The sequence below is a fragment of the Olea europaea genome, unplaced genomic scaffold, assembly GCF_002742605.1.
Source record: "Olea europaea var. sylvestris unplaced genomic scaffold, O_europaea_v1 scaffold1148, whole genome shotgun sequence".
In the NCBI taxonomy this organism is placed as follows: domain Eukaryota; kingdom Viridiplantae; phylum Streptophyta; class Magnoliopsida; order Lamiales; family Oleaceae; genus Olea; species Olea europaea.
In genome coordinates, this window is record NW_019228875.1 from 154,735 (window position 1) to 217,607 (window position 62,873).

General features: G+C 34.3%; 3 protein-coding genes across 5 annotated transcripts; all 3 read right to left on the bottom strand.

Moving 5' to 3' along the window:
- Positions 1-10,743: 10,743 nt before the first annotated feature.
- LOC111373631 (probable mediator of RNA polymerase II transcription subunit 36b) lies at positions 10,744-28,332 on the bottom strand. Of its 2 annotated transcripts, none has more exons than XM_022996187.1 (7): positions 28,242-28,332; positions 13,432-13,745; positions 12,139-12,234; positions 11,914-11,991; positions 11,658-11,834; positions 11,354-11,422; positions 10,744-11,075 (listed from the first exon to the last, which is right to left on the bottom strand). In XM_022996187.1, exons 1-7 carry the CDS (start codon positions 28,264-28,266, stop codon positions 10,899-10,901), a joined length of 936 nt encoding a protein of 311 aa, XP_022851955.1. In that variant the 5' UTR covers positions 28,267-28,332; the 3' UTR covers positions 10,744-10,898. The 2 variants fall into 2 exon arrangements, with proteins under 2 accessions (XP_022851955.1, XP_022851954.1); XM_022996186.1 differs by lacking the exon at positions 28,242-28,332 and adding an exon at positions 13,834-13,898.
- On the bottom strand, positions 25,807-28,357 carry LOC111373632 (mediator of RNA polymerase II transcription subunit 36a-like). Its single transcript, XM_022996188.1, has 7 exons — positions 28,242-28,357; positions 27,847-28,151; positions 27,144-27,239; positions 26,938-27,015; positions 26,682-26,858; positions 26,383-26,451; positions 25,807-26,135 (listed from the first exon to the last, which is right to left on the bottom strand). Exons 1-7 carry the CDS (start codon positions 28,264-28,266, stop codon positions 25,959-25,961), a joined length of 927 nt encoding a protein of 308 aa, XP_022851956.1. The 5' UTR covers positions 28,267-28,357; the 3' UTR covers positions 25,807-25,958.
- Positions 28,358-42,938: 14,581 nt separating this feature from the next.
- LOC111373634 (sec-independent protein translocase protein TATB, chloroplastic-like) lies at positions 42,939-47,873 on the bottom strand. Of its 2 annotated transcripts, none has more exons than XM_022996192.1 (6): positions 47,608-47,873; positions 47,288-47,409; positions 44,620-44,679; positions 44,407-44,533; positions 43,597-43,692; positions 42,939-43,520 (listed from the first exon to the last, which is right to left on the bottom strand). In XM_022996192.1, exons 1-6 carry the CDS (start codon positions 47,819-47,821, stop codon positions 43,243-43,245), a joined length of 897 nt encoding a protein of 298 aa, XP_022851960.1. In that variant the 5' UTR covers positions 47,822-47,873; the 3' UTR covers positions 42,939-43,242. The 2 variants fall into 2 exon arrangements, with proteins under 2 accessions (XP_022851960.1, XP_022851959.1); XM_022996191.1 differs by having other exon boundaries at positions 43,597-43,716.
- Between the last annotated feature and the right edge of the window lie 15,000 nt (positions 47,874-62,873).

Below are 62,873 nucleotides of genomic sequence, written 5' to 3' on the forward strand. Positions count from 1 at the left end.
TTATTATCTATATTTAATAAATATTTTTAATTAATTAAATATGTACCTGATTTTTGAATTTTAAAAGTATCTACCTGATTTTTGAATTGAGGTAAACTTAATGCCTGAAATGTGAACTCTTCCCAATTGAAAAATATGACATCCCAAAATAAGATGATACAGAATTAAACGTGGACTCTGCCTTAAAAAGCCCAAGCTGGCTCGATAGACCGGAGCCCAAGCCAGCCGATCACAGTGATTTTCGGCTCGTGATGAGCCGACCCTTAAAATAAAAATGAAAAAATGAAGCTATAGGCGACTGTGTAGTTGATGCTCGTGTTGTATAAAAAAATAAAAATAAAAAAAATAGTGGACTGGCTCGGATCGATAAAGCCTGAGCTGAAAGTTTGGATCAAGCTTAGATTTTTTGGCCAAGCAAAAGTTTGATTTGGCTCAAGCCAAAAAAAATTCCAAATCATTTTTACTCAATTTGAGCCTGAACCTCAAGTTTTGACTCGCATATTGACATCCTTATGCAGCATCTTGAAATGCACATAACATAGAAAATATAACCATATCTAGAAACAATTTTGCTTCTCGTCCAGGGTGGGGGAAAGGAGCATCATGTGGCGACCCCTACAGGGCGCCATGTTTTCCCCCCGTCCCCAACTAGCCAACCTCAGACAGGGGGCTTTTTTCATCTAGAAATAATTGACAAAATAGTGTTGCCCTCATCAAGAAATATTCGACTGCATCTGTAACCAATTTGTTGGCTACAATTTACTTTAAGGATTTTTCTACTTGCACATAAAAATTGTATATAAACAATTATCGAAAATGACTTGGAGGGAAAAGAAGTTGGAAAATTAATGCAAAAGAGAAGGAGAAATGAAAGAAAAACAAAGGGAAGAATATAGAATAAACAACGAAGGCTTGAACACGAAATTAATCTCGCTGTTCTCAAACGTTATTTGCCTCCTTTCCAAATGCTTTTAAGGATTTCCGACAAATCGTTCGTAGGATTAAACAAGCCTTGATGTGAAGAACACCAAAAGCAAAAATGTAACTTCACAATGAACAAGTGAAAATTGGAATGATTATGTGATAATTCCCTCAACATTTGGAAGAATAATTTGGAGATAAATTTCAATGGAATTCAATATTTTTTTCTTGCACTTAGATCACCTATTTAGAGGCCTTGGCAGGTTTTTCACGAAATGATGCAAAACAAGGAAGAAAAGCCACCAATTTCAAATAAAAAAAGGGTAAAAAACAGCTCACAACGATCACAAACATTAACCATGCGACTACATGGGCTATAGCCATGTGGTCACATGGTTATAGCATAGGCCCCCTCAAATTCTCGGGAGGCCCTTTGCGACCGCATGGGCTTAACCCATGCGGTCGCATAGTTAAGCCTTTTTTTTCCCTCCTCCGATTTTGAACAACAAATAATTTTTTAACAATCTCTCACTTGTTCAAAATTTGTTTTAATCACATAACCAAATTAGATATATTTTGATTTGAATCTATTCATAGTGTAAATCTCATAAAGTATTATCAAAATTTCAGGTGGCTAGTGCGCCTTGAACCAATTATTCTTTGTGACAATACCGATGAAATCACACACACAAGTGTTAAATTTTTCACTAGTTCTTCTAACTCGCTTAATGCTAATATGACCTTGCACTAATCCTATTTCATTGAACTTTTAAAGAGAGAAAGCTCCAACTCTCTAATGAGGCGGCACCACCTCGAAGTTCACACAGGTGAAGTTCTTCCAGTATTTTTGTTACTTTTACAGATACTTGTACTCCGTACTGAACTTCATTACTCATCCCTCTAACAGTAACAACCAACACTATTTTCCAAAGATAGTATTAGATATATTTATTAGTGTTGAATCCATCAACTTATCGAATAACTTGTTGTTACCTCTTGAACTTATATATATACTAGTTTAGTATATTTTGGTGAGGTTGCAGTTATTGGTGGATCTATTTGAGGAGTTTTAATCCCATTTTACTTGATGTTGATCTCACTAACTCTTTTGTGAGAGGTTTTGTAAATGAATTGACTAAGTTTTCACTAGAGTTAACAAATGTAAGAGAAATTACTCCGTGCTTGATTAATTTCCTTACATACTCGTGTCTTAGACTCATGTGTCTAGACTTTCCATTGTATACTTCATTATATGCTCGAGCTAGAGTGGCTTGACTATCACACAAGATAGGTATAGAAGAAATATCCTTTATATCTAATGGTATTTCATATAATAAGTCTCTTAGCCACTCAACTTCTTTCCCGATTTCGGCCAATGCTACAAACTCCGATTCCATAGTTGAATGAGTAATACAGTTTGTTTCTTAGACTTCCAAGAAATTGAACCACCTCCAAGAGTGAATATCCAACCTGAAGTATATTTATTCTCTCCTGTACTCGATATCCAACTTGTGTCGGTATATCCTTCCAAGATTTTAGGAAATTTTGTATATTGTAGCCCAGGATTTTTGGTTTTCTTTAGGTAACCAAGACCTTACCGATGACCTTCCAATGTTCTGAACTTAAATTGCTAGTAAACCTACTTAGTTTACTTACAGCAAATTCACATCAGGTCTTGTACATTGTGATACATACATGAGACTTCCAATTGCACTTGCGTATTCTATTTGTGCAATTGCTCTACTTTCATTTTTTATCAATTTAATATTTGGATCTATAGGAGTGTTAGCCTCCTTAATATTCAAATGTTTGAATTTGTTTATCGCACGCTCAACACAGTGTGATTGGCTTAATGTAAAATCCCCACTATCCTTTTTAACTTTGATACCAAGGAAAATATTAACTTCTCCAAGATCCTTCATTTTGAAAGTAGAGGATAAAAATAATTTTGTATCTTTGATCCCATCTATATTATTGCTAATCATTAGCATATCATCAACATATAGACATACTAACGTGAATATATTATCATTCACTTTCGTGTAGAGGCATTTATCTACCGAATTGTCTCCATTTGACATTATTTTAGAGTCAAATTTATCATGCCACTTTTTGGGAGCTAACTTTAGTCCATATAAGGAATTAATTAATTTGCACACCTTATGTTCGTTTTTCGGTAGAACGAACCCTTCTGATTGTTCCATATAGACCTCTTCTTTGAGATCTCCATTTAGGAACGTCGTCTTGACGTCCATTTGATGAACATGTAGATCATAAATAGATGCTAACGCAAAAAAGATCATGATTGAGGTTATCCTAACTACAAGTGCATATGTGTCAAAGTAATCAATTCCTTTTTTTTGACGATAGCCTTTAGCCACTAATCTAGCCTTGTAGGTATTAGGTAATCCATCGAAATTGTATTTCTTCCTAAACACCCACTTGCAACCAATAGCCTTAGATCCTGCTGGAAAGTCAACTATTTCCCAAGAGTTATTCGAAATAATAGAATCCATTTCGTTGTTTATAACTCCTTTTCAGATCATGCAGTCTCTAGATTGCACCATTTCCTTATAAGTTTTAAGATCACTTTCCACTTAAAGAACAAAGAGAATTGTTCTTACAACATCCTTTCTATCTCCTTCTACTAAGTAAAAATAAATAAGTTGGGTATTTATTTCATCTGGTCCTAAGTTCTTTTCTTTTCTAATTGATTTTCAACTTCAATCTTATAAGTCTTAAAGGCACTAAAGGCTTCATCCTTATGTTTTAATAAGTATACATAGGTATATCTAGAACAATCATCAATAAAAGTAATAAAATATCTATTACCGTCTCTAGTTAACATTCCATTCAATTCACATATGTCGGAATGAACAAGTTCAAGTAATCTTGTTGTTCTTACTACGCTATGAAATGGCTTCTTAGTCATTTTTTATTTAACACATGTTTCACATTTTTCCAAGTTGTCAATATCACATTGTATTAAACCCCATTTAATCATTCTTTTCATTGTATTAACTCCTATAGGTGCTAATCTACCATGCCATAAATTAAATGAATCGGTAACATACGCAAAATATTTAATTTTATTTGAGTTATCGTCAATAGTACATAGTTCGACCATTCTTTCGGTGGAATAACCCTTTCCAACAAAGTGCCCATTATGGGTTAATACAAGCTTTCCAGATTTAAAAATAGATTTAATTCCAGGTTTTCCCAAGAGTACACCACTTGCTAAGTTTCTTTTCATTTTCGGTACATGCAAGACATTTGTCAAAGTGATTTTCTTTCCTGAAGAGAAAATGAGTTCCACATTTCCTTTGCCAATCACTTTTGATTTTCCTTCATTTTCTATTTGTATCTCTTGATTGTCTTCAATGTTATGATAGATTTTGAAGAGAGACTTATCATAATATACATGAATTGTAGCGCATGTATCGTACCACCAGTCCGGAACTTTGCCCTGGATTGTACTGATTTCGCTCACTGTGGCGATAATCTCATCAACGGAGTTCACTTTTCCTTCCTTCTTTTGTTGTTTCCTATGTCTACAATCATTGGCATAGTATCCCGATTTTCCACAAACATAGCAAGGTCATTTGGCTTTGTTTTTGAACTTTCCTTGATCCTTTCTAGGACCAAGAAATTTTCCTTTCTTTTTAAATTTGTTGGAGTTGTTCACATTATCCACGGCATTAGCCTTTGAAGAGCCATCATAAGAATTTTCAATTTTATCTCTTGTCTTTGATTCTTCCTCAATATGAAGATGTTTTTCTATATCTTCCAAAGAAAAGTTTTTGAAACTGTGAAGAATCTTCTTCCTATATCCTTTCCAAGAACCAGGAAGTTTAGCAATAATTGCTCCCACTTGAAAAGTTTCGGGAAGTTCGATTTTCACCGCTTTCAGTTTGTTTACAATTATTTGTAACTCTTGTACTTGAGGCAATAAGTGTATATTATCCAAAAATTTGAAATCAAAATACTTAGATATTAAGAACTTTTTGGTACCTTCCTCCTCGGCTTTGTATTTGCTTTCTAGCGCGTACTAGATTTCTTTTGCCGATATAGTGTTGGTGTAGAGATCATAGAGGCAATTAGATAATGCTTTTAGGATATGGCCACGACATATCAATTTGTCCTCTTCCCATTACTTCCTTTCTGTACGAATTTCTTCGGTATCCTTGTCAGTTGCATCGGGAATGGGCTCCAGTTTTGGATCAAGCACGTAGAAAATTTTCAAGGTTGTTAAAAGAAATTTAAGTTTGTTTTGCCATCTTGTAAAATTTGCGCCAGGTCTTGATTCATCATTTTGATAGTAGCAAATGTAGATTCCGTCTCCATTGCAATAACAGTAATCGATAACGTTTGAGATTATTGGAAAATTAATGCAAAAGAGAAGGGGAAATGAAAGAACAACAAAGGGAAGAATATAGAATAAACAACGAAAGCTTGAACACGAAATTAATCTCGCTATTTTCAAACGTTATTTGCCTCCTTTCCAAATGCTTTTAAGGATTTTTGGCAAAACGTTCGTAGGATTAAATAAGCCTTGATGTGAAGAACACCAAAAGCAAAAATGTAACTTCACAATGAACAAGTGAAAATTAGAATGATTATGTGATAATTCCCTCAATATTTGGAAGAATAATTTGGGGATAAATTTCAATGGAATTCATTATTTCTTTCTTGCACTTGGATCACCTATTTATAAACTTTGGCAAGTTTTTCACAAAATGGTGCAAAATAAGGATAAAAAGCCACCAATATCAAATAAAACACTATCAAAAACGGCTCACAACGGTCACAAACATCAACCATGCGACCACATAGGCTATAGCCATGCGGTCGCATGGTTATAGCATAGGCCTCTGTTGAATAATCGACCTCCAATGGTGGATTTTTCGGGTTCAGTTTAACCAATCTCTATCTTATTAAACACACCCAACAAAGGCTCCAACCCAAACAACGATTCTTATTTCGGTTGCTTAACTCAATGTGTTCACAAAAAACACAATATGGTGGCTGCAGTGAATCACAAAGAATAGAGGAAGACAGATTCAGTTTTTGGCTCAAGAGAGAAAACTAGAGAAAAATGTAGGCTGCCTCTTTTCAATTGCACACACACACGGCTCATTCACAAATGAGAGCAATATATAGGTTTAGGGTGTAATAATATAATGGGCTCATGGACCAACTAATGGTTAAAGGGGGCGGAGCACAAATTGAATCATCCAAGAAGTAAATGGGTCGTGAGCAACATTAACTATATTAAGTTGCTTCAAACGACCCTCAAGTTATTTTTCGGATTGAGCCAATTAATCGAGAGTGTTAATAAATATTTCAATCATTGGCCGAAGCCTATGAAATTTAATCCGACTATCCGACACTGTTTAACATCATCGCCCGAGATTATTGGGTATTAAAAACCCAACAATCTCCACCTTGATGCCCAATAATCTGCAAATAACCAAAACACAAAGTTTAAACTTGCACAATCAAGGTGATCCAATAAAATTGGTATCTCAGACCTTACGTCGTGTTTCGAACCGAAGCACACACCATACCTACTCCATGTACTCACCGGGGCTAAGGTCCAAAAAACACCCAGGTAGAAACAAGTACTTACAGTGAACAACTAATCATCCGATAAAGATATTATATAGGATAATCACACAGATATTTTCAAATTCACGTTCACACAGAATGAAAGATTAACACCAAGTAAATCGGCACACGGTCAAACACATATGCAACAAATGCATAAATGACCTCATAAAAGATCTCACCACACTTATCCTATCCCATTTCGTGTTACTCCCACCTCGAGAACACATATCTCCTCTCATCGCCCACCATGCTCACTAAATAGATCACACAACTCATGTCAAAATGGTAAGTCACAATAGATCCTAAGTTTAGGAATAATCCTCTATCACCACATCACTTCTCCTAACCTACGTGGATAATGGGACTCCACCTTACAGAAGTGATAGAAGTGCCTCTCTCGCACTCCACCTGTACAGGGTCTCTTTCACAGATAAATGATTCTACACATTTGATCACATCTCCACTCGTGATCCAAATGTCACACTCCACATCCCCCGGTACAAATCACCATGTACCCCTAGGCATCTATACTCCACCTTACCAAAAGACATCTAACACACTGCTAATGCATCCTAACCCACTATGCATGCAAACAATCACACCAAGTAATCACATTACCTCAAATTCATACAAACACACATATCAAACAAATTGAAATGCAACATATAGTCATGCAACAAATTAGGCAATCATACACATGCTGAAAGGATCACACACAGATGCATATGCAGTGACTAGGTTTACTATCTCAATAAACCTCACTAGGGTCATAACTCAACCCCTCAACCACATTCATCTCACCTCTCACATAACCCTTCTGCTTATCCTTCTTCTTGGGACAATCCCTAATAAAGTGTCCAGACTTACCACAACTATAACATCGTCTACCACCAGACTTGTCCCGTCCCTTGCCCTTCATCTTACCATCTTCATCACTCGAGTCACTACTCGAATCACCGCTATTTTGAACTCTACCCAAATTCATTTTCTTAAACTTCATCCCACTCCTTATCATGTGTAACTCACCACTCCTCTTATCTTCATTTTCAACTATCATTTCCATCTCCTTACTCCTAAGTGAGTCTACGACAATCTCGGGAGTCAATGTATCCCTACCATACTTAATGACATTTTTAACTTCCTTATATGACTCAGGCATAGAATTAAGCAAGATTATAGCCTTGTAGGTTTCAGATACGATTTCTTCACAGTTAACAATATCTTGGACAAGTTTATTGAAAACATCTAAATTGTCATCAAAATCCTTTGAAGGATCCATTTTAAAACTAAAGAAACGCTCAAGAAGATAAAGTTTATCGGGAGTGGATTTAAGCAAATATAGATCTTCCAACTTTTTCCAAAGATCTTTTGTGGTTTTCAGTTTTCCTATTTTTCTCAAAACAACGTCAGACAAATGTAAAATGATTGAGGTAGAAGCAAGCTCATCGGTTTCTTCTTTTTGTTCTTTTGAAAAATTAACTGGAAAATTGCCTTCAATGGCTTTTGAAACCTTTTGTTGGACTAAAATACCCTTCATTTTTTGTTGCCAGATTGAAAAATCACCTTTTCCATTGAAAATACCAATTTCGAAATGTAAAGACATTTTTGAAAAACGAAACAATCAATTAGGCAAATAGATCACACAAAGTAATCCTACGGCCGCAATATACACCGTTCTAGATTACCAGGGTTTCGTAAGACTCGCGGTCTTAGATCAAGGGAACGTTTAAACTGGTAAGGACTAGGTATTCTAACAAAGATAACAACACAGCGAAATTTACGATGCAACAAAATAGGTATATCCAATCAAACGAAATTTCAACACAATTTTAGCACAAAGCACAATACGCTAATTTATCCAAAAATAAGTACTCAATCGCAACAATTAAGAGCAAGTAATCCTAATTTCTAGCACAAGCAATGGCTGCCGAGCAATGACAACCCCCAACCTATTGTTACCCCACATGGTGACGCGCTCATGCTGAAATTAACGGGTCAAGCCAATTTACTAGAGCGGACGTATCTAAGTCCATATAATCGAGAGAGATGCGAATCTGCTACTTTAGGACCACTACTATTCGTCCTAAAGATTCAGCAAATATAACCGTGCAGCCTGCCAAGAAATGCAGTTCGATTTCCAGGGGCAAAATCGTCCAACTTTTTTTGTGTAACCTGAAACAGAAAACTTCCAACACGAAAAATGTTAGAAATAATATGAGGAACAAACTGCTTGAAGACACCTTCCCCAGAATCGGCCCCACGCGCCGCCGTCGGAGAAGCCACGAGCCTCCGCCGCCGCCGCCATCACCCAGACGCGCCGGCCACCCAGCACCGTCTCCACCTGCAGATCACTAATCCGGCCTCCGTTTCCCCAAAAGACGTCTGGATTCTCCGAAAATTGAAGTTGCAGATCCGATTTTTAGAAAAAAATTCTGGACAGTTTTTATTTTCTGATTTTTGCCGATTTTCTGGTCGGATTTTGGCCGGAAATTCCACTCCAACCTCGCTTTGATACCAAATGTTGAATAATCGACCTCCAATGGTGAATTTTCTGGGCTCGGTTTAACCAATCTCTATCTTATTAAACACACCCAACAAAGGCTCCAACCTAAACAACGATTCTTACTTCGGTTGCTCAACTCAATGTGTTCACAAAGAACACAATATGGTGGCTGTAATGAATTACAAAGAATAGAGAAAGACAGATTCAGTTTTTTGCTCAAGAGAGAAGACTAGAGAAAAATGTATGCTGCCTCTTTTCAATTGCACACACACACGGCTCATTCACAAATGAGAGCAATATATAGGTTTAGGGTGTAATAATATAATGGGCTCATGGACCAACTAATGGTTAAAGGGGACGGAGCACAAATTGAGTCATCCAAGAAGTAAATGGGCTGTGAGCAACATTAACTATATTAAGTTGCTTCAAACGACCCTCAGGTTGTTTTTCGGGTTGAGCCAATTAATCGAGAGTGTTAATAAATATTTCAATCATCGGCCGAAGCCTATGAAATCTAATCCGACCATCCGACACTGTTTAACATCATCGCCCGGGATTATTGGATATCAAAAACCCAACAGCCTCCCTCAAATTCTCAGGAGGCTCTTATGCGATCGCATGGGCTTAATCCATGTGGTCGTATAGTTAAGCCCTCTCTTTTTTTTTCCTCCTCCGATTTTGAACAAATAAATTTCCAATATCGAATGAAAAAGTTGACTGTATTTTAAATTGACAAATGATAGAGTGCTATGTGGATATTCCCTTACGTAAACCATGATATGCATGTTGCAAGATCCGTTTTTAAAATTTCTCCCTATAATAAGCTAAACGAACAAAACGGTATATGAAAACCCTACTTAAATAAATAAGAATTCAGAATATTGCAGCAAAATACATACTGGCAGTTATCATAATCTCACTCCAAAATTAAAATCTTACGAGTTACAAGGGACAGAATTTAGTATGGATTTCAATCAATACTCACATAAAAATTATTTCTTTATTACTTTTTTTAAAGTAATGAATAAAAAGTAGCACAAGTACGTATAATGTGTCATAATTATCCATAGGATTTATTACGTAGTTAAGAGGAAGAACTGAATATAAAAGTAAAAATAAAATAGAGATCTAAAGAAACGAGAGAAAAGTGGTTTATGAATTCTTTTAGTTAATTTATTAAGTCCATGTGATGAATTGATAATTAGGTTTGGAGTGTGTGCGGGCACGTGGCTATTTGGGGGTGGCAATTGCTAGCTAGTTAGCGGTTACCGATTCCACTGGGCTGACTTTATTCATTTTCAAATATAGCACTTCAACTATATTTAAATACATTTTTTCGAAACGCCTATACTAATAGTTTTAGGTACATTACACTATATTTAAATAAATTAATATTTATCATTCTCATTAATAATAAAATTTAAATATTTGTCAGCTAATTACTCTTTCCAGCAGTTCCGTGCAAAGTTGACAAAAGTTCTTATAAATGAAGTTACAATTAAATAAATAAAAGTGAAATTTATGAAAAATCTACAATTCATTCGAAGGTTTAGTGCAAGTTCATTTCTTTTACGCAAAATAAATTTCTAAAAAATTATAAACAATTTTATCAATTGAAATTCTCATAGAATTCAATTCTCTTAACAAAATAAAAATTTCAAATTTATTCAATTATTTGATCGAGTAAATTCATTCATGAACAGGCATAATTGAGTTCAAACTAGGAAAGTGAGACTTCATTATAGATCTAAAGAGAGTTTGTGACAAAAAATTACTTGGTCCCCATATAATGTTTACATATGAAAAACCGATTAAATAATAAGGCAGATTTCACAACACAATCCAGTGCTCGAGGCTACAATGTTTAGGCAGCAGCCTTCTGTTTCTTTGGGACTCGGTACGCCCCAACAACACACGCATGGTCTCGCTCGAAAGGCTCGAGAGTGACCTGCTCACTGGGTTTGAACTGTTCTGCTTGCAACTTCTTCACTTCCTGAGCAAATACAGCCTCTGCCGGGACAGTCGAATCTATGCAGTTTGCCTAGACAGATTCAAGGAAGACTTTCACACAATATTCAGGTAACTAAAAATTCAATATTTTTCTGCACACATGGCATGGGTTAAATACCCAAACTTGAAAAGGGTAGGCAGAGATGCAATTTTCGGAATATTACCTAAAATTCTCTTAATTTATGAAAGAGGTCGTCAAGATTTTTACTAAAAATTCATTGTGAACATCAATAAAAAGTAAGAGAAACATGGCAATTGCACCTGAAGATGCTCATACTAATAGCTATACGCAGAATCAATAACACAAACCTTGATTGATATCACGAAATGGCCTCCGGCTTTCAAAAAGTACGAGGCATTCAGTGCTAAAATTCTTGCCTGCAAGGACAAAAGAATAAATCAACACATTTCACAAGCTCGTCAAGGACTACCAAAACAAATGTCCCGCTTAGCACCCTAAATATCAAAAGTTGTAATAGCCAGTCTCATCACCACATAAAGGAGAAGCTTCATTTTGGCATATACATACACAAAAACGTAGAATAAACTTAAACTGAATTACTTATCCCACTAAATTTCTCCAGTATTTCCACGAGCTACATAGAAAGCAAACCTGATCAGGCTGAGCAACATCGGAAAAAATCACGTCCACCATGCCAACAAGCATTCTGTATTTTGCTGGATGTCTTGCATCTTCAATGATGGGAATAACATTAGTCCTCTTCTTCGCCATGTTCACCAAGTCCCTACCACTTCTGTGAGAAAATTCTACTGCATACACTACTCCAGTCTGCAAACAGGATTTCATAAGCACCACTCCATGAAATATATGGCAAAATGATATAGCTCCCACAAGGAAAATTACTTACAGGGCCAACAAGATCAGATACATGAGAAACAGTTGTTCCTGAAGCAGCTCCAAGATAAAGGACACGAGCACCAGGTTTCTAAACCGATAAACAGACCAGAAAGGGCAGAAATGAATTACGCAGATTGGATTATTGGACATATAAAATGCATCATTATTAATAACAAAAACATGCATCTCATTAGGGCAACAGATATAATAAATATTGGAAAAATCACAAACTTACAATCCAAATGTCATCGACTCCACCAAGAATGGCAGCTGCCAATTTGGAGCGAAAAGGATTCCATACTCTGTATTCAACCTTCGTTCCATCTTCATTCTGATCAATTCAATAAATACATAAAGCAACACGTAAAAACAGAAACAGATGAAATCATGGAAAAGAATAACTCCTTGAATAAACAAGTGGACAGCAGGATGCATTTAACTAAATAATAAGCCAAAACCAAATATGAAGGCCAACTTATTAAACACGAGGAGCAATCTTGGCTACGCTTAAAAAATGAAAATTACTTACAACCATGTTTACCTTTTCTTACTTTTAAATAAAACAAGGTACAACCTTGAATGTGTTTATTACAAAACTTAACTTACTTTCTTATATATAAGTAAACTTAAGCTTAGCCAAATATGCTGCAAACAAAGACGTTTGACAGTATGATAGGCGAGATACCACTGGTATTAACACACACACACAGCAGCCAAAGAAATTGATTTATCAGACATTTATCTGTAACTATATGCTTCAAATAAAATCAAAAACCTATTGTAACATATTATCCTAAAAACCACAAACAAATATTCAGTTAAATCTCATCTTCAGTCATCAAAATGGTCAAACTTAGGCTTTGTTTGTTTTCCTTTCTTCCACATTTTACCACATTATTTTTCTACATTGCTCATTTTCAACCACATTCTTCATTAAAATAATATTAGACGTAAATCAAAAACTTTTCTTTCTTTTTTAACCACGCATTTCAACATCAATCACTATTCCATAATACATTACACACAAATAATGGGGCACAATCAAGCACTAAATCAGAAAATTCATAAACAGAGTAAATCAGAAAATGGCGTAAACACTATGGGTTTGATTGGCTTTATTTTCCATGGAGAATATTTTCCAACTTTTGATCAAGTGACCATATTTTCATCAAAAACAAGAAAAATATTTTTTTTAAGGAGGGATAGTTTTTATTTTCCAAGTAATTCTCTCCCTCTCTCTCTCTCTCTCTCTTATCTATCCACTCTCTCTCATTTACACTCAACAAAAAATGGACAAGAATAATATTTTCTACATTGAAAACTAAATTAATCAAACACATTCAATTACTAATTTCCATACAAATAAAATCTATTTTTTTCCAGGCAAATTCCATGCTTGCAATCAAATGCGCACCTAAATCTCATCTTCAGTGATGAAAATAATCAAACTAAATCAGAAAATGCCGTAAACAGAGTAAAATGAATGAATATAATAATAAGAACATATACTTAAAACTCAAATCCAAACCTGAACAGAGATTCTCTTCTCGTTGTAAACAGCTTCACCGGGAACCATATTCTTGGTGCAAAGCGCATCCTCTTTTCCCTTACCAATAAAAACACCCTCATGCCGATGTGGCTCAACTATAACCTTGCTCCCTCCCCTCATCCCTCCCCCTCTTCCACCTCTTCCTCCCCTTCCGCCTCTTCCACCACTTCTACCACCGCCTCTCTTCATTCCACTGTCGCCACCTCTTCCACCAAAACCACCCCTGCCTCCTCTTCCGCCTCTCCCTCCTCCATCTCCCCTGCCTCCCCTAAAACCCCCACCGCCGCCACGCCCTGCAAAAGTAAAATTAATCAAATATTGAACCCAAAATATTCTCATATATACACAATACATGTTTCATGTTTGTATATGCAGATATACCTCTGGTTGGAGTCCTTGCAACCATGGCTACTGAATGAGAGTGTGGTTGTCCAATGCAGATGCTAGGGTTTAGAAAGGAGCGTCGCAACCGGGTTGAATATTTATAAAGAAATTTTAAGTCTAGGGTTTATGGAGGAAAGAGTTGAAGTTGAATAATTTACAACATAGTCCTCAAATTTAAGTCAATAAACATATCACCCCCATAAGGAATAAAAAAATTATTCTTTGACACCCTATATTTTAACGACTTGATAAAAAGTAAAAATAAATTGATGTATTATATTTTCTCATATTAATATACATTTTTATTGTCTTTTTTCACGTATTATTTGAAAGAATCCCAAGTCCAAATAATTTGCTAGCACATGTTCATTATTTTGTTGAGATCGAGATATTAAAAAATGCTTGGTTAAGCTAAAAAAAAATGGGTATGAGCTCTTAAACAAATTTGATTATTAAATTTTTTGTTACTTTAGATACAAACAATGGAATCGATACCTATATTGCTTTTATGTTGTTTTGACTTGATCTCTTATCCAAACATACTCACCGCTGACATGGCATATAGTACCAATAATTTTTGACAATTCAACGTTGAATCGTCAATATTTGTAAGTTCATGTTAGAAGTGGACAATATAACTCCAACCCAACGTAGGTATGAAATCATTCCAGCATGTATGACATGTTTAAAAGCAATGTGGAAAAATATGGTTTGGGGTCCTACTTGATTTGTGTAAATCAACTGATCCTGCTTGATTGCAGACGAGGAGAAAGGACCAGACCAAGTCGAAATTACAGCAACTAAATTTCATTTAAACAAGCGCGGACTTAGAAAACAATATGAAAACCATGAAAAGATCCCCTACCTGGGCTGAACACGAGATGGGGTGGCGCATTCTTATTTGCCCAAGAACGAGAAGGTTTCAGACCTTATTAGATCGACATAGTACTTGACAAAATCGAAAATAGTCAAGTATAAAACCCAACATATAAGCATTAACTCGTTGAGGAAGGGAAATGTCATGATTTTTGGAGTATCCCTAGCCTGTTTGTAGCACTTCCTGACATATCACAGGGCAAAACTTTGCAACCTCTTCCTCCACTTGTTGGATCGAACTATCAATAGTTTGAAGCCAGATAAATGATTTCATTTATATAGATGAAACGTAAATGGAATATGAATCGACTATGATACCTCAATACAAGCAAAAATTATAACAACTTAAGTACAGAATATTTACTATAGATTTAAAACTCCAATGCTTGCATCCCAGTCATAGAACCTTACATAATTTGATTCAATTTTGGTAATTTTACACTCAAGTGGCCTTGTAAGCAAGATATTTGATTAATCAAACTGGAAAAATCTCAAAATAATGCTGTCTACTTTTTTCAGACCAATTGCAAGCAAAATTTTTATCATTTAAAAACGGCAACAGTGTGATGGTTATAGTGTTGTTTATTCTGATATAATTTTTTTGAAGATCCTATTAGATATATTATATGGAAGACGTGCCCATTTTTGTTTTTTATTTTATAGGTTTTTTAGTACCTTATGTATTTCTTTAGTTGTTTCCTAATATATTAAGATTAGTTAAAACCCTACATGAAGGGAGCTTATGTACTGTATTTCGCATGCTTGATTATTGATTATTGAGTACAGACATATTTCGTCTCTCTAATTTTTGCTTCTCTCCTCTCTCCGTCTCTCAGATTTGCACCTTTCATTTTCCCACTTCTTCTATTTCTTCTCCCCTTTCTCTTCTTTCTCCTTTCCCCTTCTTCCATTCTTCTGGTTACAATTGTTTGTTGTCAATTTTACTTAATTGAAACTGAAAATCAACGAACAAGGCCTATAATTCATGCTTAACAAGATACATTCTCAGCAAGGAGAATAGCATTTTCACATGGTGATATTCTGTAATAAACATTTCAAATAGAAATACGAAGCAGGATTGGTCAAATCATTGCTGTTTAAGTTCGTTCAATCTATAACCCAAATAAACAATAGCGAATAAAGACAGTAAAAATTTCACTGGGAAAGAATTAGAATCAAAAGAACAGGTATTGAAAGAAACATGGAATGCAAATATCCAACTACTCAAGATTGAAAGAGAGTAACCTTCACACTTGTGCCACTAAGAACGATTTTGACATTAAATTCCATGTAAGCAAGACTGGAGTCTAAAATAATCCTTAAACAAACCTCTGGTTTAACAATTGCCATGGGACCTGTTAGAATTTTTGTTGTTAAAAAAAAAAAAATTTGGGCTTAACCATGCGGTCGCATGAGGCCCTCCCAGTGCACTATAACCATGCGACCGCATGGTTATAGCCCATGCGATCGCATGGTTATACAAAGTGACCGTTGGGGATTCGTTTTTTACTGTTTTTCTTTTGAATTTGGTGCCTTTTCAACATAATTTTGCACCATTTCGTGGGAACCCTTCAAAGCCTATAAATAGGCGTTCCAATTGCAAAGAAAAACACTCTTGAGAAAATTAAGAAATCCACCACAAAATTATTCTCCCAAATTATCACATAATCAATCCTATATCTATTTTCACTTGTTCTTTGTGAAAGATACACTTTGTTTTTGGTGTTCTTCACACAAAGACTTGTTTAATCCTACAAACTATTTGCCGGAACTCCTCAAAAGCATTGGAAAGGGGGCAAATAACGTTTGAAGATAGCGTTATCATTTTCGTGTTCAAGCCTCTAATTACATCTATATTCTTTTATAACCAATTTTCTTCTCTTCATTGCTTTAAATATCCAACAAACTCAAACGTTATTTTGCATTTACTGCAATGGAGTCGGAATCTACTATTGCAACTATCAAAATGATGAATCAAGATCTAGTGCGTTTGGATAGATTCGATGGTGCAAACTTTACAAGATGGCAAGACAAACTCAAGTTTATTCTAACGGCGTTGTAGATCTTCTACGTGCTTGATTCAAAATTGGAACCCATTCCCGATGCAACTGACAAGGACACTGAAGAAATTCGCATAGAAAGGAAGAAACAAGAAGAAGATGAATTGATATGCTATGGGCACATTCTAAATGCATTGTCCGATCGACTATATGATCTCTACACAAACACTACTTCAGCTAAAAAAATCTAGTATGCATTAGAAAGCAAATACAAAGCCGAGGAAGAAGGTACTAAAAAGTTTTTAATATCTAAATATTTTGATTTTAAAATTTTAGATAATATATCTTTATTGTCTCAAGTACATGAGTTACAAATAATTGTGAACAAATTGAAAGTGGTAAAAATTGAACTTCCCGAAACTTTCCAAGTGGGAGCAATTATTGCTAAACTCTCTGGTTCTTGGAGAGGATATAGGAAGAAAATTCTTCACAATTCCGAAGATTTTTCTTTAGAAGATATACAGAAACATCTTCGCATTGAGGAAGAATCAAGGGCAAGAGATAAGATTGAAAATTCTTATGATGGCTCTTCGAAAGCCAATGCCGTGGACAATGTGGACAACTCCAACAAGTTCAAAAAGAAAGGAAAATCTCTTGATCCTAGAAAGGATCAAGAAAAATTCAAAAACAAAGCCAAAGGACCGTGCTATGTTTGTGGGAAACCGGGACATTACGCTAAAGATTGCAGGCATAGGAAACAACATAAGAAGGAAGGACAAGTGAACTCTGTTGATGAAATTATTGCAACAGTGAGTGAAATCAATGCAATCCAAGGCAAAGTTTTGGGCTGGTGGTACGATACATGCGCTACAATCCATGTATGTTATGATAAGTCTCTCTTCAAAACTTATCATGACATTGAAGACAACCAAGAAATACAAATGGGAAATGAAGGAAGATCAAAGGTGATCGGTAAAGGAAATGTTGAACTCCTTTTCACTTCAGGAAAGAAGATCACTTTGACAAATGTCCTGCATGTACCAGAAATGAATATGAACTTAGCAAGTGGTGTACTCTTGAAAAAACCCGGGATTAAATCTGTCTTTGAATCTGAAAAACTTGTATTAACCCATAGTGGGCATTTTGTTGGAAAGGGCTATTCTACCGAAGGAATGGTCAAGCTATGTACTGTTGAGGATAACTCAAATAAAATTAAATCTTTTGCGTATGTTATTGATTCATTTAATTTATGGCATGGTAGATTAGCACATATAGGAGTTAGTACTATGAAAAGAATGATTAAATGTGGATTAATACAATGTGATATTGATAACTTAGAAAAATATGAAATATGTGTTAAATCAAAAATGATTAAGAAGTCATTTCATAGCATAGAAAAAACAACAAAATTACTTGAACTTGTTCATTCCGACATTTGTGAATTGAATGGAATATTAACTAGAGGTGGTAATAGATATTTTATTACTTTTATTGATGATTGTTCTAGGTATACTTACGTATACTTACTTAAACATAAGGATGAAGCCTTTAGTGCCTTTAAAACTTACAAGAATGAAGTTGAAAATCAATTAGGAAGAAAATTAAAAACTTTAAGAAGTGATAGAGGTGGAGAGTATTTTTCAAATGAATTTAACATATTTTGTGATCAAAGTGGAATAACACATCAATCTTCTACACCTAGAACACCGAAACAAAATGGATTAGCAGAAAGAAAGAATAGAACTTATTTGGAAATGATAAATGTTATGTTATTAAATTCTGAATTACCTTTTAACTTATGGGGTGAAGCATTACTTTGTGCTTGTCATATAACAAATAGAATTCCTAGGAAAAAGAATAAAATTTCCCCATATGAACTTTGGAAAGGTAGAAACCAAATATTAATTATTTTAAAATGTGGGGGTGCCTTGCGTATTATAAAAATATGGATCCAAAGAGAACCAAGTTAGGTCCTAGAGGTATCAAATGTGCCTTTGTAGGATATGCCTTTAATAGCAAAGCCTATAGGTTATTAAATCTCGAATCAAATGTTATAATAGAATCAAGAGATGTGGAATTCTTCAAGAATGTGATGGTAGCTAGGAAATCTGAAAATAATAAGGATATTCCAACCTTTAAAAGCTTACCAAAAGAGACATCCATAAAGGATGTTGACTTTGAACCTCGAAGAAGCAAAAGAACAAGAAAGGACAAGAACTTAGGATCTAATGAAATATATTCCCAATTTATTTCCTTTTACTTAGTAGAAGTTGATAGGAAGGATGTTGTAAGAACAATTCCTTTTGTTCTTCAAGTGGAAAGTGATCCTAAGATTTATAAGGAAGTAATGCAATCTAGAGATTATATATTCTGGAAAGAAGTTATAAATAATGAAATGGATTCTATTATTTCAAATAACACTTGGGAAATAGTTGACCTACCAGCAGGTTCGAAAGCTATTGGTTGTAAATGGGTATTTAGAAAGAAATATAATTCTGATGGATCGTTTAATACTTATAAGGCTAGATTGGTAGCTAAAGGGTATCGTCAAAGGGAAGGAATTGATTACTTTGACACATATGCACCCGTGGCAAGGATAACCTCAATAAGGATTTTATTTGCACTAGCATCTATATATGATTTATATGTTCATCAAATGGACGTGAAAACGACATTTTTAAATGGAGATCTCGAAGAGGAGCTCTATATGGAACAATCGGAAGGGTTTGTTCTACCGGGAAATGAACATAAGGTGTGCAAATTAATTAAATCTTTATATGGATTAAAGCAAGCTCCCAAAAAGTGGCATGAGAAATTTGACTCTAAAATAATGTCAAATGGATTTAATCACAATTCTGTAGATAAATGTCTCTACACAAAAGTGAATGGTGATATAATCACATTAGTGTGTCTATATGTTGATGATATGCTAATCATTAGTAACAATATAGACGGAATCAAAGAAACAAAACGATTTCTATCCTGTACTTTCAAAATGAAAGATCTTGGAGAAGTAGATACTATCCTTGGAATCAAAGTAAAGAAGGATAGTGGGAGTTTTACATTAAGTCAATCACATTATGTTGATAATGTGATAAATAAATTTAAACATTTGAACATTAAAGAGGCAAATACCCCTATAGATCCAAATATAAAATTAATCAAAAACGAAGGTAGAGCAATTGCACAAATAGAATATGCAAGTGCAATTGGAAGTTTTATGTACGCATCACAATGTACGAGACCTGATGTGGCATTTGCTGTAAGTAAACTAAGTATGTTTACTAGCAATCCAAGTTCGGAACATTGGAAAGCCATTGGTAGGGTTTTTGATTACCTAAAGAAAACCAAAAACCTTGGGCTACAATATACCAAGTATCCTAAAATATTGGAAGGATATACCGATGCAAGTTGGATATCAAGTGCAGGAGAAAATAAATCCACATCTGGATGGATTTTCATTCTTGGAGGAAGTGCAGTTTCTTGGAAGTCTAAGAAACAAACTTGCATTACACATTCAACTATGGAATCAGAGTTTGTAGCTTTGGCTGAAACAGGGAAAGAAGCAGAGTGGCTGAAGGACTTATTATATGAAATACCTTTAGACATAAAGGATATTTCCTTCATACCTATTTTGTGTGATAGTCAAGCTACTTTAGCTCGATCATATAACGAAATATATAATGGAAAGTCTAGACATATGAGTCTAAGACACGAATATGTAAGGAAATTAATCAAGCATGGAGTAATTTCTCTTACATTTGTTAAGTCAAGTGAAAACTTAGCTGATCCATTTACCAAACCTCTCACAAGAGAGTTAGTGAAATCAACATCAAGTAAAATGGGTTTAAAACTTCTTAAATAGATTCACCAATAACGGCAACCCTACCAAAATATGCTAAACCAGTATATATAGGTTCAAAGGGTAATAACAAGTTATTCGATAAGTGGATGGATTTCAACACTATTAGATATATTGAAATTATATCTTTGAAACTAGTGTTGGTTGTTACTGTTGGAGGGATGAGTTAATTAAACTCTTAATGAAGTTCGGCACGGAGTACAAATATCTGTAAAAATAACAAAAATACTGGAAGAACTTCACCTATGTGAACTTCGAGGTGGTGCCGCCTCATTAGAGAATTGAAGTTTTTTCTCTATAAAAGTTCAACGAAATAGGATTAGTGCAAGGTCATATTAGCACTAAGCGAGTTAGAGGAACTTGTGAAAAGTTTAACACTTGTGTGTGTGATCTCATCGGTATAGTCACAAAGAATAACTGGTTCAAAGCACTTTAGCTACTTGGAATTCTGATAATACTTTATGAGATTTACACTATGAATAGATTCAAATCGAAAAGATATCTAATTTTTATGCATAAGTGTTGATTATTTGATTATGTGATAGACACTGATTTTGAACAAGTGGGGGATTGTTAGAATTTTTGTTGTTCAAAATTTAAATAAAAAAAAAAGATTGGGCTTAACCATGCGGCCGCACGGGTTAAGCCCATGAGGCCCTCCCGAAACTAGGAGGGCCACTTGCACTATAACCATGCGACCGCATGGTTATAGCCCATGCGGTCGCATGGTTATATAAAGTGATCGTTGGGAATTCGTTTTTTACCGTTTTTCTTTTGAATTTGGTGCCTTTTCAACATAATTTTGCACCATTTCGTGGGAACCCTTCAAAGCCTATAAATAGGTGTTCCAATTGCAAAAAAAAAAAAAAACACTCTTGAGAAAATTAAGAAATCCACCACAAAATTATTCTCCCAAATTATCACATAATCAATCCTATATCTATTTTCACTTGTTCTTTGTAAAAGATACACTTTGCTTTTGGTGTTCTTCACACAAAGGCTTGTTTAATCCTACGAACTATTTGCCGGAACTCCTCAAAAGCATTGGAAAGGGGGCAAATAACGTTTGAGGATAGCGTTATCACTTTCGTGTTCAAGCTTCTAATTACATCTATATTCTTTTATTACCAATTTTCTTCTCTTCATTACTTTAAATATCCAACAAACCTTCAGACATTAGGTGATCACAGGGTCTAACATTCTGCATGTGCATCTTGGAGTCAAAAGTGGGGAAGCAACATATCAAATTGACTACTTCTCTTCTCTAGAGAACGAAACTTCGTAAAATGACCATAAAGTCAAATTGCAATCGAAAGTGTGCGTGCACTCCTCAAGGTAAAACCTTCATCAGATCTTGATGTTCTGTTCCAGTTAAACCGTGGGAGATTAGTGAAATGTTATGCCTGAGCGATCCCTATTCAAAGCAATAAAAAATTCATTTATGGGAAGATCTTTTCATTCATTGAACCGATGACCGGTAAATATACACATTTTCCATTCCACTTTTAAAAAAAAAAATGATTACTGCGTCAAACCACAACAGATGTAGCCATAAATTTATCGTTGAACCTCAATTATTTACCATATATCTACAGAAAGCTGGCAAGCGAGCATAACAGAAATATCTATCAAATCCTCGTATTTGCTTTCTTACAAATTTTGAATCAGTAAAAGGCTCGACCGGTGCAACCTAGCTTAAAGCCAAAGCCTAAACAGTGGCATGAAAAAAATGGGGTCATTCATGTCAAAAATTGAAAAAGTGGAAATTACAGATTCTAATAGATTATAAATTCCCATTTCATAAATAAGATGCCATGTTTAATATTTTACTAATCAGAATTTTTTGAATTAATTAATATATTTAAAAATTAATTAAATAAACAATTTCAAACCTAATTATCTCCTCCCTCTCTGCCAATCTCAATTCAATTTCTCTCTCTCAATTCCCCCCTCTCTCTCTGTCCAAAATCCCGTCGTCGCCCGACAAGTGGTCATCGAAAATTCTCCACTCACTCTCTCTCTAAACTGTAATTCTCTCACAGGCACCGATCTCTGTTTCTTCTCTCCACTTTCTCTCTCGCTGTACTCTGTTCATCTCTACCAACACTGGCAACGGAGCAACGAAATTATCACAGCGTCATCTGAGCACCAATCACCTCGCCGCGACTACTGCAAAATCTTCCTTGATCTGACCGTCGCTGTGAGCATCAGAGCCAGCAATTACATCGACCGATCTAAGTAGCATTGTACGCCTTACTCACAGAAGTGCAGGCGCTGCTCACCGTCGAGATCTGCTGCTCTGCAGCTAATGTTTGTGTACGGTAGTAAATAACTGTGACTTGTGGTGGATGGAAATCGTTTGCTGTGCGGACGGTGGCGATACGGATTGTGAATCCGATGCGTGGTGGGAGACGGCACGATTGGGTAGGTAATAGGTGTACTGGTAGGGTGTAGCAGGTGGAAGGCGCCGGTTTGTTTTATGGTTTTGAGTTGAGATTTCCTGGTTAGTGGGTTATGGGTATTGGCCGGTGATTTAGGACTGTTGATTTGCATTGTAGTGGGGTTTATCGCGGTGGTGGTGGGTCTGGCGCAATGATTGTGGTTGTGTTTTTTCTGTGATGTGTTAATTTGTTTGAAGCGATGGTGTTGCAGTCGAGAGTTGGTGGTGGTGGCTCTGGCGGTGTATGGTGGTTGTTGTGGAGGTGGTTTTGCAGTTTGCTTAGATGACGGTGGTCGCGAGTGCTGGTTGGGGTAGATGGGATGGGACGTGGGAGTTAATTTGTGTCCAATAAATAATATGTGACCTAAAAAATATAATTGCACAACTCATAATTTATTAAGTTGTAATCGTAACATTAATTGTGACCAATTATTTTTTAATTTGTGATTAACAAATTAGTTGTGACCAATAAGAATTTTGATTTTGTGATCTATTAATGAATTGTGACCTATGAAATTTTTTATTTGTGAGCAATAAAAATTTTGATTGTGACTGATCAATGAATCGTGACCTATGAAATTTTTGATTTGTGACTGACAAATGAATTGTGACCAATAAAAAATTTAATTTTGTGATCGATCAATGAATTGAGACCTACAAAAAATTTTATTTGTGACCTATAGAATTTTGGATTTGTGACTTATAAATAATTTGTGACCAATTAATTAGATAATCTGTAACCAAATTATATAGATATGTGACCTTACTATGTTTAATTAATAAAATATTTTTTAATCAAATATTTCATAAATAAATTTTAATAGTATCTGAAAATTGAAATTGTAAACCTTCTCCTCTTAGTTTTGAAGTGGGCTATAGATAAACTCTTACAAATGAATTTTTCCCATTGAAAAATATGGTATCCCAAAGTAAGATGATGTAGTATTAAGCGTGGACTCTGCCTTGAAAAAGCCCGAGCTAGCTCAATAGACCAGAGCCCAAACCAGTCGATCACAGTGATTTTCGGCCCATGATGAGCCGATCCTTAAAAATAAAAAGGAAAAAATGAAGCTATAAGCGGCTGTGTAGTTATTGCTCGTGTTGTACTAAAAAAACGCGGGCCGGCTCGACTTGATAAAGTCAGAGCCGAAAGCTCGGGTCAAGTCTAGATTTTTTGGCTGAGTAAAAGTTCTGTTTGGCTTAGGCCAAAAATAGTTCTAAATCATTTTTACTCAATTTGAGCTCGAACCTCAAGTTTCAGCTCATATAGTTGACATCCCTATGTAGCATCTCGAAATGCACATTACACAGAAAATATAAGCATATCTAGAAATAATTGACAAAATAGTGTTGCCCTCATCAAGAAATATCTGACTGCATCTTTAATCAATTTGTTGGCTATAATTTACTTCGCGGGCCGGCTCGACTTGATAAAGTCAGAGCCGAAAGCTCGGGTCAAGTCTAGATTTTTTGGCTGAGTAAAAGTTCTGTTTGGCTCAGGCCAAAAATAGTTCTAAATCATTTTTACTCAATTTGAGCTCGAACCTCAAGTTTCAGCTCATATAGTTGACATCCCTATGTAGCATCTCGAAATGCACATTACACAGAAAATATAAGCATATGTAGAAATAATTGACAAAATAGTGTTGCCCTCATCAAGAAATATCTGACTGCATCTTTAATCAATTTGTTGGCTATAATTTACTTTAAGGATTTTTCTACTTGTACATAAAAATTATACATAAGTAATTATCAAAAATGACTTGGAGGGAAAAGATTGAATAAAAAAGTTGACTGTATTTTAAATTGACAAATGATAGAGTGCCGTATGGATATTCCTCTACGTAAACTTTGATATATATGTCGCAAGATCCATTTTTAAAGTATCTCCCTATAATAAGCCAAACAAACAAAAGAGTGTGAAAAACCTACTTAAATAAATAAGAATTCAGAATATTGCAGCAAAATACATACTCACAGTAATCATAATCGTACTCCAAAATTAAAATCTTACGAGTTACAAGGGATAGAATTTAGTATGGATTTCAATCAATACTTTCATAAAAATTATTTCTTTATTAATTTTTTTAAAGTAATGAATAAAAAGTAGCACAAGTACGTTTAACGTGTCATAATTATCCATAGGATTTATTACGTACTTAAGGAAGAACTGAATATAAAAGTAAAAATAAAATAGAGAATTAGGGTTTCTAAAGAAACGAGAGAAAAGTGGTTTACGAATTCTTTTAATTAATTTATTAAATCCATGTGATGAATTGATAATTGGGTTTGGAGTGTGTGCAGGCACGTGGCTATTTGGGAGTGGCAGTTGCTAGCTAGTTAGTGGTTACCGATTCCATTGGGCTGACTTTATTCATTTTCAAATATAGCACTACAACTTTAAGAATTTATAACTTCGTGTCGACATTCTTTTTATTATCGATAATTTTTCAAAACACTTATATTAACAGTTTACACTATTTTTATATAAATTAAATATTTGTCAGCTAATTACTCTTTCCAGCAGTTCCGTTCAAAGTTGACAAAAGTTATTATAAATGAAATTACAATTAAATAAACAAAAGTGAAATTTAAGAAAAATCTACAATTCATCCGAAGGTTTAATGGAAATTCATTTCTTTTACGCAAAATAAATTTCTAAAATTTTATAAATAATTTTATCAATTGAAATTCTCATAGAACCCAATTCTCTAACGACATAAAAATTTCAAATTTATTAAATTATTTGATCGAGTAAATTCATTCATGAACGGGCATAATTGAGATCAAACTTGAAAACTGAGACTTCATTATATAGATCTAAACAGAAAGTTTGTGACTCAAATATCCTTGATTTCCCCACATAATGTTTACATATGAAAATATGATTAAATAATAATAACGCAGACTTCACAACACAATCCAGTGCTCGAGGCTACAATGTTTAGGCAGCAGCCTTCTGTTTCTTTGGGACTCGGTACGCCCCAACAACACACGCATGGTCTCGCTCAAAAGGCTCGAGAGTAACCTGCTCACTGGGTTTGAACTGTTCAGCTTGCAACTTCTTCACTTCCTGAGCAAATACAGCCTCTGCCGGGACAGTCGAATCTATGCAGTTTGCCTAGACAGATTCAAGGAAGAGTTTCACATAATATTCAGATAACTAAACATTCAATATTTATCTGCACACATGCATTAAATACCCAAACTTGAAAAGGGTGGGCAGTGATGCAATTTTAGGAATATTACACAAAATTATGAAAAAGGTAAGTCAAAATTTTTCCTAAAAATTCGATGTGAACATCAATGAAAAGTAAGAGAAACATGGAAATTGCAACTGAAGATGCTCACTATTAAATAACACAAACCTTGATTGATATTACGAAATGGCCTCCAGCTTTCAAAAAGTACGAGGCGTTCAGTGCTAAAATTCTTGCCTGCAAGAACAAAAGAATAAACCAAGAACACATTTCACAAGCTCATCCAGGAATACCAAAACCACTGTCCCCCTTAGCACGCTAGATATCAAAAGATGTAATAGACAGTCTCATATATCACCACATAAAGGAGAAGCTTCATTTTGGTACACATACACAAAAACAAAGAACTGAATTACTTATCCCACAAAATTTCTCCAGTATTTCCACAAGCTACATAGAAAGCAAACCTGATCGGGCTGAGCAACATCAGAAAAAATCACGTCCACCATGCCAACAAGCATTCTGTATTTTGCTGGATGTCTTGCATCTTCAATGATGGGAATAACATTAGTCCTCTTCTTCGCCATGTTCACCAAGTCCCTACCACTTCTGTGAGAAAATTCCACTGCATACACTACTCCAGTCTGCAAACAGGGTTTCTTAAGCACCGCTCCAAGAAATATATAGCAAAACAATATAGATCCGACAAGGAAAACTACTTACAGGGCCAACAAGATCAGATACATGAGAAACAGTAGTTCCTGAAGCAGCTCCAAGATACAGGACACGAGCACCAGGTTTCTAAACCAATAAACAGACCAGATATGGATTGCACAGATTGGATTATTGGACATATAAAATGCATCATTATTAATAACAAAAGCATGCATCTTATTAGGACATCTTATTTGGAAAATTCACAAACTTACAATCCAAATGTCATCGACTCCTCCAAGAATGGCAGCTGCCAATTTGGAGCGGAAAGGATTCCATACTCTGTATTCAACCTTTGTTCCATCTTCATTCTGACCAATTCAATAAAATACATAAAGCAACACTTGAAAACAGAGACAGCTGAAATCATGGAAAAGAACAACTCTTTGAATAGACAAGTTGACAGCAGGATGCATTTAACTAAATAATAAGCCAAAACCAAACACAAATGCCAACGTATTAAACACGAGGAGCAATCGTGGCTACACTCAAAAAAGTAAATTATTTACTAACGTGTTTACCTTTTCTTACTTTTAAATAAAACAAGTTACAACTTTGACCAATAATGAATGTGCTTATTACAAAACTCAAAACTTATTTATTTACTTTACTTAAGCTTAGCCAAATATGCAGAAAACAAGGACGTCTGACAATATAATAGGCGAGATACCATTGGTATTACACGCACACACAGCAGCGAAAGGAATTGATTTATCAGATATTTACCCATAACTATATGCTTCAAGTAAAATCAAAAACCTATTGTAACATATTATCCTAAAAAACACACACAAATATTCAATTAAATCTCACCTCCAGTCATCAAAATGATAAAACTAAATCAGAAAATGCCGTGAACAGAGTAAAATGAATGCACATAATAATAATAAGAACATATACATAAACTCAAATCCAAACCTGAACAGAGATTCTCTTCTCATTGTAAACAGCTTCACCAGGAACCATATTCTTGGTGCAAAGCGCATCCTCTTTTCCCTTACCAATAAAGACACCCTCATGCCGATGTGGCTCAACTATAACCTTGCTCCCTCCCCTCATCCCTCCCCCTCTTCCTCCCCTTCCGCCTCTTCCACCACTTCGACCACCGCCTCTCTTCATTCCACTGTCGCCACCTCTTCCACCAAAACCACCCCTGCCTCCTCTTCCGCCTCTCCCCCCTCCATCTGCCCTGCCTCCCCTAAAACCCCCACCGCCGCCACGCCCTGCAAAAGTAAAATTAATCAAATATTGAACACAAAATGTTCTCATATATACACAATACATGTATCATGTATGTATATGCAGATATACACCTCTGGTTGGAGTTCTTGCAACCATGGCTACTGAATGACCGTGTATTTGTCCTTTGCAGATGCTAGGGTTTTGTGAGGTTTTAGAACGACGGGCGTGGCAACGGGGTTGAATATTTATAAAGAAATTAAAAGTCTAGGGTTTATGGAGGCCAAAGTAGAATAATTTACAACATAGTCCTCAAATTTAAGTCATTAAACATATCACCCTCATGAGGATTAAAAAATTATTCTTCGACTCCCTATATTTTAATGACTATCAAAAGTAAATATAAATTGATGTATTATATTTTCTCATATTAATATGCATTTTATTGTCTTTTTCCCGTATTATTTGAAAGAATCCCAAGTCCAAATAATTTGCTAGCACATTTTCATTATTTTGTTAAGACACAAAAATATTGAAAAATGCTTGATTAGGCTTAAAAGAGATTATAAGCTCTTAAACGAATTTGAATATTTAATTTATTTATTTTTTTGTTACTCTAGATACAAACAGTGGAATTGATACTTATATTGTTGTTGTGTTGTTTTAACTTGATCTTTTATTCAAACATACTCATCTCTAACATGACATGCAACCAAACCTATAATTTTTGACAATTCAATGTTGAATTGTCAAATTTTGTCAGTTAACATGACATGTGCGCAATATAACTCCTTGAGTAGGAAATCATTTCCACATGTATGATATGTTTAAAAGCAATGTTGAAAAATATAACCATAAGTTTATTTATTATTATCTAATAATCTTTATTTATTCTTCAATGCACTGACCTATTTCAGTTCCACTCACACGATGGATACCTTGCATAATAACTTGTTTCCATGGATCATCATATGACATTAAACAAAATATTAAAATTAAAATTAAAATCTCATCCACTATAATGGGTAGATGCATGTCTCTAACACAAAGCGGCAAGTACCACAACCAATTAAGTTTCGATACAAAGATCCTAACACTGGTTTTCCAAACATTTATACCAATACAAGCCACTTGATAACCACAAAGATATATAAATGTGGAATAACACGTGATGATAAGAGCTAAAGAAATCGAGAATAGTGCAAAACAAATTCGACTCCCAACTCTTCTTACAACGCCGGGAGAAGGGAAGATAATATTAAAATTTAAAGTTTCGTCATAAAATGTCAATCTTGTTAAGAGAAATCAAAATCCTTATTGTTTAGTCTATATTTCGATAATTATTTAATGTGAAATTTATCCCTTGATATGCCCTGTAAAATGATAACTGGTTTGAGCATACCAAACTTGAAACTGGACAGCTGAGGACATAGGAATAAGAATACATAATCCCTTATTAACGCTTCACCCATTGGAAGCTCTTTCTTGCTTTGGCTTTACCGGGCTTTTTCCTTTCCACGACTACTGGATCCCTCGTGAGAAAACCAGCTGAAAGAAATGATATACCGGATCAAGAAGTGTCTAACTATCATGCAAGAGAACAAGATCAAAATGTGAAGTGCGGGAACTTGCTTTGGACACTATTAAAGGGTGATGGTGAAAAGATGAAAAGATTAATAATGGATGCATTTCCTACGAAACATGATCTAGGACAGAAAAAGTGTTTATACATGTTACAAAAATTGGGGAAAATAAGTATGTTCCAACAAGTCATACCGTCTCTGAGAGGAGGTCGCAGGCCTAGTTCCCAGTTTTGCAAGCCAAACGGATAGCTACAACTTGACCCGTTGAATGCCAATTTATGTTACCACAATATGTACAGTACAAGAAGCATACAATCAAGATAGATATCTGGAAACATAAATGAGTTACCTGATCAAAAACAAAAAAGGAAAAACGATAGATATCTGGAAACATAAATGAGTTGCCAAATAAATTGGGTTATGGGGCTTTCTAATTAGCTTACAATTCATCATCACTTAAAGGATGGTATGGTAATTTTCTAAATCAGGGCTGCGTGTCAGAATTAGATTAGACTGCTACTAGATCAGCCAGGGTATTAACACTAGCCGGACCTGAGGAAAGGCCAAGAGGCCACCGCCTTAGGCCCAACTCTTCAAGGGGCCCAAAAAAAATTTTATTTCTTCGTTTAAAACCCACTAATCTCACTCAATTCAATTGTTCAGCGGCATTGTTGAAGAAATCAAAACCTAGATGGCTTGAGCCTTGAGGCTTCCTCATAAATTACTTAATGCGTTGTTTCCTTGGGTCAATGGGTGTTTAACGGCGGGGCTCCTCTCAAACATGCCAGGAAATCTCCCTAAAACTCTCAAGAATTTCATCTCTGAACTCTAGCATTTTTCTTCAATCTTCATCGCTCTCAACTAACAGTTTGTTTCCTATCTTTTTTACATTATAATCTATGTTTTATCAGCCATAATTAATCTTAAATATTGACAAATTGAAAATATGTATTTTTAAAATTTTTAACGGTTTATTTTTCACAGGCTAATTGCTTGCTGCTATAATTTGTCTTCTACTGTTTTAAGAGTGTACCTGGAATTTATTTTATTTTATTTTAGATGAAAAATGGCAGTAGAATAGTGTGATCATGTGAATTGTAGCTAGAGTGGATTAATAGTACACTTTGTTCATTTTCCCCTCCTTCTTGAGCAGATGATATTCAGTTCTCTCTGTGAATATTTTAATTATAACTTATGCAATTGGATAGTATTTTGCAATCAGATAATCCTCCTATTGATTGATGTACTATGGGAAATTTGAGGCCAAGAGTGAAACTATGAAAGGGGATTTTAAGTCTTTGCAAAGTTCAGATTAAGAGTGGCTTCTGCACTTTCAATTGTGACTTTATCATTAGTGGCCTTACGATGAGGAAGACCAAGGTCGAAATACTTTATATCTAGCTCCAGGAATGGAGTATAAGCTGTAAAATTGTATAAAAATTAAGAGTATGGATTAGAGATTCTTTTTCCCGTAAAGAGAAAACAAATGTGATGCCCATACAAAATCCAACTCAACTTATTGAAGTAGAATACTACCTTTTCTTTAATCGACTTTCAATTCAGATAATGCGAGTCATTTCATCACTTGCATAATGTTCTCCATTAAAATAAATATGACCCCGCTCTGAATAGACTGATAGAATCAACCGAATGCGCGCTAACACTTATGAAGGTATTTGATTTATTCTATAATTGTGGACTTCTGTACTCGTGTGCAAATTTCAAAGAAAACAACTAAAAACATATAGGTTCAGATGAATCACAAATAATATCTTTTAATCTTTATTTCTTAAACTAATTTAAGTCCTTTTATACACTAAATTTCAGGCAATGTTAGCTGCTAAGTGATTTGAGTCAGATGCTATGGCTCCTAAATATGCGTATGGAGCTAAAAAAAAAAAAAAGAATAAGATAGAGAATAGAGGCATTAATTCGAAGTCAGGCGGGAGATATGGACAAGTACTTTAACAGTAAGAAAAGAAAAGAGATGAAAGGAACACCAGAAAATTTAGTGATTGAAAAACAACAGAATTAGAATGACAATGATAATGTGGATGAACCGAAAGAGAATGAGAAAATGATTAAACCTACCAATATGTATGAATCAAAGCAGAATGATGAGGATAGTGTTCAACATGAAAATTTAAATCAAGAGAATTTTTTTCTTTGAATTTAGAGGATCCTAGAAATTGGATAGACATTTAAATTGATAAAAAGATGATGGACTTTTTAGTAGAAATGGGTCCAAAAGGAGTTGACGACATCTTTTTTTCCTAAAGATAGCCAAGGTAGATATTTTGAATCATCACAATATAAGTGACTAATGACAAAGAGGCGGATAACTAATAGAAGATGACCAATGTATTCAATTTCTTTGGACAAGATCTTTTGTTTTGCTGCAAATTGTTTAAGATGAAAAAAAGATGAAAATATTGTTCAATTGGGTAATGACAAATACAATGATTGGCATAATGGACATTGGCATCTTACAAAACAGGACGTGGCTAACGAGCATATACATTGTACGACTAGTTGGATAGAACTGGAAAAAATGCTTCGAACAAAGGATACAATTGGCCATCAACAAAGAAAGAGAGCATTGGAAAAAGTATTAACAAGGATAATTGTTATATTGAAAAGATTCGCTAAAAATACTTTGACATTTTGAGAAGATTGTGAGCAACTGTATGTTGAGAATAATGGACTTTTTTGCAAATGATAAAAATGGTTGCTGAGTTTGATCCAATAATGGAAGAACACATTCAACGTGCTCAAGCATGTGAGATTCAATATACATATCTTGTACCTAAGATTCAAAATAAATTGATATAAATTTTGGCAGGCAAGTTGAAAAATGCAATTGTCACAAAAGTTAAACACACAAAATATTTTTCTGTCATATTTGATTGTACTCCAGATCATGAAGAGTAAATATCTCTAGTGATACGATGCGTGGACAATTCAATAAACTCATCGATAATACAAGAATATTGGATCGAATTTTTAAATGTGGGTGATACATCAAGAATTTTGACTTTTCAGTGAGTTTAAAAATGTGCTAAGAAATCTTAAGCTTGATACCGATGATATAAAAGGTCAAAAGTATGATAATAGAGGTAACATGAGCAGGAGACATAAAGGTGTGCAAAGAAGGTTACTTGAAATAAATCCTAGAACGCTCTATACTCTCTATGGTTTTCATAACCTTAATCTAGCATTATGTGATATGGCAAATTGTTATTCTAAAGCTATGTCCTTCTTTGGAGTGATACAACACATCTACACATTATTCTCTTCTTCTCACAAGCAATGGCAAATTTTTAGAGATAAGGTTGAAGGTCTAACACTTAAGCCATTATCACAAACACTCTAGGAAAAGTCATGTGGAAAGTGTCGGACCTATAAAAGAGCAATTTGTACAAATAAGAGATGCTTATTTGACTTGGCAAATATTGCTGAAGATCCTAAAATAAAGAGTGAAGTTGAGTCCTTAGCAATATATGAACTTGAGAATTTTGTATCCTTGCTTGACATGGTCATTTGGTATAAGTTGTTGCATACTGTGGGTAATTTTTTCAAGATAAAAACATGAATATTGATGAAGCCATCAAACTTTTACAAGCACTTATTTTGCTTCTTGAAATGTATAGAGAATTTGGATTTGTTAGTACCATGGAAGAAGCTAAACAAATAGCAAGTGAAAAGGGAATTGAGATGTATTTCGAGAGAAACGTAACATTCAAAGAAAGATGCGGTTCAATGAAAGTGACGGTGAAGAGGTAACACAATAGCTAAAGAATCTTTTTGAATTGATTATTTTCTCTTTATAACTGATTAAGCTTGATCTTCACTTCAAACTCGCTTTGAACAATTAAAATATTATGAAAAGAAGTTTGGAATTTTGTTCAATTTGGAGAAATTAAACAAAATGCATGTTGGCGGTTTATTGAAATCTTGTGAGAATCTTGATAAGTATTTGAAACATAATGGACATTCAAACATTATTCGTGATGAATTATACACGGAGTTGACAGCCTTGAAGTGCTATTTACCTAAAGAAACAAAAGGAGCAGTTGATTTGCTAAATTACTTAGAGAAAATGAATGGTTGTTTTCCAAATGCTTGCATTGCTTACAAAATTTTGCTCACCATACCTATTATAGTTGTATCTGCAGAAAGAAATTTCTCCAAGTTGAAATTGATTAAAACTTATCCCCGGTCAACTATGTCACAACAAAGATTGAATGGACTGGCCATATTATCCATTGAAAAAGAAATGGTTGAACAACTCAACTATATAAAATTGATTGATATTTTTGTCTCAAAATCTACAAGACGAGTTGCATTTAAGTGATTATTTAGAAGTTTTTTTATTGTTATTTGATTGTAATATAAATATTTTGACTATTTTATTTCATATGTTGCTTTATTGTTGATTTTAAGTTAACTCTTATAAATGAAAAAATGGATTGCTTTGGGAGCCCAAATTCTAAAGTTCGCCTCAGGCCATGCGAAACACAAGTACAACGCTTACACGCAGTGGGCCTATTTAAGCCCTTAGTGGTGGCCACGACCCTTAGCAAATGGAGACATTTCGGCTAGCGTGCACACCCCACCTGTATTTATTTTCTCCTGGTTCTAGCCTAGATCTAAACTAATCCTATACTACATGGAAAATCTTATAATTCAACAGTCGAACCGAAGAGGCATGCAATGGTACAATCAAAGATGTGAAGATACATCAATTCTCACCTGATATGCCGCCTCCTTTAACAGTACAATTGACATCCCACATACCAAAGTTTCAGTTTCAGAGAAAGGCCAAAGAAGAGCAGCACAGTGACCAAGCATTGGGAAAAACACGTCAAGCTCGTTTTCATTTACTTCAAATTTACCTTCACCAGGTTGAATCCAGACTTGGGCTATGCTGCATTTTCTCATTCCTGGTCCATAAGCCCTTCCATTGTTGTCTATTTGTCTTACACACGAATTGGCAACTTTCTCCTGTTTCTAGCGCTCTATTTTAGTTTCTGGTGTTCTTATCATAACGCAGATCTTCAATATCCCTTAAAGGGGACAATCCTTAAATGCCTTCAAAGTCTTTTCAAAGTAGTCAAATTATCTAGCATTGCATCTGTGATTCCAGATGCTGTTCTATGATCCCCAAATGCGCAATTTGGCCCTACAAGAAATGATGAGATGATGACATCCTCAAATACTATGGTATATAGATGATTGGTACAAGAAAATTGGTAAACTTAACTCGTGCTATTGCATGGCCATTCAATTGAATTCCCCCCACTCCCACAGAAACCCACATCTATGCGAAAAAACTAGATCTGACTCATTAAGAACTTTGATAAGTGTAGAAGACACAATCATCAAAACAAGAGTAGACTGTGTCAAAGAAGGAGAATTTCAAGGTGAACACCATGGAATTCCAGAGGATGTCAATAGTACATCCTCAACACCAAGTCATCCACAAATAACTAGTAGTTCAAGAAAACGTGATTTTCTTCTTTGGAAACAATACCATTATTTCTAGTAGTCACTTCCAGTAAAACACATTACTGATCAATGGTCAATTCAATTGAATTTATGGATTGAAAAGGTATTCGAATCAGATCCTGATTTGAATTGCTTGGATGAATCTTTTGCCAAGTGCTGACATGTCAGGATTTTTCTCATGGAGCTTTACCATATAAATACTTTGGGCAACAAAGATTCAATGAGAAGGGGATATAAGAAAAACCCAAGAGTAGATTGCATGTTTCCACTTGTAGTATTTTCAAGACCTATTCAACAATTCCCATCTTCAAAAGCTTGGCCAAGACAGAAACTGAGGGCTTCTTGAAGAGAGAGGCTTAGCCAGACTCAAAATATGTGGTAAATGCAAATCCTCGATCCTAATTCCTAGACTAGGGTTGAAATTAAAAGCATAAGAAGCTAACCGTTGAACCAATTGGTCCACATGCAGCCCAGAATAAAACAGAAATTTATCTACAAAAATCCAGATAGTCTACACGGTGACAAGTAACATTTAAAATCCATACCAAGTACAACTCTTGTAATCCAACTTATGATCCCTCATTACTCAACGATAAAAAATAAAAAATAAAATAATTATTTGGTTATATTATACTAATACTGCAGAAAAACTAGACAGAACGAACAATTAAAAATTTCAGGATTATGCTGAAGAATGTAGGATTTTATTTTGAAACATAACAGCAGACGATCGGATGTTAGCATGAAGCTCTTTAAATGTGAAAATCCTCCAAGCTCAACATATGTACACTCTTGTTTCTAGTCATGACAATTAGTCTCGACTCCTACTTCCTAAAGCAGACTGTTGATTTTCAATAGTCTGTAGCATTCATACATATCACATTAACATAATAAGTCATCAAAAGAAATACAGAGACCATTGCCAAACTATAAACTCAATTTTCTTAAAGACTTCATTTTCCAACTCATTGCCAAAAGTTATTGTATCCAAAAAGCAAATTTCCATATTTAAAAACTCCAAAACGATCCCAATTGTGCACTTAACCGAACAAAACCACCAAAATTCCATTATAAATCCCGACAAATTGCAAGAACACCATATGAAATTTTTATTAAAACACGTATATATTGGAATACAGAATATATAATCCTACAAATAACAAATTGAATAGGGGAAAAAAGACAAAAAATCTTGCCTTTGAGTATAGCAGTGAGAGCCTTCTCTTCTACTTTGAGCTGCTTCTCTTGGGCGCTCTTTTCACTTCCTACTCTCACCCCACTACCACCTCCTAAGCCACTCAACCCCATTTCTCAACTCTCTCCTCCAAGACCAAACACTTCGTCATCTTTACCATCCTTCTCCTCAGCCGCGAAACTCCACGGCTCGTTCTCCTCCATGGTGGCCCAGACCTCGCTTCAACCATTAATCTTCTCTTCCACCCCTCTAAATATTTCACTATTCCCGTCATTTCCCCCCTTTTCTTCAACCACTTTAAACATTCCATCTATCCCATCATCAATATTTTTTCAGTTCCTCGGCATTTTGATCATGGATTTCCTCTAGGGTTCCAGATTCTACAGAAAAAATCGGGTCAATATCTTGCTCAATTTCTGCGTTTAGCTGCCATAACTCTGAAGTTGAGGTTGCCGAATTGTCTCCAAAGTTTCCATTATCGTTGCTTTTTGTGGAGAAATGCGAGAAATAGAGGATTTTGGAGGATGAATGGAAGGTGAAAATTGGAAAAGAGGAATTTTGCGATCTGGGTTTCTGATTAGAGAGGATAGTTCGTGATGAAATAAGCGGTGAAATTATTAGAATAAATGAGCACCGGACAGCTCATCAAATCAGCCAACAGAACAATCAGCTCAGCTCAAGAGGATTTAGGCGCCAAAATTAGCTAGAAATTAGTTGTATACAGCTGTCAAGCTAGTTGATTGTTAGAATTAGTTAATCAATTCTATTTAAGCATTCCATTGTACTAATAATCATTTTGACTGAACGAGAATTTCATTCCATTCTTCCAAAATTCCTCTTTTCTTCAATATGGTATCAGAGCAATTTTTGCTGCTCACCACCGTTTATTTCACATTCCCAATTGGCATTTACTATCCACAGTCAATCAGAAATGGATAAATCAGCATCTGATGATGGATCTAGTCAATATTTTTTGCACCACTCGGATAATCTTGGTTTAATCCTTATTTCACAACCATTAATTGGAGACAACTGTGCCTCTTGGAGCAGATCAATGATGATTGCTCTATCTGTAAATAACAAACAGGGGTTTTTCAATGGTACCATTTCACGACCCGAAGGCAATCAAGAGCTGCTGAATTCGTGGATCCGTAACAACAACATGGTTACTTCATAGATCCTCAACTCAGTGTCTAAAGAGATTTCAGCCAGTCTACTTTATTCTGAATCGACGTATGAGATGTGGACAGATTTGAAGGAGCGTTATCAGCAGAGGAATGGTCCACGAATTTTTTAGTTGAAACGAGAGCTGATGAACCTTACACAAGGAGATTCATCTGTGAGTACTTCACCAGATTGAAGACAATTTGGGAAGAACTCAGCAATTACAGACCTACTTGCTCTTGCGGTAAATGTGACTGTGGGGGAAGAAAGAAAATTATTAAACATCACCAAACAGAGTATGTTATGTCCTTTTCAATGGGACTACATGAATCATTTGCTCACACTAGGGGGCAAATACTGTTAACGGATCCAATTCCACTGATCAATAAAGTGTTTACGTTGGTGTCTCAAGAAGAGAATCAAAGGAAAGTAAGCATGGTGAATGATGCAGCAGGATCCATGGCCTTTTATGTTCAAAATAATCCAAAAATGATGATCCAAAATGATGTTAAAAAGACTACAAGACAACAGTACAATAGAATTCAAAAGAAGGAGAGACCAATCTGTACATATTGTTGGTATAGTGGTCATGCGGTGGATAAATGCTACAAGCTCCATGGCTATCTACCGAGGTACAAACCTAGACAGAAATCTAGTCCAAACAATCAAGCTGTGGTTAATCAGATTTCTAAACGTGTTTCTAAGATGGACCAGAATATAGATCAGAAGCAAGACATTGATGGAAGTGTTGGTAACTTTATGCAGACACTCAACCCCACTCAATACCAACATCTGATGAGCATGTTGAGCTCTCACCTTAAGGCTGCAAAACTAGACTCAGAGACAAGAACTAGTTCCGGGAAAGAATCAGGTGCCTACTTCTCAATATCTATTAATCCATCCTTCAAATCATCTAGACATTGGGTGGTAGATTCAGGCGCCACGAGTTACATATGTTATGACCATTCAGCTTTTGACATGTTGAGGCTAATCGAAAATGCGTTTGTTACGCTACCAAACGATGTCCAAGTTCCTGTACGATCAATTGGAAATGTGAAAATTTCGTCTAACTTAATACTCACTGATGTCCTATATGTTCCTCAGTTCAAATAAAACCTATTGTCGGTGATTGCTTTAACAAGGAATACTTCACTATGTATCCAGTTTCTCACTAATTGTTGCATGGTTCATGACTTGACCACATCGAGGATGATTGGCAAGGGTCAGAGGAAGGCAGACCTCTATGTTATTGATTCCAATTCTTCGGTTCATAATAATGCTTGTCAATCATCATATACAGTAGCAAATACTGTAACTAGCCAAGTGTGGCATAATAGACTTGGGCATGTGTCCTATCAGAAATTAGACATGTTGAAGAGTCTGTTACATATTGATTGTACTCACTATAGGAGGGATAATTCAACTCCTTGTTATGTTTGTCCTTTGGCTAAACAAAGGAGGCTCTCGTTTGTATCGAATAATCATCTATCAAACAATGCTTTTGATTTGGTTCATTGCGATATTTGGGGACCATATCATACTCCCACACATGCTGGGCATAGATTTTTTCTCACTTTGGTGGATGACTGTACAAGATTTACTTGGATTTATTTGATGAAAAATAAATCAGATACAACATTTATCATTCCTAAGTTTTTGGCTCTAATTGAGAATCAATTTCACAAAGTTATTAAAACCTTTAAGTCCGATAATGCCCAAGAGTTAAAGTTCACAGAACTGTTTGCAGCTAAGGGCATTGTTCATCAATTCTCTTGTGTTCAACGTCCTGAACAAAATTCGGTGGTTGAAAGGAAGCATTAACACCTTCTTAATGTCGCACAGGCACTCTTCTTTCAGTCTAGGGTGCCTATTCAATTTTGGGGAGACTGTATTTTAACTGCCACTTTTCTAATCAATAGGACTCCCTCGACAATCCTAAAAAACATCACTCCCTTCTCCTTGCTATATGGTTTCTCTTTTGACTATAGTTCACTCAGGGTGTTTGGAAGTCTTTGCTTCGCATCCACACTTTTATCTGACAGGAATAAATTCTATCCTAGAGCCAAAGCATGTGTCTTTCTTGGATATCCTCCATGTATCAAAGGATACAAACTTTATGATATATCTTCAAAATCTTTTATTGTTTTCAGGGATGTGATTTTCCATGAAAATCACTCTACTTTCCACTCCCTAGATTGAGTTAACAGACCCCTTCCCTGATGTTGTCTTACCATGCATCATACTTGATTCGTATATCCATCATTCAGCCTCAACACCATCCACTTCTGTTAGCAATGATATCTCAATGCAACCCATTCATTTGCCTACCATTGAACCCTCTTCCAGCTCTTCTTTTGATCATAATGAGAATGCTCAAACTCCATTTCAGTCAATCCTTTCATTCTGCCCCTAGACGAACTACTAGGGTGAGCAAACCTCCATCTTATCTTCGTGAATTTCATTGTAATCTCCTAGCCAATCGAGTGCTTCCTGCCAACAACTCTACTTATCCTTTATCCAATTATCTTTCCTATAAATCTTTTTCCCAACCCCATAGAACATTTATTTTCAATGTTTCTTCAAACATTGAGCCACAATTTTATCACCAAGCTGTTGCATTTGATCACTAGAAGGCAATGGCTGCTGAATTAGCAGCCATGGAGTCAAACAACATTTGGAGCATAACCAATCTACCCATGGGAAAGCATTCAATTGGCTATAGGTGGGTATATAAGGTCAAATATGGGCCTGATGTAAGCATAGACAGGTATAAAGTACGTTTGGCGGCCAAAGGTTAGACCCAACAGGAAGGATTGTATTTTATTGATACTTTCTCCCCGGTTGCTAAACTAGTGTCAAAACATTACTTGCTGTTGCAGTAATTAGTCAATGGCACCTTATTCAATTGGATGTAAATAACGCATTTTTGAATGGAGACCTTTTTGAAGAAATTTACATGGATTTGCCTTTGGGGTATTCAAATGAGTCTATTGATGCCATCAAAGAGGGTAAACCAATTTGTAAGCTCCACGAGTCCACTTACAATCTTCGACAAGCCTCTAGACAGTGGTTTTCCAAGTTTTCTCATGCTCTCATTGCACACGGTTTCCATCAATTGAAGTCTGATTATTCCTTGTTACAAAGAGTTCAGGAACCTCATTTGTTGCTCTACTAGTCTATGTCGATGATATTATCATCACCTGCTTCGATCACAATTTCATTGCCTCTTTAAAATCATTTCTACATAGTTAGTTCAAACTTAAAGACTTGAGAAAATTGAAGTATTTTCTTGGCTTGGAAATAGCAGATCACATCAAGGGATATGTTTGTCTCAAAGAAATTATACTTTATAGTTGCTGGAGGATACTGGATTTCTAGCCTACAAACCAGCATCTTTGCCTATGGACCCTAAGATCCGTCTAAGTTTAGTTGATGGAGATTTACTATCTGACACAGCAGCTTCATCATATCGCAAACTTGTTGGTCGCTTGCTATATTTGACTATTTCACGTCAAGACATCACCTTTGAAATTCATAAACTTAGTCAATTTGTTTCCAAACCTCGACAAACTCATCTTGATGCAGCCTACCACCTTTTACACTTCCTTAAATCAGCTCCTGGTCAAGGACTGTTCTTTTCAGCTTCTTCCTCACTACAACTACGTGCATTTGCTGATGCGGATTGGGGCTCTTGCCTAGATTCAAGGAAATCCATTACAGGACTGTGTATTTCTTGGTAATTCTCTTGTTTCATGGAAAGCTAAGAAGCAACAAACCATTTCCAGATCATCTGCGGAGGTTGAATATCGAGCACTAGCAGCTGCTGCCAATAAATTAACGTGGTTACATCAGTTGCTCCTTGACCTACAGATTTCACCAGCAAGTCCAGCCTTGATTTTTTGTGATGACCAAGCAGCAATTCACATTGCAAGCAATCCTATTTTTCATGAACGAACAAAACACGTCGAGATTGATTGTCAGTTTGTTCGTGATAAGGTTACTGATGGTTTCATCAAATTAATGCCAATACGATGTCAACACCAGTTAGCAGACATGTTTACTAAAGCTTTGCCAACTTCTCTCTTTTTTTCTCTACTATCCAAGATGGCTATTATCAGTCTACATAGGCCATCTTGAGGGGGGCGTATTAGAATAAATTAGCATCGGACAGCTCAGTAAACCAGCCAACAGAACAACGAGCTCAGCTCAAGAGGATTTAGGCGCCAAAATTAGCTAGAAATTAGTTGTATACAGCTGTCAAGTTAGTTAGTTAGTTGATTGTTAGAATTAGTTAATCAATTCTATTTAAGCTTTCCATTGTACTAATAATCATTTTGACTGAACGAGAATTTCATTCCATTCTTCCTAAATCCCTTTTTGCTTCAATAGAAATTGTGAAGATTTGGAGATGAAGAGAAAAAGCATCATAGACAGGATGCTACATGCTAGAGATGATACCAAGAGAGATTGGGGGGGGGGGGGGGTTTGAGAGGAGTTTTAGAATTGGAATTATGTTAAGGGCACGTTCCATGAATTATATTTTGGTGTACATTGTGGAGAAATTCAAAAGTGTTGAACGGAAAAATGCCTTTTATTTTTTTCCTTTTTTTTTTTTAACTAGCCAATCATGTACCATCACATGGGACAATATTAAAAATGATGTAAAAGAAAATGTATATATAACATGATTGTTAAAATTGAACCATTTGATTATAAATATATTATTAAAAAATTCGCTTCGATTCAATTTCTAAATTGGCTCTCAAACTGCAACAAGTTCATTACTATTTTAGAAGCTCTAAGTTTGGACACGACCTTAAGGAGTTGCAATAATCTACAACATATTAAATATCTCATCAAATGAGAATCATTTTTTGAATGATTCTAACTCAACTACAATTCAATTATTTCAATAATACTTTACTTTTCGTTTTTAATATATAATAAATAATGCAAAATCTTTGGTCATGTATGAATTTCGAGTTATTAATTCTCAATTAATTAAAATTCACATTAATCTAGACCCAATAAATTTTGACTTGATGAATCTTAATCTACGTAAATTTAAAGCTTTTATAAATAAAAAAATTTAAGAGGGGTTTAAATTCATCTATTAACAATTAATTCTTGCGTACAAAATGTAACATAAAAATTGCTGCTCATTTGTAATATTTCATCATCACAATAAATTTGAATCACAAAAGTTGAATTCTAATAGTACAACTTCCTTATCTTAAAAAACTATCCTAAATTTTATTTTCTTTCATATTTTGTTTATGCCGCAGCAAATAGAAATCAAGGCCTTTCATATCAAATATGACTTTTGCATCAATTATAAAATATTTCAAAATAGCGTGCATTTCATGTTCAACTCTGACTAGTATTGTAAAATGAGAGAATATAACGTCATAAATATCACAATGTACCATCACAAATGAGATTTTCGCTTCTACCATACTACCGTTGGGCGATTCCAATCCTCCTAATGAAAACTAACTTGTATAACAGCTGTATTTAATTAATTCAATGAAAACTAGTAAAATGATCACTGGCCTGAGTAATTTACTCTTAATTTCTAGCATTGGTTTTTAAGGACAAAATGTAACTGGTCCCAGACAGGCTAGATAAAACAAAATGGACAAGTACTAGGTTTACTCTTTCTGTTTAGAAAAAAAATTCAAATTTTCATGTCTTGTTTTCGGGCTTTGGAGGAGAAGGCACTGCAGAAGCAACTTCTTGAAGTTCATTGCTTTCATGCTTCACTGGCAGAGCTACTGATGATGATACCTCTTGAAGTTCATCGCTTTCAGGTTTCACAGGCTGAGCTACTTCTGATGCAACTTCTTGAACAGCAATATTTTCTGGCTCTGGTGGGGGCTCCACTGCTGATGTAGCTTCTTCAACAGCATTATGTCCGGGGTTTTCAGTCGGAGGTACTTTTGAAGCAACTTCTGGTGCAGTATCTGAAACAAGTTGTACCAAAGCGTGAGAGCGAGAGAGAGAGAGAGAGAGAGAATTATAAGCAATATATTTGCCGACCTTGAGACTCGGCCTCAGATTGCTCTTTCTGTAGCTGAGCAAGAGTATTTCTCAATTGCACCGCTAAGGGATCTTCGGTTTCGGGTGGAGAACCATCTGATATTTCAGAAGAAAGACATACTAAAACCCATTAAGATCCTTTCTTTATTTATCCAGACAAAAAAGTTCATAAACTCCTGCTCCTTTCTCTTCCCCTCCCCTCCCCTCAACATGTAGAGTGGGAAAAGAATCTGCACATGGGTTTAAAAGCAAAAGGAAGTCGCTAAAATGACCTTCCATGCACAAAAGCATTTGGAAAATACTGGCACGAAATCTGCTATGCCAAAGAATGTCTGAGAGCTTTTACCAAACAGAATATATAGTGTTATGAACATAATACAGAGCAGGATTGAAAGTATCATGTAAAAGATTTTAACTAAATTTCATCTTTAGTATGGTCTAATACAATCCACCTTACCAAACAATAAATAAATGCCCACATTATCATCCATAATAAGGTAGACATCGGTTATGTACTTCATTTTTAGGGAGCATATGAAGCAGGAACTTATAAATATAAGAACCAGGGACTCGAATATCCAAAATTTCAGTACATCTATAGATCTTCCAAAACTCACTGGATCATGTTTTGCTTTTTTTCTGAATAATATGTTTCAAATTCTTCACACGCTGTGAATTCATGATATACAACAAAAATCACTGGACAATGAATTTAATAAAGGCTATGGAAGCAAATTAAGAAGAAGTAAATCACTTTCTGAAGTTGAACAGTAAGAAGACAGGCAAAATTGTTTCAAGAAATATACTCACTGGGGTCGACATTCAATTCTGAGCCTTCGGATTTAGCATTTGATGAAGGACTCTTTTTCACTGGATTTTCAATTTCATCAAGACCAATTTCTCGTTCAAGCGTGCCTTTAAATTCTCTCGAAACTTCCTATTAAAAAAAAAAAAAAAATTCAGGTGCGCTTAACATATTTAAACTCATTGCAGAAATCACAGGAATGACTCACAAACAGCTACCTGAAGTTCTCTAATTGTAGGTTGGAATGCCCGTAAAGTTTTTCCCAGGTTACGAGCAACCTGCCACGATGACAATATCATCAGGCTTGATTTAAATTGCATTGCTTTCGGATAGTGGATTTTTCTTTTTCTTCTGCATTTTATTTTTATTTTTGGTTTTCTTCAGCCCAGGGGAATGGGTTCAACATATGTGCAACAATAATTGTGCAAATGTTACACCGTGAAATTAATGAAACAACCATGATAATGTAGCTACAATAATCCAGACAACAGATTAACTCCTACCCATGTTTCCAGTTACATAAATCGGTAAACAAAAGGAACATACAGTGTTGTGACATATTCAAGGAGAAACAAATAGGGATCAGTAAGAACATGATTGGCAAAGCTAAGAAAGTATACTTACAAGTATTAGGTAAGTTTTAAGATAAATAATTATTTCTATTGGTCAAAGTTAGAATTTATTTTTTATTTTTTACTTATTTTGACATGACGTAAGGATACTTTCCAGATAAATAACATTTTTAATAGTAAGAAAAAGAGTAAATCATCTAAATATATTTGCGAACAAAAAGTTACTTCTATTTACTAAGCTTAGCCAAACATGCTTTTGATGTAGAGGTGGACTTCAAATCCAAAAAACTTTGGCCTTGGTTAAAGTTAGTTTCAAGAAGCACAATTCATTCTTATGGCTTCCAGTGACACCTCACAAATGGCATCACAGTCCACTGCTGGTTCAATCATCTACAAAACCAAATGGCCGCTCTTGATTAGCCACTTTGTCAATCTCTCTACACTTTACCAGCCACCTAAGTTTGAAAATGTACCGTCATTTCAACAAATCAAAGCAATGAGCTGAATTTGAAAACACAAGTGTCAAAGCCTGATCAACATCGTGCAACTAATTGGCAAACACCATCATATATTGTTGCAAGACGGAAAATAAAAGATTTTACTAACACCATTTTATATTTAATTGATATAAAAAGTAAAAACAAAATCAATCAAGAATGAGTACATATAATTATGGTATCAGGAAATTGAAATCCATATGGCAGGAAGGTTTAATGCCAAAATGAAAGGACGAAAATATCAAGAAGGGCTGAAATTGTGAAAAAGCTTCTCTCTTGTTTCATAGGAAGGGATGCCAACTGGTCCTGATGCATTTTCCTATAGCAATTTTGGACAATATTGGAGTAAGAATTGCAAATCAATACTAAAAAAGCTACAAAAGAAGCTAAAATCATTGATATTATGAGGGTGAAATAAAAGATAAATCAACATCTCCCTACTGTCCTTCCCTTAATAGTTGTCACAGGAAATGAATTGTCTATTGCCTGATAATAAGGTCAGAGGAAACCAATCCTTATTATTAATCCTTAATAATAAGGATTAAAACCAATCATTTGTATCAAAAGGACAGTAAGAACTAGAAATTTCTCCTTCTGGCAAGTAATTATGCCAACTTGCAATCTCATAGTTTCCTTTTGCGTCTTCTTAGTATATTTTTTCTAGGTCTTAAGGCAACTGATAAAGCCGAAACAAAATAAAAATAAACAGAACCTGTCTTTTTCATGCCTTCTCTCAAATATTCTGTGGTTTTACCCTATTGTCCTTCCTTTAACAGCTGTGAGAGGAAATGAGTTATCTATCAACTAAGATGAGGATTCAAACCACTCATTTATATCAAAGGTACTGTAAATACTATGAATTTTTTCATAAGACGACAGTCAGATTATGGAATTCTTTAGAAGTGACTACTCTAGCTTCGACTCTATTCTCTAAGATGCTAGGATGCAACTGAACTCAAAGAACTTAATTTTCTGGTTCTATCAGTTCTAGACGGCCAGATAATTGATAACACAAGCACGAAGCTAAAAGTTATATGACTTAATGTTCAAAAAACTTCATCCTTGGATCTTAAGTTTGATCAAACTGACCCTAGAAGCATTTTCACACAGGCAGATCCTATTCCATCCACCTTATTTCAGTAAGACTCAAATTGAAGAGTGACCAAATCAACACTCTCTGGTATTATGTTATTAAGGATCTCCAAACCATCAAGTAGTTTTCAAGCAATAATATCAATCTTCTGATTATATATACTTGCTTGTATGAAAGTAGATGAAAATTCTGACAAAGTCACCATAGTCGAGGCGAACATTTATACTTGAAAGCTGCTACTTTTTTGACCAAGAATCCCTTTCATCGCAATAGTAAATGATCCTTCTACAGCATTAAGCTCCAGAAAAGAAGTCGCTAACTTAGCTGGAGGTAATTAAACGAAGATTTGCCTAAGCACTCAAGAATTTTCATGTTTATGACATCTAATTGTCATAGTCTAACACAAGTTAATCGAGAACTAGAAAAGAATTCAATCAATTCTTTATTTACTTATAAGAAAAAAGAACAAAGGTGCGCCAGCAATAAAGCTGTATAAGCATTGTCGAATCAAGTGCATTCAGCAAAACAAGCCACCAAATGTCAATTGAAATCCTTCTTTACTCGACTCTAGAGCAAGTAATACACATCATTGGTGCAAATAGACATAAACGTGAAAAAAAATTAAGATTCAAAAAGTTCGGCAAGAATTATGCAGTAAATATGAGATAAAGAGGGGTCTATAGTTCTGAACCCGCACCCCCAAAAAGGAAGAATTAATACTAACCTCAGCAAGACCCTTTGGCCCGAAAACTAACAAAGCCACCACTCCAATGACAAGAGCCTCAGGAGCCCCAACTCCAAATAGAGATGCATATGCTCCCTTACCTGTACATTTGCCCTTTCTTTCTGCAAAAACCCATAACATCAAATGCTCAAAAGCAAGAACTTTTTTTTACCAAAAGACCTTAAAATGCCCATTTCGATCGAAATTTATCTATAGCAATAATAAATTTATGCACATATTTGAATACAATTTATTTATTATTATTATTATTTTTTAACTGTCAATAATTGCACAAGCCCGCCAAATTAGAGGAGCAGTACCTATTTTAATGGAACGTTGCGAGATTGAGATGCCCATATTCTTAAGACCGTTCCAAGGAGAAAAAGGACCAACACTCGGTTGACGAATGCATTTCAAATACTGAAAACTCACGTTTTTGGGGACTATAATTGCTGAATTTGAGAAAGCACATATAGAGGGCTTAGCTGACAAAGAAGACAAATATGAATTGGGAGTAAAAATTGCAGAAGCCATTATGGGACTTATTCAAATTGAGCTTGATTTTGGGTCATCTTTCACTCGTATATATGTGCGGATATTATTTAATTTAATGAAGTCAGCAGTAGATATAAATGTAAAGAGAATATTACACCAATAGTCCCTGATTTGTTGGTATAAATACTAAGTTGGTCATCAACTTTATAAATATTATTTGAAGACCAGCTTAATGTGGATTTTTTGAAAATAAATTTTATGAAAAATAATATTTTTAGAGAATGTATGATTAAAAAGTTATGAATTTAGACACAAAATTATTTTATTGAAAAAATATTTAGTTGAAAATAAATTTTAAGAAAAAAAATTGACTTATATTTAGTGCCTTTAAGCCGACTAACTTAAAAATTTGATACTTTGAAATGGATAATTAGCACAAAACGTCCTTACCTTTCATTTTTTGACACTTTTACCCTTACCTTTATCTTTTATTGCTAAAATCACCATTTTTATCAAATTTCTCATATAAAATGATAAATATAACCCCTATTTAAAGAAAATATTAAAAAATAAAATAAAAGTTAAAAAATAAATTGTAATCATACTCCCAAACTCTTTTTAAAAATGAAAATGAGTCCAAATAAATTATTAAAAGGGTAATTAGCACAAAACGTCCATACATTTCAGTATTATTGAGCAAAACGTTTCTACCTTTCACATTTTGACATTTTCAACCTCAATGCATATTTCATTGCAAAAATCTTTATTTTTGTCCATTTTCTTAATTAAAAGCTACAAAATGTCAAATATTCCTCCTCTTTAAATTAAAAAAATAAAGAAAAATAAAGAATAAATTGCAACTATATTCCCAAATTTTTCAAAAAAAGTAAAAATAAATTTCAAATAAATAATTAAAAATCTTTTTGAGTTCACATATATTTGATCATGTATATTTATTATGCAAACAATCCAAAAAAAAAAGTGCAGAAAATAATTTTAGACAAGCACTTAAAGTAGGGTCATCTATCACTTTATTAAGTCAGATTTTATTCCTAGATTTATTAAAATGTGCACTTAAAATAGGGTCGTGGCTAGTTAGGACAATCTCTGTTGGGAATCTACTTAACATGCGCAGCAGAAATTAAAATGATTTTCGATTCTCACCAGGAATCTCTTTGTATTTAGATAGAAATTGTGAAAAAATTGTACCTTTTTCCAGATCTACAAACATCTTTGCTATTCTTTTCATTCCAACAATCTTGATTCGTCACCCACAGCTGTCCAATTGTCCAGCCTCCAACGGTGATCCACACAGAGAACAGATTGCAGCTACCAGGGTTATCTCCTCTTGTGCTAGCAAGAAATTATGAGAAAATATATAAATTGAAAACCCTAGCCATGTATTTATATAAGCTCAAACGGGTCTGACCTGGTCCAGTCCAATATTTAATTAATCAATTTAATTAAATTCGGTCTGTGAATTAACTAATCCAATTAATTAATTCAGGCTTATAAATAACCAACCCAATTAATTAATTTATACAACGATTGTTAAATTAATTAATTGACAAATTGTAATTTTCCAATTCTCTTTTGTGTGCGACCCATCAGGTTCCCGATCACGATGCCTAACGACATGAAATATTATTTTGATCTAATCAAAATTGATAAATTAAAACACCATTTTAATTTATCACTAATTCATACTCCCCGTCCCAGATTGACATCTAGCGATGTGTCAGGGCAATACATGTAACGGGGAGTATCATGTGGTCTGACAAAATCAAACTCGTTCGTTTACCGTGAAACTATAATCCCTTCGTCAATATGATCTACTAAAACTCCTTTTCGACTTATGAGTACACCTTGGTCAAGGATTTCGTTATCGACTTAATTGAATGAAACGCAGATCATAATCTCTTACTATCTAAGAGTAACGAATCATTTATTGGTCATTCACAACCTTCATATGATTCTCGACGTACCCGAACGATGTCGTATTAGCGGCCCTTTGCAGAGCAACATCCAACACCGTCAAAATATGACTGTTCTCATATAAGTTACCATGGCGACCTCAAGTCAAAGGATCAATTCCACTACCAAACATTAGAGATTAACCACTGACACTCAGATAGTTATCCTTGTGAAATCTATTGGCGGGTTTCCAATGTTTTGTTTTATAACAAAACATTCACGTGTTCATTTAAGTGTCACCACACATTAGCCTGTGAGATCAGCTACTTACTTCACAAGTAAGAAATGCCACACGTGATGGTCTATCCGTAATAACGATATCTGTATCTCGTTATTATTTACGACCACGAACGATTTAAGATTCAATCATATATAATTTGTATCTCACAGTGATTAACAAATTACGAAAATTTGAATTTACGGACTCTATTATTTATTTAATTGTCTATTAATTAAATAATAGATCCGTCATTAAATTGCATTAATTATATATTAAAAGTATTTATGTCCAAGGTTGATTGGACTTAGGGCATAACACTTACAAACTCCCACTTGCACTAAATCCAATCACTTATGTAACCAATATCATAAGAGTCTACATGACGATCGTGTTTATGCTAGACAACTCTTTGTCAGTGGATCTGCAGTATTGTTAAATGTGAGAATTTGTTCTTCTCTTTACGTCATTTCTATGTATTATCTCTCTGATGAGATTATACCGTCTTAATACATGTTTAGATCATTGATGAGACATTAGTTCCTTCGCTTTCGCGATGACTCTATTGTTATCACAATACAATGGCATGTGATCAATAATATCAGGAATTACTCCAAGTTTATTTATGGACATCATGATCTATATTGCAACTATTTGCTACTTCTGAAGTAATCATTTATTAGATTTCTACTATTGAATTAACGGTTGCTTCATGTTTGGAATCTTTCTAACATTCCGCTTAAAAGTAAACCAGTTTCTCCATATGAAATCTTCTCAAGATTTTATCTATGTAAATTAAGATGAGTTAGGCAATTTTCTAGATCTATCTCTATAGATTAAGTTGTTTCATATCGTTCATGAATAAATCATTTAACAACCATTATTTCAACAATTGAAATATAGGGATGTCGTTTTCTATAATATTAGGAATACGACAATGCTCCCACTATCTACTTGTAAACACACAATTCGTCTTCACACTTGATAAAATCAAACACTTTGACTTTTTCATCAAATCGAAGATTTCAGCTCCAAAAGACTTCTCTTAACCTATAGTCAAGGTATGCAACTGTTGCAAGCAAAATCCGAATGGATCTCAGCATGACTACAGGTGAAAGGTTTCATTAAAGTCGTCAACAAATCGTCTTTATTTGTTACCTATTGCTACTAGCCTTGCATTTGTATGTATGTATATTCTCATTCTTGTCAATCTTTTATTGTAAACCATTTACAACCTATGGATTTGATCCCATCAGGAGGGTCGATGAAGGTCCGAACCTTGTTCACATACGTCGAGTTCACCTCTGGTTTCATGGCCTCTTTCTATCTCTTTTTAAGTCAACGCTTGACTTTATTTCTTGTGTAATTAGTAGGTTCATTATCCTGGATCAGTAATACCTGATTAGTGATCACAGATTCCCACCTTCTTGAAGGTCGAATGATTCCACTAGACTCACATAGAGCTGATATGTCCTCAAGAGTCTTTACTTCCTGATCAAGAGTATGTCCCATATCAGATATGGGATCAAAATTGGATTTATCTACTTGGTTAACCATATCTGTGGACTCTTGAACTCTTTCAAATTCCTTCTTTTAGATCCACCACTATGCTGCAATGTATGTGAAGGACTTCACTGCAAGAGAATCTCATTCTCTCTTAGATAATCTAGATTTTATCTTTAAGATTTTCCCATCTCGATCAAATCTTGATGCGAGAATATCTCTATATATTCGTTTCTCTACTCCAATTTGAATCCCTTGAACTTTTCAAGAATTTCATGTTTGAGTTTTCATCAAGTATACATGATCATTGATGAAATAAGATAAATATTACCTGACATCAATTGACATGAGTCCATATGCATCACTATGCATTAGATCAGTAATTATGCTGACCTTTCTTATTTTCAAGTAAAAAAAGATTTGGTTATTGTGTCAGACATGCATAATTTGTACTTGTCAAAATTAATTAATCCCGAGTATACATCTTTATGTAACTTTGGAATTGTATTTCATCTACATGAAAAAGTCTGTCATGCTAGATTTTGGTAATAATCAGATTATCTCATTTATGCCTTATAATTTCTATACTCATCATAGAATCCTTAGTATTAAAGAGTATAAACGTCATTTTGTAATTTACCATAACCATTAGGATCTTTATCAAGATAAACAAGAACAACAATTTTCCTTAACATTAAAATAGTTCATATCCGAACATGAAATTCACTTTAATGTTCCAGCTATGGTGGGTATAAAGCGACATTTCTCTAATTCCAATACTAAACCAAAAGGCAATGGCAAGAAGTATATTCCTATAGGCAATGCAGCAACCTTTGCTCATCTCCAACGTGTAGGTCAACTTCTCCCTTTCGCAGTGGTCTACTTCTATTTAGTTTCTTCATATTTGCATAAATATGAGATCTACATCTGGTATCAAATACCTAAAAAGCTCGTGAAGTAGACGTAAGCCACACAATATTCCTTCCAATGACCTTTCATTCTTTAATGAAACCAATGGTCATTAGATTTGGTATTGTCCTTTGCTTCGACTGTCTCAACCATATTAGGCGCTTTCTATGAATAACTCTATGACGGAGATTGTAGAGCTAAGTCAATACTTAGTTCATAGTTAATGATTGCATTCAATTGAGACACTTCTCATGTCAATCATCTTCAGTACATGAGGAATGATTGAATATTCTTTTGTCACTTTGCATCAGTATAGTTGTTTGGAAGTCTCATATCCTTCCACATATAATTATTATCATACAACTCTTTAAAATGAAAAATCATGTGTTAGCATGTTAGTATCTATACTCTCATGTTGCTTCTGTAACTCAAGTGACATAGTTACAAGTATCACATACGTTGTAATACTATTGTCATCGTTGCATTTATTATAGCAGTCACCTCTTCCTTAATCGAATCATCATCAAGTATCTCTGGAAAATGGCTACTTAAGTACAACCAACTTTCACACGCTTGAGAACAATTCTCAAATTGCAGTGTCAATCAAGAAGATTTAATTTGGTTGTTGGCATCTAGTATGCCTCTTTAATACATATCGTTACTCACGATTCAATAAGTATAAGTGACGAAAAGAAAAAGAATAAAAAAATGCATCAATTAATTTAACATGGACTTTTATTAAATTAATTATGCTCCCACTGTTTAAATCAAATTTATGACCCTCTCACACAAATTTATGGAGTCCATACTTGACTCCCAATGGGCTGGGATCCCATCTGTTATATCAAGACCTTGAGTGTACTCAACAAATCTTAATACAACATTTGGGTAGATACTATTATCAATTGTATCTCCATACAACTCCCAGATCATTAAGTTGACAACTCTTTGTTTTCACACATCTTATGTGTTAGCTTAACATGCCTCTAAAATTTATCTCCTTGAGTGTACTCAACAAAAGATAAATTTTAGTTAAATCAAACTCGTCATTCAGAAATATCAAATATTTCATAGTGTCAAACATATCCCTAATGGACTAGCTTTGAGTATACTCAACAAGTTGAGATGATTTGAGACTCTGATTTTTCACTATAATGATGGAAGACGTTTATAAATGTGACTTAATATTTTATGTAGGGATTTTGCATTCAAAGGTCACATCGTAACAATAATATATATCTTATTATACATCTACCATGCAAATAAATATATATATAACATAATATAATAATGTAGACGATTATGAACTTTTACTATCTAGTCTTCTCGAGCCATAAGGAAGACTAGTTGGTCAATTCCTGGAGGGTATAGCATTGAATAGTATCAATGCACCATTTTCATGGTCTCATCCTCTTCTTGTTTCTTCAATTAGTCTAACTGCAACCTAATCCTATACTAGTTGACACGCAGACCAAAATGAAATTGGACTCGCAGATCCATAGCAACAATAAGAATAACGGACTCACAGGTCCAAAATGATTAAGAACTCGCAGGCTCATAATAATAACAATAATAACGGGTTCGCAGACCCACAAATGACAAAAATAAAAATCAGTCATTAAACACATCCATATGGTCGAATCTATAATCGTCCACTAATAATACATTCATCAAATAAATGTATGCAAATATAATATCTAATAATATATACTAACACATTTCAAGTTTCTAGCAATTAAGATTGTCTAAACTCTTTTAGACAAATGGATTGGAACAATTAAATAATTAATTAATCACATTAATCAATTATTTAATTAGCGGTTATATTTAATTAAAATCAAAATTTAATCAAATACCGAACTAGAGTCAAAATCTAATTCCACAATTATAGGGCGAAATTATTTAATTAAAATCAAATTTTAATTAAATATCAAATTAGAGTCCAACTCTAATTTCATAATTTAAGGCGGTTAAATTTAATTAAAATCAAATTTTAATTAAATAGTAGAATTAGAGTCCAACTCTAAATATAAAATTTCAGGGTGAATTTATTTAATTAAAATCAAATTTTAATCAAAAAATATATTAGAGTCCAACTCTAATATTAAGAAAAATTTAAGGGCAAGACAATTTAATTAAAATCAAATTTTAATTAAATGTCAAATTAGAGTCCAACTATATATTCGGGGTGAATAATTAATTAAAATCAAATTTTAATTAAGTATTAAATTAGAGTCCAACTCTAATTTAAATTAAATTAATATTTTAATTTAGGATAACGCTCCTAAATAAAATAAAATTCAACTGGGGTCAAAGTTTAATATTTAAGTTAAAATCCAATTTTAACAAAAAATATAAAGTGTCGTCAAATTTAAATAAAATTTTTAATTTTGGTCAAAATCAAAATTATGGATCAAACCCATTTAAAATATAATTTTAAAACCATTTTAAAATTCAAATTCAAAACCATTTTGAAAATTGCAAATTTGACCCAAGTTTAAAATTGTTAAAGAAGGGCGCACAATTACAAAATTTGCATGACTGGCCCCTTATTTAAAATTTACATATCGGCCCCTGATTTAATTGTAAGTAGGGGCTCGTAATTTCACAAATTGCAAAGAACCCCCCGCCTCCAACTCATTCACCCAATTCAACAGAAACCCTAGAGCCCCTAATTGTTTTTTTCTTCACTCCTTCTCTTATTATCGGCGCCGCCCCAATAACCCAGCAAGACCCACAGCGTAAAGGCGGCGGGCAACAGCAGTGATGCCGCTGCTATTGCAGCGGTATTATTGCCGCTGCTGCTGTAAGTGGGCGCCAGTGGTGCACCATCGCCACCCAGTGCCGCCGTCCAATGCCGCCTACCCTTTTTATTTTTTTTTATGTTTTTTCGAATTAGAATTCAAAAATATAAAATTAAATTTCCAATCCAAAAATAATTTCTATTCAAAATTTGATTTTGAACATGAAAAATTATTTATTTCCTTAATCGCTAAAACAAAAAAAACAATTAACTTTTAATTGTTTCAAGATGTAAAGCAATTTTTAACAAACACAAAGTAGGCTCTAATACCACTGTTGAGAATCTACTTAACATACGCAGCGGAAATTAAAATAATTTTTGATTCCCACCAGGAATCTCTTTGTATTTAGATAGAAATAGTGAAAAAAATTGTACATTTTTCAGATCTGCAAACTTCTTTACTATTCTTTTCGTTCCAGCAATCTTGATTCGCCACCCACAGCTGTCCAATTGTCCAGCCTCTAATGGTGATCCACATAGAGAACATATTGCAGTTATCAGGGTTATCTCATCTTGTGCTAGCAAGAAATTATGAGAAAACATATGAATTGAAAACCCTAGCCATGTATTTATATAAGCTCAAACGGGTCTGGCCTGATCTGATCCAATATTTAATTAATCAATTTAATTAAATTCAATGTGTGAATTAACTAATCCAATTAATTAATTCGGGTCTATAAATAATCAACCCAATTAATTAATTTATACAACGATTGTTAAATTAATTAACTGACAAATTACAATCTTCCAATTCTCTTTTGTATGCAACCCATCAGGTTTCCGATCACGATGTCTAAAGACGTGAAATATTATTTTGATCTAATCAAAATTGATAAATTAAAACACCATTTTAATTTATTATTAATTCACACTCGCCGTCCCAGATTGACATTTAGCGATGTGTCAGGGCAATACATGTAACGGGGAATGTCATGAGGTATGACAAAACTAAACTCGTTCGTTTACCGTGAAACTAAAATCCCTTCGTCAATATGATCCGATCAATTACGAGATATAGAAGTGTGTTAATCCCGAATATCGATCATATCTTTCACTTCACTATTAAGTCAATATAAGTCGAAAACTCATTTTTGACTTATAAGTACACCTTGACCAATGATTTCGTTATTGACTTAATTGAATGAAACGCAGATCATAATCTCTTACTATCTAAAAGTGACGAATCCTTTATTGGTCATTCACAACCTTCATACGATTCTTGACGTACCCGAACGATGTCGTATTAGCGGCCCTTTGCAGAGCAACATCCAATACCGTTAAAGTATGACTGTCCTCATATAACATACCATGACGACCTCAAGTCAAATGACCAATTCGACTACCGAACGTTAGAGATTAACCACTGACACTCAGATAGTTATCCATGTGGAATATCTCGACAGGTCTCCAATGTTTTATTCTATAACAAAACATCCACGTGTTCATTTAAGTGTCACCACACTTTAGATTGTGAGATCAGTTACTTACTTCACAAGTAAGAAATATCACACGTGATAGTCTATCCGTAATAATGATATCCGTATCTCGTTATTACTTATGACCACGGACGATTTAAGATTCAGTTATATATAATTTGTATCTCACAGTGATTAACAAATTACGAAAATTTGAATTTACAGATTCTATTATTTATTTAATTGTCTATTAATTAAATAATATATCCGCCATTAAATTGCATTAATTATATATCAAAAGTATTTATATCCAAGGTTGATTGAACTTATGGCATAACACTTACAATCTCATCCCTCATTCTATCTAGAATGTATGCAAGATGGGATGAGACGCTCAATTAATTTATTAATGTTTAATGTTATAATACTTTCAAAAATGATTAATATTTAAAAATGTAAAAGTTTCCGTCCAATTTCCAAAGAGGTGACATGGTAATCCTAGATATTTTGCCATCCACATTTGATACATAAATTTTGAAGTGGGAAGTATATTTTTTAGGAGAAGTGACAATTTTAATGAGAATATACAAATATGAAAAACAATTAAAGGGACAAACTTGGTCATTTTTATAGGAATGGACTACTTTGACATTAAGATGATACATTGAGGACCAACGATAATACTGGCTTCGGCCCAAAATATTTATAGTATTTCTTTTGAATCCATTAATTGGATGGACTAACTGAAGTTAAAACGGGCTATGTAGTTCTTATATATTTTTCACTATTAGCCCCACTTCTTTCATGTTTGTGGCTAAGAAACATGTTTTTTTCTCCCTCAAACACGACCCGTACTCAAGTGGAAGGACTGTCTTCCATCCCTGTATATAGGTTAGAAACCATAAGTGTGCAAGAAAAGGGAAGATAAATTCTATATATTCTCAATATTTATGTAAAGGGGAGAGAACGATACAATCAAAATTTACACTCGAAAAATATTATTTTTTCATTATAAACGTACGTTGTACATTTGTCTATTCGTTCTAAGCATGATGTAGGGGATCCTTAATGTATCTAGTTGGAACATTGGAAGCATAGAAATCTTGTCATTTGCCTTTAAAGTCTTCAGCGACTAGAGTCAAATTATTGTTAACGAGTTCATTAGCTGCGCAAAATGAAAACTATGAAATATTGCATATGCAACAGTGGCTTTCCTCTTGACAAGATAAAATGAATAAATCGTAAATAAATAAATAAATAAATAATGTGTAGTACTCTTCAAAACTCGTGGGCTTCCAATCTCGATCGCATCAGATTTGTACAATTTTGTCATGCATGTTCATCCTTAAATGTATTGGACTTGAGTCAACTTGTCAGATTAGTTCTATAGTATCCCTCAATAATGGTGGAGGAAAAGAAATGTGTTTAGAAGTTCAATAACATTCCGTATGACAAATTTATAAATGGTTCGTTATAGGATTAGTAAGACAAATAGTAGAAGGCGAAATGCGCAAATAATAATAAGTATTTGTTATGAATGTATGATTAAAATTAATTCTTGTTTTGACTACATTATAAAATGTTTAAAAGTTTATATTCAAATGAAGTATTAGAACATTTTCAAAAGACTTTCTGAAAATGAAATGCTATTTATTTTAAAGAGTCAATCCTTAAAATTATACTTCAAAAGACTCATCAAATTAGAGTCAAATATACTCCCTATAATCAAATGCATTCAAATTTTCAATATCTATATATTGACCCAACTAAATATTAATATTAAAAGATAGATAAATAATATAATCATTTGAAGGAGAGATGGTGAAAATAAAAGATAGAAAAATAATAACTACATATCGAAAGTAGTAAAATTTAGTTTTAAATATAAAGAGCCTATTGGAATATTCAAAATTTTTTATCCTCTATATTTATAGAAACTATCTAAATTGCAAAATATACTCTTTAAAAATAGAGAATCTTTGGTTAAGCTAAACCTCATGTTCATTTCATGAATGTTAATGTAGATAGAAGTGCAAGAGGTCAATCGAGCCAAGCAGTTGCAGAAGGTGTCTCAAGGGATGATGGTGGTTCATGGATTAGTGGCTTTACTCATAGAGTTTTGGTCAATTTATCATGATCTTCTACTTTGTCGAGAGCAGGATTGTAGATTGGTTGAGTTGGAGTTAGATTCTGTAGCTATAATTCAAAAGATTAATAATCATACTGTTCGATCAGATCCTCATTTACATTTTATCGATGCTGTTAAAGACCTCAGACGGCATAATTGGGTTTGCTCCATAAGACACGTTCATAAGGAGGCAAACTACTGTGCGGATCGGATGGCCACTCATTTCGACCATTTTAGCTTAGGTTTACATATTTTTAGTTTCCTTTCGGGTGACTTATCTTCTTATTTACTGATAATGTTCTTACTATAAGCTTGGCCAAAATTTATGTAATTTGAAACTTCTTTATTTCATAGTACCCAAAAAAAAAATTCAAAATTTAGGTTTGTGTATGATTAATTGAAAATATTTATTAATTAAATATAATAAAGTCATAGTTACACGATTAATGGTCACAAATTCATAATTATTGGTCACGAATTTACTTATTCATCACATATAATCGAATTAATTGGTTACAGATTATCGAGTCACAAATAAAAAAATTTGTAAGTCACAGATAAAAAATTTATAGGTCACAAATTATTTCATTGGTGACAAATAAAAAAAATTACAAGCCATAGGATCACATATGTTCAAATTTATTGGTCATATATTCTAAATAGTTGGTCACATGCACTGAATACCTCCACCATCGATCCCGATCCAGCACCAATCTTGATCACAAATCACCAACGTACAATTGTCGCTTGCACCACACCATCAACTGCACTGCCCCAATCTACAATCTTCCACAATTGCAACCACAACATCGGCACACACCATCGAACAAATTGTGAGTCGAGGAAATTTGTAACTAACCGGGAAAGAAGAGAAACAGAAATTAACAAAATAAGCAAGAGAAGAAGAGAAAACAAAAATTAGCAAACAAATAAAAGAAAGAGAAGAATTACCAGTTGGCACCATATGGCCACCGCCGAAGTTGCTAAGAAGAAGACACAACCCAATTCCTTTTAATTTTGCCATTCTTTGCCACTAGATCTATGTCGTCGAGACATTGGACACTTAGCTTACAGTTCTTATGGATTTTGAAGGCCAAATTTGCAGAAGAATTTGGTTTGAAGAGAGGTTCGAAGGCATGATGGGCTTATTAATATGGAGATTAGTATTAGAAAAATTATTGCCGGCTGTGATGGCGCGACACTGTAGCAACTATGCCGTTGCTCAGCTCTCACATCTTCGACGGTGGCGACGCTCCTCAACATTGACGATTATCGATGGAGGGTAGAGAGGGAGGAGAAGTCAGCGTGGGAATAGAGAGGGAGGAGAAGTCAGCGTGGGAATAGAGAGGGAGGAGAAGTCAGCGTGGGAATAGAGAGGGAGGAGAAGTCAGCGTGGGAATAGAGAGGGAGGAGAAGTCAGCGTGGGAATAGAGAGGGAGGAGATTATCGATGGAGGGTAGAGAGGGAGGAGAAGTCAGCGTGGGAATAGAGAGGGAGGAGAAGTCAGCGTGGGAATAGAGAGGGAAAAGAGACGGGATTGAAAATTGAAAGGGGTGAAATGATTAGGGTTTTTAATTGAATTGGGGATTGATTATATATACTACATGAGTTTTACATAAGTAAATTTCATCATTGAATTTGAATTTGAAAGTTTAAGTACCTGATTTTATGTAATTTTCCCAATACTCTATTTTGTCCAAAATATTTAAAATACCAATTTTTCATGAACCTTGGCAACATTTTGGTCACTACCATTCCAAAGAAAAAACACACCTGGAATTTGTACTGCTCTGCAACAAGAGCTTTGCGGAGGCATCCGAGCACAAGTAATGCAACTGAGGCTTCAACTCCAAACAGTTAACAAGAGAGCCAAAAAAAGATCATATCTAAATAAATGAATTTAATGTGAAATGTCATTGATTTGGAAAAGGAAAAGGGGATTTGACAGTGAAATTGTGATGTTGCTGGGGCAATGGCTACACTATATTGATGTCTTGAGATCACCACCTCAAGATCATCACAGTGATACTATCTTTCTTTACATAAACACGAGAGAATTTTCTTTACTTGTGATTCTTATTTCTCACAGAATAGAAGTCAAATTACCAAATATTGCTTCATTAAGTTTGAATTCATTAATGTGACGAAGTGAAATAAACAATATTATGGTTCCATTGCAAATTCAAAGTTTCATATTGGTATGAAAATTTAGGCAATTAATCCAATTTTAATAAAACAACTTTTGTAAATCAAATCAATTAATTAAAAATACTCTTTGAATGATTGAAATGATTTTCTTCTTTCAAGTGGACTACATAGCATTATCTACTCGATTTGGCCAAAAAAACTCATTTTACTAAGCAACTAATAAAAGTATTTTCTATATCCCAGGTATCAAAAAGTAATCCTCATTTAAGCTTATGTGTTTATATAAGCTCAAAAAATCTACTAATGCTTAAATTTAAGTAAGTAAATTTTAGGATAAATAATATTTTGTTGATTATAGAGTAATTACGGTTTATTACAAAATTTATTATGAAAAAAATAAATTATTTTCATAATTTAACCCATATATAAACACATATATGAAAATCACTTTGTGTTATCTTAAATCATCCAACGGAGGATCTTGGTCTTGGATCTATGTATTATGATAATATAGATTAATAAAGTGGGTTCTTGAAAATATAATTTTAATTTTAATTAAGTACACATCAACCCCCACCTTCTTGAACATGTGATATGCCGGTTCACCTTTAGACTTGTAGGGCCACAACCATACTAATCCACCCCATAAGATATTCAATTTGTAAAATATCGAGCAGTGCATGCCTAGGGTGGGACCCATCAAGAAATTTTAAATTTGCAAAAAGACCACCTTTATTTTAATGATGTTATAATTTTTCCCAACTTTTGGCCCTTCTAGTTATTGGATATGAAAAAGGAGCAAAACGAAATTATCTTTGGAAACTTAAGTGAAAAGTTTATATAAAGGCTATAATTATTAACAAAATTATTTGGGTCACGAAAGCTATGTGGAAAGTTTTAAAAAGGGTTTGAACCCTAAAAGTGATTTCTTTCACCTAAGTTCATGAACTTTTAGTAGAGTGACATTTTTGTCCTGATCTCATTGTTTCATATAGGCTTGGGCGTGAACAAAGAATAAAAATATTAATTTGTATAGTTTTCTTTAGCGTTTTGAACTTACTAATGGACATATTTGTTTTGCTTGATCGCGCTTGTTTGAATTCGATTATAAATATATTATAATTTGAAGTTCAAAATCAGAATTTGATTTTAACCACACACTTCGCGAGACTCAAAATTACTATTCACTTATCTACTATATATTTCTATCACATTATAATTTCAATAACCTATAAACATATCTAAACAAACACAAATAAATATCATGCTTTAATCACTTTTTCAAGTCTTGTCCAATTCAAAATATCAAGACGTGTGTACAGTAATTTTTTTTTATCAATGTTCGCAATTTAATCAAAATATATAAAATACTACGACTGAAAATATTTTGACTATAGTTTCATCGATGATCGATATTGGTCAGTCACACGAAGTTAAAATTTTTCCTTGGGCCGTAAAATCTACCTTTCGTGCATGTATATACACACGTGCAGACATTTATAACTACTGTTAAACATTTAAGTACATCAGTTTATCTATAGATGAAATTTAGTGCTTGTTTAGTATCATTTAAAATTTTAAATTATTTGCTATAGTATGATTCTCTATCACACATTCACACAATAAAATATTCTACACACGAATCAATGAAGTTTTTTTACTTTTTAACCACACATTCTCCAAAAAATACTATTCTAAACTCTTTAATTTCTCAAATAATGAGTAATAAACAGGGACTTGAAACAATATCAAGGTAGACAACGATCTTTAATTTTATAATAGTTGTGTACATAAAAAGGCATTCTCTTTCATTATATGTATAGGACGCTACAAAGAGATGGTTGTGATATCGTTGTCAAAGTGGGAAAGGATAATGTTTAGGGGGAACCAATCGTGCAAAAGTAGCTCAAATTAAAGGGAAGAATTCAGAAGAATGTCAATGTCTATCACACGAGGGCTACCAGCCTACGTATAACCCATCAAACACAAGTGGC

What these genes read in the sequence shown, in the direction of transcription:
- LOC111373631 (XM_022996187.1), bottom strand. Translation starts at nt 28,266, where the DNA reads ATGGTTGCAAGAACTCCAACCAGAG. An exon ending in GAGTCGATGACATTTGGATT is followed by an intron (nt 11,992 to 12,138) that starts GTAAGTTTGTGA and finishes TTATCGGTTTAG; the next exon opens with AAACCTGGTGCTCGTGTCCT. An exon ending in TATCTGATCTTGTTGGCCCT is followed by an intron (nt 11,835 to 11,913) that starts GTAAGTAATTTT and finishes TCCTGTTTGCAG; the next exon opens with ACTGGAGTAGTGTATGCAGT.
- LOC111373632 (XM_022996188.1), bottom strand. Translation starts at nt 28,266, where the DNA reads ATGGTTGCAAGAACTCCAACCAGAG. An exon ending in GAGTCGATGACATTTGGATT is followed by an intron (nt 27,016 to 27,143) that starts GTAAGTTTGTGA and finishes TTATTGGTTTAG; the next exon opens with AAACCTGGTGCTCGTGTCCT. An exon ending in ATGTTGCTCAGCCCGATCAG is followed by an intron (nt 26,452 to 26,681) that starts GTTTGCTTTCTA and finishes TTGTTCTTGCAG; the next exon opens with GCAAGAATTTTAGCACTGAA.
- LOC111373634 (XM_022996191.1), bottom strand. Translation starts at nt 47,821, where the DNA reads ATGGCTTCTGCAATTTTTACTCCCAATTCATATTTGTCTTCTTTGTCA. An exon ending in GCAACGTTCCATTAAAATAG is followed by an intron (nt 47,410 to 47,607) that starts GTACTGCTCCTC and finishes GGGTTTTTGCAG; the next exon opens with AAAGAAAGGGCAAATGTACA. An exon ending in CTACAATTAGAGAACTTCAG is followed by an intron (nt 44,534 to 44,619) that starts GTAGCTGTTTGT and finishes TTTTTTTAATAG; the next exon opens with GAAGTTTCGAGAGAATTTAA.